Here is a 72,089-nt window from a genome sequence, read left to right on the forward strand (position 1 = left end):
AGTCACAGAAGGGTCCACCATGCCCATCGGGGCAGGGGCGTCTGCCAGTCACCTTTGGCAAGCGCAAGAACTACCACATCGAGATCATCGTCTTCAACGTCGCGCACATCCACCTGCCATACAACGCGATCCTTGGGTACCTGGCTCTCGCCAAGTTCATGGCAGTGACCCACCATGGCTACAACGTCCTCAAGATGCCAGGGAGCGGTAGCGTCATCACCATCGCCTGCGACGATAAGGATGTCGTCTGTACACTAGAGCGTGCTTACCGTGCCGCGGTGGCGGAGCGCTCGAACAGCGAAGAAGACGAGCCACCTCGCGGGGACCCACGCAAGAAAAAGAAGCAGCTCCTCCCCATCGAGTGCCCTAGGACTTCGGGCTCCGTGCCCGGGGATGGGGTCTTGCCTCCATCGCATAGGAAGGCGCGCTCGGCGCCCCCTTTGGTTAGGACTGGGGGATCCCATCGGGGAGGTTCCCGGCCTGACCAGTGAGGCGAGGGTGGCGCTCGAGCACAACCCGAGGGTGCACTCCGGCGCGCGTCCACCCAGCTCCTGCGAGTCCATCACCAGAGCAATCCAAAAACTTCGAGAGGCCCAAGCCATGCGAGGCGGGGACTGCCCTGCATCGCCAATCGCAGTCGTCGTCGTCGGCACGGTCGATCGGCCCCTCATCTGCATCAACGCGCTCGCAATTGACAGAGTCGCGACTCAAGGCCCCTTCTGGCCCACACGAGCTGACCATCGGCGGGTATGCATGGGCGCTAGCACTCTCATGCCCTTCGGGCTGGGGAACGCAGCTCCTACCTGTCGACGGCTCCAGCAGGCCATGCTCATCCTTGCCTGCTGGGGCATGGAGAGGAAGAGGAGGAGATGCTCGGACCTAGTAAAGGTCCCGAGCCTCTAGAGACGGCGGACCAGTGAGGGTCGTGACCGTGGAAGCAGGAGATCGGGCCACGACGGCGCCCTCAGCCCTTCAGCGAAACGGCCGCCACATGACTTTTTGTTTGCTGCCGCGAGATAACTTTTTGGCTCACTCTGTCTGAGGTGCCTACAGGGCCATGTGGCCTCTAGGTGTTCAAGGTACTCCCCAGCCGCCACTTTCATTTATGCATCCTTCAGTTGTTTCTGTCGCACCCACTTCGAACCCTAATGTTTTACCTTGCTTGCATCTTTGGGCGGTCGACCTCCCGCTTGGGGGCTCCGGCCAAAGCTTATCCTTGCAGGCCTCCTGAGGCAGCCGACACCCATCCTCACTCCCGAAGAAGAACAAGTCAGCAGGGTTTACCAATGACCCAAAAGGAATTAGGTGCCTAATGCCTCGGGGGTAGGGACACTCGCGAGGTCAAAGCGTCCTCGCGACCTCCGAGATACACCCCCACCGTGACACTCTCACGTAATAACGAGCTGAGGCTCTATACGCCCGGCGGGCCCCAAGGACGCGGAGGGGTCCCTCCCATGCCTAGTGGCAATGCTACGCTCCGCGCTGGGGAGAAGACTCAAAGGGAATCGAGCGCCTATGCCTCGAGGGTAGGGACACTAGCAAGGCCAAGGCGTCCTTGCGACCTCCCAAATACACCCCATTGTGATGCTCTCACGTAATAACAAGCTAGGATGTATACGCCCCCCCCCCCCCCCCCGAGGACGCGGAGGTGTTCCTCCCATGCCTAGTGGCAGCCCTACGCTCCGCACTGGGGAGAAGACAAAGTCAATCAACTCAGCCCGTCAACGACTATGCCCGCAGCTGGCAAGGAAATCAACCGAGTCCGCCAATGACTATGCCCGTGGCTGGCAACGAAATCAACACAGTCCACCAATGACTATGCCCACAGCTAGCTAGGAAGTCAACCCAGTCCACGTGCGACAACGCCCACGCCTAGTGCAGGGGACAGACAACTAGAGGTACGGAGCCGCTCGTACGTCAAGGGGGACCCCTGAGCATCGCGACTCAGGGGCATAATTGCGCCCATAGCCCCTTCCTTCTCGGACTGTCTTGGAATCTAGTCGGTTCAACGGCGGTAGAGGTACGCGTGGGGCGGTCCCTGTCGACGCAGAGCCTAGTGTGCTCAACAAGCCACTTAAAATCTCTCAGGGAGAACGCTGGAGTCACTCGTACATCAAGGGGAACTCCTAAGAATCACGACTCAAGAGCCTAAAATGCGCCCATAGCCCCTTCCCTCTTGGGCCGCCTAGGCGGTCCAATGGCTGCAGAGGTACGCGCGGGGTGGGCCCTGCCAACACAGAGTGCCGAAGGAGTTCGGGAGAATCAAATTATCAGTTTCTTAGGAGGGACATTGGAGTCTACTACTTCTCAAACAACAGCGCCAGAAATTGACACGTTGACGGAGATTGGGCTTGCGTTGGTTTTTCCCTTGAAGAGGAAAGGGTGATGCAGCACAGGAGCAGTAAGTATTTCCCTCAGTTTGAGAACCAAGGTATCAATGCAGAAGGCGGGTCTCGTCAAGTCCAGAGTACCAAACACAAACAAACTTGCACCCAACGCTTCAAAGGGGTTGTCAATCCCTTCAAGATTGTTTGCAAAGTGAGATCTGAAGGCAGAAAGTGCAACAAAGTAAAAAGTGTAAGGCTGAAAATATGGTGTGGAGTAGACCCTGGGGGCCATAGTGTTCACTAGAGGCTTCTTCCAAAATAGCAAGTAATACGGTGGGTGAACAAATTACTGTTGAGCAATTGATAGAACCGCGCAAAGTCATGACGATATCTAAGGCAATGATCTAGCATATAGGCATCATGTCCGAGACAAGTGGACCAATACTTTCTGCATCTACTACTATTACTCCACACATCGACCGCTATCCAGCATGCATCTAGTGTATTGAGTTCATGACGAACAGAGTAACGCTTTAAGCAAGATGACATGATGGAGAGGGATAATCTCAAACCAATGATGAAAACCCCATCTTTTTACCCTTGATGGCAACAACACGATACGTGCCTCGCTACCCCTTCTGTAACTGGGTGAGGTCACCGCACAGAATGAAACCAAAACCAAGCACTTCTCCCATGGCAAGAATCATAGATCTAGTTGGCCAGACAAACCCCACAAATCGAAGAGAATTATAAGGATATGAAATCATGCATAAGAGAGCTCAGAAGAAACTCAAATAAGAGTCATAGATAATCTGATCATAAATCCACAATTGATCGGATCTCGAGAAACACACCGCAAAACAAGATTACATCGGATAGATCTCCATGAAGATCATGGAGAACTTTGTATTGAAGATCCAAGAGAGAGAAAAGAAGCCATCTAGTTACTAGCTATGGACCCATAGGTCTATGGTGAACTACTCACGCATCATCGGAGAGGTCATGGTGTTGATGGAGAAGCCTTCCGTGTCCGCATCCCCCCTGGCAGGGCACCAGGACGTGCCCCAGATGGGATCTTGCGGAGACAGAAGCTTGCGGCGGCGGAAAAGTGATTACGATGCTCCCCTGATTTTTTTGGGAATATTTGGGAATTTATAGGCGCAAGATCTAGGTCAGGGGACATCCAGGGGCCCACAAGCCTGCATGGTGCGGCCCCCCTGGTCGTGGGGTGGGGGCTTGTGGGGCCCCTGGGGCTCTTCTGGCTTGGCCCCCAAGCTCTCTGATCTTCTTCCGTTCCAGAAAAAATCTTTTGGGGATTTTCTTCCGTTTGGACTCCGTTTCAAAATCTCCTCTGAAAGGGGTAAAAACATGGAAAAAACAGGAACTGACACTTGGCACTGGATTAATAAGTTAGTCCAAAAAAATAAATGAAAGGCATGCGAAACATCCAAAGTTTGACAAGATAATACCATGAAACCATAAAAAATTATAGATACGTTGGAGACGTATCAGAGTTGGTGATACGTCAAGGGGGACTCCTGAGCATCGCAACTCAGTTTCCTGAACTGCGCCCGTAGCACCTTCCTCTTGGGTCTCCCAGGCGGTCCAATGGCGGCGGAGGTACGCGAGGGGCGGACCCTACTGACGCAGAGTGCTGAAGGTGTTCTGAAGTTTCAAAATCCTCGCTGTGTTCCCCTCATGAGGGATGATCGCATGTCAAGGAGGACTCCTGAGGAACGCGACTCAGGGGCCTAACTGTACTTGTAGCCCCTACCCACTTTGGGCCATCCTGGTATCCGGTCGGTCCACTTGCAGCGGAGGTACGCGTGGGGCAGGCCCTGCCGATGCAGAGTATCACATCAATCATGAAGGAAATGAGGCGAAGAGAACGTTCTAGTAGTCAGCCAGTTATTACAAGCATTAACAAGTTCTTGAAAACGCAAATGAGTTTGACGCCTCCACGAGGCACGATGTGCATTACAGGGAAACACAGGAGGGAGAAATATGGAGGAACCGCTGCCGCCGGTTGCTCCATCTTCAGGGGGCTTGTCGTCGGCGTCGGAGGCGTCGTCTGATAACCCACAAGTATAGGGGATCGCAACAGTTTTCGAGGGTAGCGTATTCAACCCAAATTTATTGATTCGACTAAAGGGGAAGTGAAAGAATATTCTCAAGTATTAGCAGTTGAGTTGTCAATTCAACCACACCTGAAAGATTTAGTATCTGCAGCAAAGTAACAGCAGTAGCAACACAGTAACAACAACAGCAGTTACAGGAGTAGCGGCAAAGTAACGTAGCAAGGACCAGTAGTGAAAGACTCATAGGCATTGGATCGGTGATGGATGATTATGCTGGATGTGATTCATCATGTAACAGCTATAACACGGAGAGATAAGTAACTAGCTCTCATTCGTCAATCTAATGTAGGCATGTATTCCGTATGTAGTCATACGTGCTTAGGGAAAAGAACTTGCATGACATCTATTGTCCATCCCTCCCGTGGCAGCGGTGTCCTAATGGAAACTACGGGAAATTAAGGTTCTCCTTTTAATAAATAATCGGACCAACGCTTTAACACTTGGTGAATACATGAACTCCTCATACTATGGTCATCTCTGGGAGTGGTTTCGGATATTGTCACTCCGGGGTTGTCGGGTCATAACACATAGTAGGTGACTATAACTTAGAAGATAGGATCTAAAACACACATATATTGGCGACAACATAATAGGTTCACATCTGAAATCATGGCACTCAGGCCCTAATGACAAGCATTAAGCATGCTAAAGTAGTAGCAACATCAATCTCAGAACATAGTGGATACTTGGGATCAATCGCCGTCAAAACTAACTCGATTACATGATAGATCTCATCCAACTCATCACCTTCTAGCAAGCCTACGATGAGATTACTCACGAACGGTGACGAGCATCATGGAATTGGCGATGAAGGAAGGTTGATGATGACGATGACGACGATTTCCCCTCTCCGGGGCCCAAAACGGACTCCAGATCTGCCCTCCAGATGAAGAACAGGAGGTGGCGGCGCCTCCGTATCGTAAAACGCGATGAACTCTTCTCCTGGACTTAGTTCCGGGCGAGACAGACTAAATAGAGCTGAGATTGGAGGAGGTGGAGTAGCGTGGGCCCCACAAGCCTGGTAGGTGCAGCCTGGGGGGGGGGGGTTGCCGCGGCTCGTAGGCTTGTGGCCCACTTGCTCACCTCCTCCGGTGGATCTTTGCGGAGGTATTTTCATTAATTCTAGAAAAAATCTCTGTAAATTTTCAGGTCATTCCGAGAACTTTTATTTCTACACAATAACAACACCATGGCAATTCTGCTGAAAACAGCTTTAGTCCGGGTTAGTTCCATTCAAATCATGCAAATTAGAGTCCAAAACAAGGGCAAAAGAGTTCGAAAAAGCAGATACGACAGAGACGTATCAACTCCCCCAAGCTTAAAGCCGTGCTTGTCGTCAAGCAGTTTAGTTGACAAACTGAAAGAGACAAAAGAAAAACTTTGACGAACTCTGTTTGATCTTGTTGTTGCAACAATGTCTAACTCATATCCAGAGTTTCAGCAAGATCACAAGCAAACCACATAAGCAAATGACATCTAGGTCTCACAGTAAACTCATATCAATTGCATAATCTACTAGCGAGCAAATAATAATAAGTCTCAAACGTCAACACTTCAATAAAAAGAACATGAAGTAGTATGGATAGATGGTATCTCGCTAGCTCTTTCTGAGACCGCAAAACATAAATGCAGAGCACCTTCAAAGACCAAGGGTTGACTAAAATTGTAATTCATGGCAAAGAAGATCCAGTCACAGTCATACTCAACACAGTTAAAAGCAAAGCATAAAAATGACAGAGGTGCTCTCAAATTGGTGCTTTTATAAGAGGAGGATGACTCAACAGGAACATAAATAGACAGGCCCTTCTTAGAGGGAAGCATTGATTTGCAGAGGTGCCAGAGTTCAAACTTTGAAAACAGAGATAATAATTTTGGGTGGCATGCTTTCATTGTCAACGCAATGACTAAGAGTTCTCAACATCTTCCACGCTACACATGCTATAGGCGGTTCCCAAACAGAAAAGTAAATTTTTGACTCCCCCACCACCAATCAATCACACTCCACGGCTAGCCGAGTCCTCGGGTACCGTCCATACCAACATCAATCCAGGGGGAGTTCTGTTTGCAATTACCTTTTCGATTTGAGCATGGAACTGGGAATTCCAATTATCGTCCCCTTTCTCATGAATGATAGTGAATAAACACATATCGAGGATAACACGCCTAGCATGGAAGATACTCATAGACCCCTGTCACCACATGAGCGGTTCGGGCATGCAAAACAGATTATTTCTTGAAGATTTAGAGAGTGGCACATGCAAAATTACTTGGAACGGCAGGTAGATACCGCACATAGGTAGGTATGGTGCACTCATATGGAACAACTTTGGGTATATGGAAGTGGATGCACAAGCAGTATTCCCGCTTAGTACAAGTGAAGGTTAGAGAAAGACTGGGAAGCGACCAACTAGAGAGCGACAACAGTAATCAAAATGCATTGAGATAAACTAACATTGAGTGCAAGCATGAGTAGGGCATTAATCACCACGAACATGAATATCATCGAGGCTATGTTGATTTTGTTTCAGCTACATGCGTGAACATGCGCCAAGTCAAGCTACTTGAATCATTCAAAGGAGGATACCATCCTATCATACTACATCATAGTCATCTCAAAATTCATGTCGGCAACCAAGACAAACCATTATAAGCTCCTAGCTAATTAAGCATGGCATCAGCAACTATGATCTCTAAGTTGTCATTGCAAACATGTTTCTCTCAGAACAAAGCTAAACTAGGAACAGTGAGCTAGTCATATTTACAAAAACAAAATAGATCATGTTCATACCAGCTTTTCCAGGCTCAGTCACTTCATCATATGTCGTCATTATTGCCTTTCACTTGCACGACCGAACAATGTGAACAATAATAAGCGTGCTCGTGCTTTGGACTAAAGCTAGAATCTGCATGCAAATACAAAGGAGAAGACAAAGTAATATGGATCTTGATAGCTAAAGAGGTATGCATGCGAGAGCCACAAAACATTGTAACCATTGTCTTCTACCTTGACCCAAAGAAAAAGAAAACTATTTACACGGGAAAGCTCCCAACAAGCAAAAGAAGAAAAAGGAAATCTTTTTGGGTTTTCTCAAACTAGACAGACACACGAAAAAGAAAACAAGAAAAAGAAAATAAACTAGCATGGATGATACAGTGGCAAAGTGTGAACACCGACGAACAAAGTGAAAGTATAAGCAAGAATGTAGAGTCGGGGAGAAACACGTACTCCCCCAAGCTTAGGATTTTGGCCTAAGTTAGTCTACTCCCAAGGAGGGAAATAACCAGCTCCGGGGTACTTTTCCACGGGACGCTAAAAGCAAAAAAAAGGGAAAACTAAACTAAATGTATCATTTTTCTTCTAAACAACAAAAGGTGAAAGCTTGGAACAGAGATTTGTGACTCCTCGATTCATCCATCTCATGGTCATCGAAAGAAATCCATCAATGAGGTTGATCAAGTCTCTTTAACAAAACCTTTTCGAATAGCAAAAGGAAACGGAGAATTTCCGAATAGTCACTAGGTTACCTCAATGGGGATGTGAATCTTCCCAACAAGCAAATCATACTTCATCTTAACAGGAGGAATAGGGCATTCAAAGCTCCCAATAAGAATCGATGAAGTTTTTGCGATAGCATTGATGCAATGTACTCGATATTGTTTCTTCGAAAAGAGCACCGTATGCTCATTATCGTTGACATGGAAAGTGACATTGCCTTTGTTGCAATATATAACAGCCCCTGCAGTGTTTAAAAATGGTCTTCCGAGGATGACCGCCATGGCATCGTCCTCGGGAATATCCAAGATAACAAAGTCTATTAAGATAGTGACGTTAGCAAACACAACAGGCACATCCTTGCAAATACCGATAGGGAAAGCAGTTGATTTGTCGGCCATTTGCACAGAGATTTCGGTGGGTGTCCACTTATCTAGTTCAAGCCTACGATAAAGAGAAAGAGGCATAACACTAACACCGTCTCCAAGATCGCATAAAGAAGTTCTAACGTAGTTTCCTTTAATGTAGCAAGGCATAGTGGGCACACCGGGATCACCTAGTTTCTTAGGAGTTCCACCCTTGAATGTATAGTTAGCAAGCATGGTGGAAATCTCAACCTCAGGTATCCTCCTCTTATTAGTCACAATATCTTTCATGTACTGAGCATATGGAGACATTTTGAGCATATCTGTCAGACGCATTTGCAGAAAGACAGGTCTGATCATTTCAACGAAGCGCTCAAAATCCTCATCATCCTTTTTCTTCGATGTTTTGGGAGGAAAGGGCATGGGTTTCTGAACCCATGGTTCCCTTTCTTTACCATGCTTCCTAGCAGCGAAGTCACTCTTATCGTATCTCTTATTCTTAGGCTGTGGGTTATCAAGATCAACAGGTTCAATCTCCACATCCTTATCATTGCTAGGTTTAGCATCTTCATGAACATCACTTTTAATATTATCATTAGGCTCATGTTCATCACTAGATTGTGTTTCAGCATCAGAAACAGAGACATCGTTTGGACTCTCAGGTGTAGCAGCAACAGGGTTGCTAGCGTGCAGGTTCCTATCATCTCTCTTCTTCTTCATAGGATGACTACGTGCATCAGTGCTAACTCCTTGAGAATCTTGTTCAATTCTCTTCGGATGACCCTCAGGATACAAAGGTTCCTGGGTCATTTTACCGCCTCTAGTGACGACTCCGACGGAATTGTCATTCATCTCACTGAGCAAGTCGTTCTGAGCTTTAAGTACTTGTTCTACTTGAGTAGTAACCATAGAGGCATATTTACTCAGAAGCTTAAGATCATTGACATTTCTGTCCACACAAGCACTTAAATGACTAAGCATACGAGCATTCTGTTCCAATTGTCTGCTAACATAATCATTGAACTCTGTTGTTTGGCAACAAAGTTATCAAATCCATTCAGGCATAAGCTAGCAGGTTTATGAAAAGGAATATCACTCTCATCAAACCTACGCAGAGAATTTACTTCTGCTATCTGTATCGGGTTCTCAAGACCATGGATCTCTTCGATAGGTGGTAGATTTTTGACATCTTCGGATTTAATGCCTTTCTCTCGCATAGATTTCTTAGCTTCTTGCATATCTTCGGGACTGAGGAATAGAATACCTCTTTTCTTCGGAGTTGGCTTAGGAGGTGGTTCGGGAATAGTCCAAGCATTCTCATTGCACAAGATATTATTCAATAAAATCTCAGCTTGTTCTAAAGTACGTTCCCTAAAAACACAACTGGCACAACTATCTAGGTGGTCTTTAGAAGCATCGGTAAGTCCATTGTAGAAGATATCAAGTATTTCATTCTTCTCAAGAGGGTGATCAGGCAAAGCATTCAGCAGCTGGACGAGCCTCCCCCAAGCCTGTGGGAGACTCTCTTCTTCAACTTGTGCAAAGTTGTATATTTCCTGCATGGCAGCTTGCTTCTTATGGGTAGGGAAATATTTTTCAGAGAAGTAGTAGACCATATGCTGGGGGCTAGGCACATAACCAGGAGCAAGAGAAGTGAACCAGGTCTTAGCATCATCCTTTAGCGAGAAAGGAAACAGCATGAGGATATAGTAGTGGCGGATTTTTTCCTCACTCGTGAATAGGGTGGCTATATCGTGCAGTTTGGTAAGATGGGCTACAACCGTTTCAGACTCGTAACCGTGAAAAGGATCAGATTCGACCGGAGTGATTAACTCAGGGTCGACAGAGAATTCATAATCCTTATCGGTCACAAAGATAGGCTAAGTGGAAAACTTCCGGTCGTATTTCATCCTAGCGTTCAGAGATTTTTCTTTCCACTTGCGCAGTAATTTCTCAACATCATAGCTATCCTTACAATCAAGAAAATCCTCATCTATCTCTCCCTCCATAACATAACGCGTATCAGGCATATCATGCAAAATATAAGGTTCTACTTCAATAGTATCAGCAGTTTCAGAACTATCATCACATCTAGCAGCAACTCTAGCAATTTGTGCATCAAGGAATGCACCTAGTGGCAAAGCAGTATCAAGCATAGCATCATCAGGCAAAGCAGTATCAAGCATAGCATCATCAGGCAAAGCAGTATCAAGCATAGCATCATCGTAAGCATCATGGGCAGCAGAAGTAGCATCATCAAGCACATGCGACATATGAAGATTTCTAGCAGGAGGTGGTGTCGCAAACTTACTCATAGGTGAAGGTGAATCAAGTGCAGAGCTAGATGGCAGTTCCTTACCTGTCCTCGTAGTTGAGGGCAAGACTTTAGTTCTTGGATCTCTCAAATTCTTCATAGTGACCAGCAGACGTAAATCCCAAGTGACTCAGAGAATATAGATGTGCTTCCCCAGCAACGACGCCAGAAAAACGTCTTGATAACCCACAAGTAAAGGGGATCGCAACAGTTTTCGAGGGTAGAGTATTCAACCCGAAGTTATTGATTCGACTCAAGGGGAAGCGAAAGAATATTCTCAAGTATTAGCAGCTGAGTTGTCAATTCAACCACACCTGAAAGATTTAGTATCTGCAGCAAAGTAACAGCAGTAGCAATAGAGTAACAGTAGCAACAGTGACAACAGTAGTGGCAAAGTAACATAGCAAGGACGAGTAGTGAAAGACTCATAGGCATTGGATCGGTGATGGATGATTATGCCGGATGTGATTCATCATGTAACAGATGTAACACGGAGAGATAAGTAACTAGCTCCCGTTCATCAATCTAATGTAGGCATGTATTCCGTATGTAGTCATACGTGCTTAGGGAAAAGAACTTGCATGCAATCTATTGTCCATCCCTCCCGTGGCAGCAGGGTCCTAATGGAAACTACGGGATATTAAGGTTCTCCTTTTAATAAAGAACCGGACCAACGCATTAACACTTGGTGAATACATGAACTCCTCATACTATGGTCATCTCCGGGAGTGGTTCCGGCTATTGTCACTCCGGGGTTGCCGGGTCATAACACATAGTAGGTGACTACAACTTGCAAGATAGGATCTAAAACACACATATATTGGCGACAACATAATAGGTTCAGATCTGAAATCATGGCACTCGGGCCATAGTGACAAGCATTAAGCATGGCAAAGTAGTAGCAACATCAATCTCAGAACATAGTGGATACTTGGGATCAATCCCCGTCAAAACTAACTCGATTACATGATAGATCTCATCCAACTCATAACCGTCCAGCAAGCGTACGATGAGATTACTTACGAAAGGTGAAGAGCATCATGGAATTGGCGATGAAGGAAGGTTGATGATGACGATGGCGACGATTTCCCCTCTCCGGAGCCCAAAACGGACTCCAGATCTGCCCTCCACATGAAGAACGGGAGGTCGCGGCGCCTCCGTATCGTAAAACGCGATGAACTCTTCTCCTTGATTTTTTTCCGAGAGAGACAGACTAAATAGAGCTGAGATTGGTGGCGGTGGAGCAGCGTGGGCCCCACAAGCCTGGTAGGTGCAGCCTGGGGGTGGCCGTGCCTCCTAGGCTTGTGGCCCACTGGCTCACCTCCTCCGGTGGATCTTTGCGCAGGTATTTTTCATTAATTCCAGAAAAATTCTTCGTAAATTTTCAGGTCATTCCAAGAACTTTTATTTCTGCACAAAAACAACAACAAGGCAATTCTGCTGAAAACATCGTTAGTCCTGGTTAGTTCCATTCAAATCATGCAAATTAGAATCCAAAACAAGGGAAAAAGTGTTCGGAAAAGTAGATACGATAGAGACGTATCATCGTCTTCCTCGCCGTTGGCTTCAGCAGCGTCCGAAGATGAGGGAACAGCGACGCGGGGGAACCTCTTCACCAACGCCTCCACGTGGCCCTTCACCACCTCCACAGCGTCGTCGTGGGCCTCAGCAGGGACCGGCAGGATCATGGAGCCGAAGTCAAACCTCGGCTCACGAAGATGAAGGTGACTGAAGACGTGTGTCACGGCTTCTAGAAAAGAGGTTGTGGCACTCACTGTCAAAGACCTTGTCCACCTGGATGACGGCGTCCTCCAATGAGCGAGCTCCGCCGTGAGCATGGTGAAGCCATCCTCTGGTGTGGCCACAGGTTCGTCGAACCTGTCCCGGCAGAGGGTGTGGAGCGCCATGCGAAGCCTGAGCGGAACATCAGGGAAGCCGACCAGCTCTGCGGCCTTCTTCTTCTCGATCGCAGCGTGGGGTCCCCCTTGGCATCAAGAAGGCCATTCTTCGAGGAAATCTCCTTCTCCTGCTCGTCCAAGCGCGCCTGCTTCGCGCCCAGGTGAGTTTCCTCCTAGGACAACTTTTCTTCCTGGGCCGCGAGCTTGGTCTTGCGGGCCTCGAGTTCTTCCTCCCGCACGCGAAGCTGATCGGCTTGCTCGGCTTGTTCTTCTTGGAAGGCCTTTAGGCGAGCCTCTGCCTCTTCGCAGTGTGTGGCGGCCACTACGGCTTCCTTCATCGCCTCCTCATGCGCGGCTCGAGCGGATTCGGCTTCCTCCAACGCCTCCTCGCGTGCAGCGCAAGCGGCCTTGGCCTCCTTCTCGCCCTCCATCATCGCAACCGCGACCTTGCCGAGGGTGGCGAAGTCCTTATTCAGGACGCCCTGGTCCCATACCGAAGTCCTCTGGATCTCCTGCTGAGGAGACTCTAATGTTGTCGCGGGAGGTGTCGTCGGCGAGGCATCGTCACAAAGGACAGGGGGCTCCGAAGGTTGCTCGGAGATTGTGAGCATTGGCGCATTAGTGGACCGAGGCCCCCCAAGAGCATGCCTCTCGGGCAACGACATCGACACGACCGCCTCAGGTCGCTTCGGGGGCTCGGGGGGCTCGGCGGCCAAGGTCTGAGAGGTCACCTCGCGGGCCTCCCCTTCTTCACCGGTGAGCAGGGACACGTTGGGGAGGCCCAGCGGTGCGTCAGGTGTCGCCTTCGGCTTGACGCCAGCCTTCTTCTTCTTCGCACCCAGCAGGGCAACGCCCATGGACATCAGGCAAAAAGGGAATCAGCCATGCGAGGACGATGGACGCGTGGGGCGTACCAAGACGATTCACTTACTCATCTACGTCGACCCATCTCCTCTTCCTCTCCGCCCCGACGACGGTAGGGGTCATAGGGCCCCCTCATAGAAGGGGGCGAGCCCGGCGCCTAGAACTTCGTGCCGGCGAATGCAGGATGCGCCAAGGGCAACTCAGCCCCGTGCTTCCAGGAGGCGAGCACGCACGCGGACCGCATGGCGTGTGGGGCCGATGCGGATCCCTTGGAAATCCTGGTCAGGCGCGGGGAGATCACCCTGGAGACTTCGCCTCTGACATCATCGTCTTCAAGCTCGCACAGGAGGGTGGCCTGCGACGGGAGAGGTGCGCTCGACGGGCACTCGTCGACGGTCTTCTCCGAGTCCTCCCTACCAGAGGTGTCATTCGATGACACCTCTAGCGGGCCAGAGCCCTTGGCCGGGAGGAGCCCCTGCTCATCGAAGACAGGCAACATGGCGATCTCGTCAGCCCGGTCATCGAGACGGTACAGCGGAATGAGAGCCTCGGGCAAGTCACCAGGGTCACCGCCCAGCAGGGTCGCCACGACCCTGTTCAGCTCCTCAATCGGAAGGTCCTGGGACCGGAGCCTGGGATTATCTTCACCGATCTGGTAATCTCATAGGGGCCTGGAATGTGCGTGAAGGGGCGCCAGGCACTGCGCCAAGAATTCCTTCACTATCATCCCGCCGATCAGCCTCTTGGCGCTGATGTCGCGGGAGAAGAGCTCCAAGATGGGCGCGACCCGAGGGTTGGAGAGCTTCGCTGAGCTCCACACGGAAGTCTTCTCCGCCAGGCCCTTCGGCTCCCCGGGCCGAGGGTTGGCATCCTTGAAGCTCATGAGAACCCAATGGTACCTGAAGTTTTCCACCTTCTTCCCGACCTCCACGAGCAAATTGCCGCTCTGAGCCGCTGCGAAGGATACGCACGCCGACAAATGGGCACCCTCGTGCAGGCGCAGACTGAAGACATGGCGGAAGATGGCTACTAAAGGCCGCACGCCCACAAAGGCCTCGCAGTAGAAAGCGAAGATGAACAGAAGCAAGATGGAGTTGGGCTGGAGATGAAGGGACTGGATCCCGTAGTGATTCAGGATGCTGGTGAAGAACGAGGTGAAAGGCGGTACCAGCCCGACGAAGACGCTATGGACGAATAAGGGGTATACCGCCTTCGATGCGGGCCGCTTAGCTATGGCGCCGGGCCAGATTAGGGTCCCCCCGTGATCGGTGGACTCGGCCATTGTCCATGGGAGCACGGGAGCAATATCTACATCCTTGGAGAAGGCGCAATCCAGGAACGGAGGAACCGGGGCACGACCTTGCGTCTATGGCTTCTGCTTGCCGGAGGGCGCCATCGCTAAACCGACAAGGGAGTGGCGCGGCGCTGGATCTGGGAGACGCCTGTTGGAGTTGGAGACCGATAGGAAAGAGCGAGTGCGGGAGGAAGGAAAGCAATAATGGACCAACTCAACAAGTCAGACTCCTGATAACTCGAGCGAAGACAAAAGGCAAGGGAAACTCGACATCAGCCGCGTGACGCGTGCTAGGGCAACAGAAGTCCTTCCCCGGCAACGCCAGGAATTCTTCTTGCTAGTTCTCTTGTTTGCGTCGGTTTTTCCCTTGAAGAGGAAAGGGTGATGCAGCACAGGAGCAGTAAGTATTTCCCTGAGTTTGAGAACCAAGGTATCGATCCAGAAGGAGGGTCTCGTCAAGTCCAGAGTACCTGCACAAACACAAAAAAGCTTGCACCCAACGCTTCAAAGGGGTTGTCAATCCCTTCAAGATTGTTTGCAAAGTGAGATCTGAAGGCGGAAAGTGCAATGAAGTAAAAAGTGTAAAGCTGAAAATATGGTGTAGAGTAGACCCTGGGGCCATAGTGTTCACTAGAGGCTTCTCTCAAAATAGCAAGTATTACGGTAGGTAAAGAAATTACTGTCGAGCAATTGATAGAACCGCGCAAAGAGAGATCAGAAGAAACTCAAATAAGATTCATAGATAATCTGATCATAAATCCACAATTCATCAGATCTCGACAAACACACCGCGAAAGAACATTACATCGGATAGATATCCATGAAGATCATGGAGAACTTTGTATTGAAGATCCAAGAGAGAGAAGAAGCCATCTAGTTACTAACTATGGACCCGTAGGTCTATGGTGAACTACTCACGCATCATCGGAGAGGTCATGGTGTTGATGAAGAAGCCCTCCGTATCCGAATCTCCCCTCCGGCAGGGCACCAGAACGTGCCCCAGATGGGATCTTGCGGAGACATAAGCTTGCGGCGGCAGAAAAGTAATTTCAATGATCTCCTAATTGTTTTGGGATTTTTAGGGAATTTATAGGCGCAACCCCTAGGGCAGAGGGCGCCCAGGGGGCCCACAAGCCTGGATGGCGCGGCCTTCCCCCTGGCCGCGGGGTGGGGGCTTGTGGGGCCCCTGAGGCTCCCCTGCCTTCGCCCTCAAGCTTCCCGATCTTCTTCCCTTCCGGAAAAAATCTTTTCAGGGATTTTCTTCCGTTTGGACTCCGTTTCAAAATCTCCTCTGAAAGGGGTCAAAAACATGGAAAAAACAGGAACTGGCACGTGGAAGTGAGTTAATAAGTTAGTCCCAAAAAATATATAAAAGGTATGCATAACATCCAAAGTTTGACAAGATAATAGCGTGAAACCATCAAAAATTATAGATACGTTGGATACATATCAAGCATCCCCAAGCTTAACTCATGCTCGTCCTCGAGTAGGCAAGTGATAAAGAATGAATTTTTGATGTGGAATGCTACCTAGCATAGTTGTGCTTTGCAACTTCTTTCACATGACATGAATGTTCAGATCCGTAAGATTCAAAACAATAGTTTGCTATTGACATGAAAACAATAATACTTCAAGAAAACTAGCAAGGTAATCATGAACTTTCAAAATAACAAGGCCAATGAAAGTTATCCCTACAAAATCATATAGTCTGGCTATGCTCCATCATCCTCACACAACTAATGTAAATCCTGCACAACCCCGGTATTGGCCAAGTAATTATTTTCGCACTCTTACTTTCTCAAACTTTTTATAACTATCACGCAATATATGAGCGCGAGCCATGGATATATCACTATAGGTGGAATAGAGTGTGGTGGTGGTTGTGAGACAAAAAGGAGGAGATGGTCACATTGACTCGGCGTATCAAAAGGCTATGGAGATGCCCATTAATAGATATCAATGTGAATGAGTAGGGATTGCCATACAAGAGATGCACTAGAGCTATAAGTATGTGAAAGCTCAAAAGTAGAACTAGTGGGTGTGCATCCCACTTGCTTGCTCACGAAGACCTATGGCAATTTTGAGGAAGCCCATCATTGGAATATACAAGCCAAGTTATATAATGAAGATTCCCACTAGCATGTGGTAGTGACAAAGCAAGAAGCTCTCAATCGTGAAGAACATGGTGCTATCATGAAGCACAAGTGTGGAAAAAGATTGTAGCGTTGTCCCTTCTCTCTTTTTCTCTCTTTTCTCTTTTTTTATTTGGGCTCTTAGGCCTCTTTTTTTCTTTTCTCCTTTTTTTATTTTTGGGCTCTTTGGCCTCTTTTTTTTATTTCCTCACATGGGACAATGCGCTAATAATGATGATCATCACACTTTTATTTACTCACAGCTCAAAGCTTAGAACGATGATGACTCTATAGGAAATGCCTCCGGCAGTGTACCGGGATGTGCAACGATCTAGCATGGCGTATGACGTTGAAACATCTCGCTAGCTATCTTACGATCATGCAATGGCAATTTGAGAGTGACGGCACAAGTGGTGAGACGGAACGGTGGGAGTTGCATGGCAATATATCTCGAAATGACTATGAAAATGCCATAGTAGGTAGGTATGGTGGATGTTTTGAGGAAGGGATTTGGTGGGTTTGTGCACCGGCGAAAATTGCGCGGCACTAGAGAGGCTAGAAATGGTGAGAGGTGAAAGTGCATCTATACCATGGACTCACATTAGTCATGAAGAACTCACATACTTGTTGCGAAAGTTTTTATTACTAATCGAAAGAAAGTGCTAAACGCATACTCCGAGGGGAAGGGTTGGTAGGTGTTAACCATCGCGTGATCCCGACCTCAACACAAAGGATGACAATCAATAGATCAATTATGCTCCAACTTCCTGACATAGTGGTTCACCATACGTGCATGCTACGAGAATCACCAACTTCAACACAAGTATTTTTAGATTCACAACACCCTACTAACATAGCTCTTAATATTACAGAATCCACATCTCAAAACTAATTGAGAGGAATCAAAACTTCTCTTTCTATTCAATGCACATGAAGATGGAGTTTTTTGTATCCTCTTTGGGTACCTATCACATTTGGGACTACTTTCATAGCACAAGCCAACTACCAAATCACGCACCGCCGTGTTCTAAAGATATAAGTGAAGCACAAGAGCATTCTAGCAAAATCACGATGAGTGCATGTCTCTCTCTCAAAAAGGTGTGCAGCAAGGATGATTGGGACCAAACAAAAATAAAAGACTCCCAAGATACAAGACGCTCCAAGCATAACAGATATCTTGTGGTGAATAAAAATATAGCTCCAAGTAATGTTACCGATGGATTGAAGACGAAAGAGGGGATGCCTTCCCGGGGCATCCCCAAGCTTAGGCTTTTTGGTGTCCTTGAATTTGGCTTGGGATGCCTTGGGCATCCCCAAGCTTGAGCTCTTTCCACTCCTTATCTCATCGTCCATGAGAACATCACCCAAAACTTGAAAACATCACAACACAAAACGTAAACAGAAACTCGTGATAACATTAGCACAAGAAAACAAACTACCACCTCTTTTGGTACTGTAGAAAACTTGAATTATACCTATATTGATGTTGGCTACTGTATTCTCACTTTTCCATGGCTAGTACCCCCCAATACTAACCATAGTTTCATCAAGACAAGCAACCAACTCAACAAAAACATAATTTGTCAAAAACAGACCAGTCTGTAGCAATCTGTATACTTCGTATACTTATGGTACCTCAACAAATCTGAAAAATTACGATGGCCTGGGAAAAAGAAAATCTACCAGCAGAAAAAAGAATCAACTCAAAATCCATTTCTGAATAAAAATGAAAAATAATCTCGTGAGCGAAAAGTTTCTGTCTTTTTCCAGCAGGATCAAACAACCATTACCGAGACTAGTCATAAAGGTTTTGCTTGGCTTAAACACAAAAAGAAACGCAAAAAACACAATCATAATAGAATTATTAAAGTGTGGATGCAACGAAACAGAAAGAAACAGATAAATTCATTGGGTTGCCTCCCAACAAGCGCTATTGTTTAACGCCCTTAGCTAGGCATTGATAATTCGATGATGCTCACACAAAAGACAAGAATTGAAGCACAACGAGAGCATCATAAAGCATATCAAAATCACGTCTAAGTCTAACATACTTCCTATGCATAGGCATTTTATAGGAAAACAAATTGGCAATACAACCAATAGTTACCAAATGCAAGGAAGAAGAAAGAGACAATAGCAATCTCAACATAACAAGAGGTAATTTGGTAACATGATAGTTTCTACCACAATATTTTCCTCTATCATAGCAATTACATGTGGGATCAGAATCAAATTCAACAATATAGATATCGCAAAGGATATTCTTTTCATGATCCACATGCATGCAACGTTGACGCTCTTCAAAAATAGTGGGATTATCATCTCCAAACCCACTTCCAAAATTATTGCAACAAGTAGTGGACATAGCAAAACTAGCCTCCCCAAGCTTAGGGTTTTGCATATTTTTAGCATGATTGTCGTTAATAGAATTTATAATGAAATCATTGCAATCATGCTTTTCATTCAAGGAGCCCTCGTGAATCACTTCATAAATTTCTTCATCATGATTTTTATATTCATGCATCTCAAGCAAAACTCCATAAAGAAAGTCAAGTGCACTCAACTCACTAGCAAATGGATCAACATAATTGAATCTCTTAAAGAAATTAACAAGTGGTTGAGGATCCATATTACTAGATTTTCAGCAAGCGAAGATGCAAGCATATTGAAGGCACATGGCAACACAAGCAAACAGAAAGCAAGCGAGAGAAAAGGGCGAACGAAAAAGGCAAACGGAAAAAGGCAAATATTTTTGTAAATTTTTGTTTTTCAGAAGTGGGGGAGAGGAAAACGAGAGGCAAAAAAGTAAATGCAAGAGATGAGTTTGCGACACTTACTTGGATGAGTTCTTGACTTGATCCTCCCCGGCAACGGCGCCAGAAATTCTTCTGCTACGGCAACAAAAGTCCTTCCCTGGCAACGCCAGGAATTCTTCTTGCTACTTCTCTTGTTTGTGTCGGTTTTTCCTTTGAAGAGGAAAGGGTGATGCAGCACAGGAGCAGTATGTATTTCCCTCAGTTTAAGAACCAAGGTACCGATCCAAAAGGAGGGTCTAGTCAAGTCCAGAGTACCTGTGCAAACACAAACAAGCTTGCACCCAACGCTTCAAAGGGATTGTCAATCCCTTCAAGATTGTTTGCAAAGTGAGATCTGAAGGCAGAAAGTGCAACGAAGTAAAAAGTGTAAAGCTGAAAATATGATGTGGAGTAGACCCTGGGGGCCATAGTGTTCACTAGAGGCTTCTCTAAAAATAGCAAATATTACGGTGGGTGAACAAATTACTGTCGAGCAATTGATAGAACCGCGCAAAGTCATGACGATATCTAAGGAAATGATCATACATATAGGCATCACGTCCGAGGCAAGTACACTGATACTTTCTGCATCTACTACTATTACTCCACACATCGACCGCTATCCAGCATGCATCTAGTGTATTGAGTTCATGATGTACAGAGTAACGCTTTAAGCAAGATGACATGATGTAGAGGGATAATCTCAAACCAATGATGAAAACCCCATCTTTTTACCCTTGATGGCAACAACACGATGCGTGCCTCGCTACCCCTTCTGTCACTGGGTGAGGTCACCGCACAGTATGAACCCAAAACCAAGCACTTCTCCCATTGCAAGAACCATAGATCTAGTTGGCGAGACAAAACCGACAACTCGAAGAGAATTACAAGGATATGAAATCATGCATAAGAGAGATCAGAAGAAAATCCAATAAGATTCATAGATAATCTGATCATAAATCCACAATTCATCGGATCTCGACAAACACACCGCAAAAGAAGATTACATCGGATAGATCTCCATGAAGATCATGGAGAACTTTGTATTGAAGATCCAAGAGAGAGAAGAAGCCATCTAGTTACTAACTATGGACCCTTAGGTCTATGGTGAACTACTCACGCATCATCAGAGAGGTCATGGTGTTGATGAAGAAGCCCTCCGTATCCGAATCTCCTCTCCGGCAGGGCACCAGAACGTGCCCCAGATGGGATCTTGCGGAGACATGAGCTTGCGGCGGCGGAAAAGTAATTTCGATGATCTCCTATTTTTTTGGGGATTTTTAGGGAATTTATTGGAGCAACCCCTAGGGAAGAGGGCGCCCAGGGGGGCCACAAGCCTCGATGGCGCGGCCTCCACCTGGCCGCGGGGTGGGGGCTTGTGGGGCCCCTGAGGCTCCCCTGCCTTGGCTCTCAAGCTTCCCGATCTTCTTCCGTTCTGGAAAAAAATCTTTTCGGGGATTTTCTTCCGTTTGGACTCCGTTTCAAAATCTCCTCTGGAAGGGGTAAAAAACATGGAAAAAACAGGAACTGGCACTTGGCACTGAGCTAATAAGTTAGTCCCAAAAAATATATAAAAGGTATGCATGATCTACAATCTCTGGCGTTAGCTAGACGAATGCTTATGACAACAAACCTTCTCCTGCAACGGCACCAGAAGAATGCTGATAGCACTCCGTAGTAATGAAACTAGAAGAATGTTGTTGACGGCCCACCAGTGCGTGGGTTCAGAGCAGTTTTCGAGGGTAGAGTATTCGACCCAAATTTGTTGAATCGCACGATGGGAGGTGAGAGAATACTCTCAAGTATTAGCAGTTGAATTGTCTGATTCAACCACACCTGAAAGATTAGTATCTGCAAGCACAGTAGTAACAGCAAAGTAGCGAGTAAGAACTGTGTAACGAGCAATAGCAGTGGCAAGGAACAGCAGTAGTGACAGCAGTAGCAAGTAGCAACAGTAGGAAGCGACAGTAGTAGCAGCAGAGAAAAACAAGTAACAGCAGTAGCAACAGTAGCAAGGCAAGACAAGTAACAGCAGTACGACAAACTCGTAGGCAATGGGTCGGTGATTTGTTTGGATGATATTCATCATGCAACAGCTATAACGCGGAGAGATAAGTGGCTAGCTCTCGTTCGTCAATGTGATGTAGGCATGCATTCCATGTGTCGTCATACGTGCTTAGGGAAAAGAACTTGCACGACATCTATTGTCCATCCCTCCCGTGACAGCGGGGTCCAAAAGGAAACTACGGGATATTAAGGTTCTCCTTTCAGTAAAGAACCGAACCAACGCATTAGCACTTGGTGAACACATGAACTCCTCAAACTATGGTCATCACCGGGAGTGGTTCCGGTTATTGTCACTCCGGGGTTGCCGGATCATAACACATAGTAGGTAACTACAACTTGCAAGATCGGATCTAAGACACACATATATTGGTGACAACATAATAATTTCAGATCTGAAATCATGGCACTCGGGCCCTAGTGACAAGCATTAAGCATGGCAAAGTAGTAGCAACATCAATCTCAGAACATAGTGGATACTAGGGATCAATCCCCATCAAAACTAACTAGATTACATGATAGATCTCATCCTACTCATCATCGCCCAGCGAGCCTACGAATAGATTACTCACGAACGACGAAGAGCTTCATGGAATTGGAGAGGGAAGAAAGTTGATGATGACGATGGCGACGATTTCCCCTCTCCGAAGACCAAGACAGAGTCCACATCTGCCCTACAGATGAAGAACAGGAGGTGGCGGCGCCTCCGTATCGAAAACGCGATGAAAAATTCTCTCTTTATTTTTCCTGGGACGAAAGGCAACTTATAGAGCTGGAGTAGGCGGCGGCATGTGCCCGTGGGCCCCACAAGCCTGCCCACCGCCACTAGGGGGGTGGTGGCGGAGTATGGGCATGTGGCCCACTGGCCCACCCCCTGAGTTGGAACTTGGCGCAGATATTTTTGATATTTTCCAAAACTGCTCCTCGTAAATTTTCAAGACGTTCGGAGAACTTTGATTTCTGCACAAAAATAACACCAAGGCAATTCTGCTGAAAACAACGCCAGTCCAGGTTAGTTCCATTCAAATCATGCAAATTAGATTCCAAAACAAGGGCAAAAGAGTTTGGAAAAGTAGATACGATGGAGACGTATCAATGCATCACATCCAAAGTTTGACAAGATAATAGCATGAAACCATCAAAAATTATAGATAAGTTGGAGATGTATCAATGCGCGCCATACCTGGCGCATAGGCATTAATGTCCCGCGACGCTTCAGGCCGCCCTCAAGGCTTCGCCGGGAAGCCAGCCCAGGCGCGCTTTGGCCTGGGGGCTGCTGTCGGCATTCTGGGAATGGGGGTACCCAAACTTGCGTGCTTGTGGCCCAGGGCTGGCCCACTTCATCAAGCAAACATGATCGGGCTCAGCACCACTCAAGGCAAGGATCTCACGAGGGCCCGAGACTTGCGAGGAGGAGGAGCACCAAGACCCGCAGGGGGCCTCCTCAGGACCCCTCCGGAGCTGCAGAGATTCTGAGGTGAGACCCAGCCTCAGGAGTCAAGGATGACGCAGGGAAAGGACACGCGAGCAGCGGATTGTAGGACGGTGCAGTTTCCGCTTTCGTGCAAAGGAGGGAAGGATGTACGCGGGTTCCCAAGTCATCTTCCAAAGGTTTCCATTCTGGTGCAACAAGGCCACCACCGCCCGCCGGCAAGGCGGACGTCATCCCTGGACCCGTCCCTATAGCGTTGACGACCACTTTAAGGCGAAGACCACCTTTGGACATGGTGGGCACGCTCCCCTGTTCCCCTTCAAAATTGGTCATTGTGGGATCCCTTCCCGCCCATGCGATAAGGGAAGACGACCAGGGCCGCCGCTATATATAGAGGATAGATTACTTCGTAGAGGACCCCCGATCCGCCTATCCGCACACCCACACCACTCGAAGGCCACCCAGCCTCCGAAGGCCCTCAAACACTTTACTAGTTCATCCATCAACCTTCACGAGAGGCAATCCAAAAAAGCAGGAGTAGGGTATTATGCTTCTCATTGACCCGAACCTGGATAAACTGTCCTGTTCTGCGTCTTCCTCACCATCGAGTGAGTTCTTTGCCATCCCCTGCGAGTAGCGAGCTAGGTGAGGCGAGCCCACAAGAGATCTTTGTGCACGCCCCTGAGTTCGAATCTTTAGGGTTTTGCGGAGCCCGAAATCCGACACTTAGAACTCCACCCATCGACCGCTATCCAGCATGCATCTAGAGTATTAAGTAAAACAGAGTAATGCTGAGAGAATAATGACTTGATGTTGGCAAAGAAAATCCAATTAATATGAATCAACCCCATCGTTTTATCCTTAGTGGAAGCAATACAAATACGTGTCTTGCCCCTACTTTGTCACTGGGATGTAGAGCACCGCAAGATTGAACCCACTACAACGCACCTCTCTCACTAAAGATAAATCGATCTAGTTGGCCAAATGAAATCAATAGATTGGAGAGAATTACGAAGCTATAATGAGCATACAAATAAGAATCAAATAATAATTTAGAGGAGACTCGAATGTTTTTCATGAATAATCTGAACATAAACCCATAATTCATCGTATCCCAATAGATGCACCACACAAAGTGATTACAAAAGATAGATCATCACGGTAATCAAGATGATCTTGGAAATGAAGAACATAAAGAGAGAGAGAGATCTAGGTACTAGATATGGACCCATAGGTTTGTGGTGAACTACTCACACATCACCATGGGAGCAGGAAGGTTGATGTAGAGGCCCTCCGTGATCGATCCCCCTCCAGCAGGGCATCGGAACAAGGCTCCAGATGGGCACATGGCGGAACAAAGAATTGAAGTGACGAAAAAGTGTTTCAGGAGGCTCCTTAAGGTTTTTGGGATATATTAGAATTGATAGGAGGGCCGAGGGAGGCGGCCACAAGCCATTAGGGCGCGACCACGCCCCCTAGGCATGCCCTATTGGCTTGTGGGCCATTCGTGTGGCCTTTGTTCTTCTCCCGAAGCTTCCAGCTCTTCCTTTGGTCCAGAAAAAAAATCTTCAAAAAGTTTCAGGGTATTCGGACTTTGTTTGGTACTGTAAACCTGAAAAGCCAAAAACATGCAGAAAACAACAACTGGCACTTGGCACTGGGTTAGTAGGTTAGTGCTAAAAAATAATATAATACAATAAGTAAATACCTAAAACACATCCTAGAATAATAATATTATAGCATGGAACAATCAAAAATTGTAGATACGTTGGATACATATCAAATGGCCACCCCTATCACAACCGAAGTTATATAGAAAATTGTGTGTGATCTACAATACGAATGGAACATACCTTTGGGATTCACCATGTTGGATGCTAAGAACATATCACACGACTTCTATAATATATTTGTTTTTTATGGCCCTACCAATCGCAAACGATCTGTTTCTGCCTAGCATGTGTGATCGGAGAAGGCATCGCCGACGATTTATCGATGTCGTGTGGGATAGCCCCCTATAGCCCGCACACGCAAGGTGACGGTTTAAACTACGTCACGGAAAGGGGGTAAAACCATTTGTATAGAACTCGGTTGCACTAGTGTAGGGCTTGATAGAGAAAATGATGAACAAACAAACATAGATAAACAAATAGTGTATTTTCGTTGAATAGATTGATTCTTATCTTCCTCAATGGGATGTGGTCTATTTAAAAGGAAGTGCTATGCGTCGGTCTACGGATCTTTTTAGGAGATTGATTGCCTCAACAACTATTAGTTCTGGTGACATGGGCAGGCCAACCACGTTCTCATCATTCACAAAGACAATATTGCAGAACCTTTTGCAACAACACTCATATTGTGGAAACTTTTGCAACATAGGTTGCGTTGTAGGAAAAACAATTATCTTCACATTTTTTCAACATAGATAATGTTGCAGAAGGACTTCTACAATAGGAATGATGTTGTTGAAACTTTTGCAATGAAAGATGATGTCAAACTGTTGTTGTTGTGGGAGTCGTTTTGCAACAGGAGTCTTGTTTGTTGCAAACCTTCTTTGGAACAGAAGCATTGTTGCAAAAACCTATCTCGTGTGCCAAGGATAGAATGATACGTATGGCTAGTCTGAAGTGTGTGGGCCACATCCACGTGTCATCCATGGGAGGAGACGAAAAATGCCATGAGATCGGTCGGGTGAAGGGAATCATTTCCCTAGAAAATATGGATTAACCAATTCATGTGATGTTGCATGTGTTCTTATGACACAACTTCTGCAAAACTGAAACTTGGGCTTGACATCTTAGACCGGCTAGGAATTGTACTTGGAAGCAGCACCCTATCTCACCATAAACCAGGAGTTGGGCAGGACTTGTTCCGTATAACTGTGAGTCCATGCAAAATACTTATTGTAAAACATAAGCAATATATAAATTAACTACTTTGGCTGATGTGACAGCCCGATGCCGACGTTCTAGAAGATTCCCCTTTATTTCCGTTTCTGTCGTGTGATTATTTTTTATTTGTTGCATCATCATTTAGTTTGCATCATGGCATCATGCATGACATCATGTTAACTTTGTTTTTTTGGTGTTGCTTTTTGCTCCATGTTGTTGGGTGTTAATGCTTGTGAGTGGCGTTGTTTTGTTGGAGTGATGAGAGTGGGTGCAACAGAGCCACTTCAAAACCCTGTTGCATCGAGGACGAAAAACCCTTCTCGCCTCTCTATTCTATTTTGTGGTTGCGTAAAAGATTTTAGTTTTAACCCCCTTTTAAAAGTTTGTATTCTTTTAAAATCCTTTTATTAAATGTGGAGGCAACCCCTTGGGTTTTTCTTTTATTTCTTCTTTAGTTTTAATTCAAAACTAGAGTCTCATTTTATTTATAAAAGAGGTTTTATTTTATTCTTCAAAAAGGTTTCATTTTTATTCGTTAAAAAAGCCCAATCTATATTATAGTTGGGATATGATTTAAAGGAGTCAAAAGTATTTTTTTTTTATTTTTATTTTGTAAAATTCTATTTTTTTAGGTGTGTGTATTTTGTTTTAAAAGAAAAATAAAACAGAGTTGAGGGAGAGAGGAGGCCTGCCTAAGGCCGAGCCTGCCAAGGCCCAAGTCCCCTTTCCACTCCTGCCCTAGCGAGCCAGGGATCCCCCGATCCCATCTTCCTCCCGCAGTCGTTTCCACCTCGTCCTCCTGCCCGAACCCCTCATCCTCCGCTCGTCCCAGCGCCTCCTTGCTCCCGATCCCGCCTTGCGGTTCCCCTCGGTCACCGGAGCTCCTCCACCGCGCGTTGCCCCACGCTGTTCCCCTCGAGCTGCTTCTCCCCCGCGCGCCGCCATGCTCGTCCGCCTCGCCCTCGGCCTCAGCTGCCACCGTGCTCGCCGGTGCTCGACCTCGCCCCTACCCACGCCAAGCTCCCTGCCATGGCCTCGACCTCGCCGTTCCCGCGTCTCCCTCTTCCCCCCTGCAGGTCTCCCTCTTCCCCGCCGAGCTCGCCTCCCGCGCCAGGGGCCCGCGGCCTCGTCCCTCCCGAGCATGCTTGCTGTCGAGCCGCCTTGGCCAGTCCCCGTGCCGACCTGCCGCTGTGCCGGTTGCCTGTTGATGCTGCTACGGTGTTGTTGCTGTTCTGTTGCTCTTGCTATAGGCTGCTGTAGATTGTTCTGTGTTGCTGCTTGTTATAGTTGCTGCCTGCCACCGGGTGTCACTGATGCTGCCGCTGTTGCCGCATGCTGCTCCTACTGCTAGTTGTTGGCCTGCTTGCTGCCGCCTTGATGCCTGCCTGCTGCGTGCCCAAGCCGGTTGCTAGCTGCTGCTGATTGCCTTGCTGTTGCCGATGCGTTTTGCTGCTTATCTGCTATTGTTGCTAGCTTGCGAGCCTGCTAGCATGCCTTGTTGTAGCAGCGTGCCTTTGGTGCTAGAGTGTTGCTGCTAGTTGCAAGCCGCTGCTGCCAGCTGATGTAGCTTGCTACCGCATTGTTGCTGTTGTGTTGACTGCCGTCGCCGCTTGATGTTGCCGTGCCCGGCTGCCTTTTGGAACGTCGCCGCTTAGACCATCCCCGCTACCGTGGCCCGGCGACGAGACACGAGTACCACTACTCCCGCGATGTCCTCGACGACCCCCGGACATCTACGGAACCGTGTTCGACCAGCGACGCCAAGAGAACGACTACCGCTAACGAGCCGACTTCCACGACTTCCACGACGACCTACGTTCACCTACGTCCGCGACGATCTGAACCCCTCCGATTTGCACGCTTCGAAGGTATACCGTTGGAACGTGTCGTGTAACGAATGCTTATGATGTATGAGATGTATTGTATGCTTGCGCCATATATGTTTGCCCGTTGCACGTTGTTTTCCTTTTCGTCGCTCCCCCGACACATGGGAACCCGATAAACGGGATCACCCCATCTTTATTTGGCTTGTCCCGCACACGCTCCCAATTCGTTGGCACCGATATCTCGTTGAGTTATCGGGATAGGAACGTTGTCGTGGCTTCGTTTCCGTCTTGCCGCCATGGTTCCCTCTCGCTCGTCATGGTGACACATGTTTCTTTCTCTTCTTGCAGTGATATTATGAACTCGCATGCATGACGCATTCATGGCATGATACCTTGTGTTGCATGTTTCTTGTACCGTAGCTCCGTTCTACGCTCCGCGTGTTAACCGACTAGGATGACATGTAGGATCACCGCTTCACCCCTTGCCATGTTAACAACAATTTAATATTGCCGTGTAAATAAACGGGAGTGCACTAAATAATTAATCGTGGAGTTTCATCGATATGCAATGCGTTGCATAAAGAGCTTCACTTAATGTGTAGTGTTTGCGTGAGATGAATTGCCATGCCATCCCTTGCATCATTGATCTGAACATGCATCATATTAGGTTGTGCATCATGTTGTGCATCGTGTGGTGAATATCTGTGTTGATGCTTGTTTCCAGTTTGCTCCGTCTTGATAGAGTTCCGCAAGCGTGTCGGAATGTGAGGACCCATTCGACTATATCGGTTCGTCTGCTTCACGGAGCCGTTCTTCTTCCAAGCGGGATCTCAAGCAAGATGACCATTTCCCTAGATACCATTACTATCATTGCCATGCTAGTTTTACCGTTTATACCGTTTACGTCTCGTTGCCTCACATGTTATATATGAGCCTCTCAACAATGCCATGAAACCTTCAACCAGTTCGACCTAGCAAACCACGGATTGACTATGTTACCGCTTGCTTATCCATGTTGTTAGCGTTGCTAGTTGTAGGTGTAGTTGCTTCCATGTGTTAACATGGGTTCCTTGTTATATCACCATATTATTGCTATCTAATTTAATGGACCTATATACTTGGTAAAAGGTGGAAGGCTCGGCCTTTCTAGCCTGGTGTTTTGTTCCACCATTTCCCCCCGAGTTTCGGCTACCGGTGTTATGTTCCATAAATGAGCGCTCCTAACACGATGGGGGTTGTTATGGGGACCCCCTTGATAATTTGTTTTAGATTAAAGCTGGTCTGGCAAGACCCAACTTTGGTACTACATTTGCCTAATAACTAATGAACTCCATAGGAAGTAATTAACCCGAGGAAATTTAATCAACCCCCGGGCCAGTGCTCCTCATGAGTGTTGGTCCCACCTGAGCGATGTCCGGCGCCCCCCTGGTCACCCAGAGGTTTAGCGATCCCGATGTCTAGCTAATCCGTCGTGTCCTGAGAATGAGATACGCGGCTCCTATCGGTATCGTTGACACGTCGGGCGGCCTTGCTGGATTAGTTTTACCTTTGAAGAAATATCTTGTGCATCGGGATGCCGGTGATGCTTTGGGTAATCTCAGAGTTGAGGTTTTCCACTAGGGAATCCGACGAGATCGCAAGCTTCGTGGGTGAGGATTTCTATGCGGCTTGTGGTAATTCGCGATGGACTAGTTGGAGCACCCCTGCAGGGTTAAATCTTTTCGGAAAGCCGTGCCTGCGGTTATGTGGCAATGTGGAAACTTTGTTCAACACTGGTTATGGATAACTTGTAGTTAACTTAATTAAAATATGCCAATTGTGTGCGTAACCGTGACTGTCTCTTTTGTGAGTTCCTTCTCCGATTGAGGACACGGTGGGGTTATGTCTAACGTAGGTAGGTGTTCGGGATCATTAATTTGATCATCAGTAGTTCACGTCTGCTATGCGTAGATTTTCCCCCTCTTATTTCTCGTACTCGTAAGTTTAGCCACCAGATATTATGCTTATCCGCTGCTGCAACCTCACCACTTAACCTTACCTCACCCATTAAGCTTTGCTAGTCTTGATACCTTTGGAAATGAGATTGCTGAGTCCCCTGTGGCTTACAGATTACTACAACACCGGTTGCAGGTACAGGTAAATGTTATTGACGTGAGTGCGTTGATTGTTCATTTGGAGTTGCTTCTTCTTCTTCATCATCATCGATCTAGGATGGGTTCCAGGCCGGCAGCCTCGGATAGCAAGGATGGACGTCTTTCTTCTTTTCTCATTTGTTTTTCGTCCGTAGTCGGACCCTGCTCTTCATCATGATGTTTATGTAATGTACTGTTGTGACTCTGATGTAGCTTGTGGCAAATGTAAGCCAATTCTTTATATATATATCTCTTCTTTTCAGTACATGTACTTGTAACGATATCCATTCTTGCGACACGAGGAGATGCGCTTCTATCCCTGACGAGGCCCTCGTGCCAAATTAAGGATAGGGTCGCATCTTCGGCGTGACAAGTTGGTATCAGAGAAGTAACGACCTAGGAGCCCCCTTGATTGATCGAACTTGGCCGAGTCGAGTCTAGCGAAAACTGCTTTGAGTCTAGTTATATATCGGAGAGTAGAATTCTTTTTTTCTCCTCTTCCATGCTCTGGTGAGGAATCTTGACGTAATAATTTGTTCTACTCCTCTTCTCACTCAAAAAAATTTAGGATCACGCGGATATTTTTGGAATCTATATGATGCCGATGTGACGGAGTTCTGTGTTGGTGCCTCTTGTATGACTTTATTTCTTTCGGGGAGTTGAGCTCCAGGGGACTCTTGAGCACATCGTTATCATTCAGATTTCTTAGTATCTCAGAACGAAGGATGTTCGTAATTGCTTCAATACTAGTAGTGGCGAGATAACACCAATGTCCCCAGTACTGGTGCAGATTGTTCGAGAGTACTGCCATACTTTGTATCATTGTGATCACGAGGGTCTGTTGTAGATGAAGGTCCGAAATTCTGGTTGTGTGTTGATGGATGTGATACAGGCGACGGGTTAGTATAGGAGTTGTGTGATTATTACTCCTTGTATCCGTGTACCAGATTGCATGACCAGATATTTCGGGAATTCTTAGGTGGGAATTCAAGTAGTTGCTCATAGAAAAATCTTCCAACAAATGCATGATGTTAGGTTGGGGTTCGACATCTTGTGGATTCGTTTGTTGACGGTTGACTTACAGCGGTTCTCGTTGTGTCTTAAAGAGTCCTTGTAGCTTGCTACGACTCGGGGACGCTTCGTATGTCAGGTGCACTGCCTTGCACTTGATGTCTACTGTAAGGTTCGAGCCCGTGCAATCCCGTCCACGAAAATATCGAACGGAAATCTTTCTCATGAGTTTGTTCTGGCTTCTTTCGTAAGCCTCGTCCCTTTTTTTGTTGAAATATGGTAATTCGTGTTGCTTCGATGTCAAGTGGTGATTTCAGATCTTTCCTAAGAGGTGTTCTCATGTTTTATGGGGATGCAAATTCTTTTGTTCAATCAGGTTGTCTTATCAATTCTTGTCAACCGGAGTCGTCATGTTAATTCTTTTCCAACCGATGTGCTTCTCTTCAGTGAATTCAATCCTCTCCAATTTTTTTGCAGATCATTCTCTCAATTCTTTTCGGAGTTTGTATCATCTGTTCCAAGTTGTCTTTGTTTTTCCCGCCCTCCCACCCTTTTTCTTCAATATTTCAGTCATCATCCAAGTGCCTTTATATTCAGTGATGCTTCCGCTACCTCTTCTTCCTTTCGTAGCCGGTGATTCGTTGTGAAGATTCTCAGGAGCTTCGTGTTCATATTTATTCATTCTTGTCATCCTTACCGGTGAATTCAGTTTAATTATCCGTGTATTCATATCCTTTTTATCTTTGTAATTCTTTCCATGTTGAAAATTCTCATCAGTCTTCTTATTGTCATTTCTCTCTATTCCATCCGGAGTGCTGAAGTTATCTCAGTATTTCTTGTTTTCAATCCTTTCAATTATTTCGAGGTGCTCAACCTCATATAGTTTTCATTTATACCGGTGCAATATCTCTCTTTCTAGCAACCATTTCAACGGTGGTTTCTTTGAGTGGGCCCATAACCCACAGGTTCTTTTCCAGGATCTTTCCTCGCTCTTTTAATCTTTTCCCGGAGATCTCTAGTTATTTCAACTATGATGTAAGTATGAATTTCATCAGTCATATCCCTTCTTCAAGATCTATTTGAATTAATTCTCATATTGGCTCAACCTTTCATTCTTCATTATTCTGAAGTGTCTCAGTAATTCTTAGTGTTGTTCTCGTCATCATTCTCAGCTTGCAATTAGAAGGAGTGTTTCTCTCAAATCTTGGTCCATTCTCTTGAAGATATCATTTCAGCTTCGTGTTGTCTTCTCAGTGGTTTTCGTTCATGGGTAATCCCTTTCTTGCTATTTGGTGCATTTCTGAGTTTTCATTCTCGATCCTCCGAAGGCCATCATTTAGAAGATTCTTCGTTCTCAGCTCGCAGCTTTCATTCTCAAATTCTTCTCCATTGTTGTCTCTTCGTTCGTCTCTCCTTTATCCGGTGCCTTCTTCTAGTTTTATCTCAGGTGGCTCATGATCTCTTCTTTCTCATGTATCTCCATTCATTCATGGTTGCTCATTCGTTTCGATTCTCATCGGTGTTTCTTTCAAGATTTCTTGTAGTGGTGCATATCTATCTCTCCTCAATCATTGCTAGAAGAATAAGTTGTATGCTAAATCTGTTGCTTGTCATCAATTAAACGTGATGAAGGATAAGCATAACATAATTCTTATTCTTGTTCATAGCAATCTGAATTCTTCTTCCGGAGCGGCTCATGATATCAATTCATTCTCAAAGTGTTCTTCAAGATTCTTGCTGGAGAACCTCAAGTATCCTTTCTCTTGCATTTCTATGTGCAATTGTTCTTCCGTTATCATTTGAGGTGGTGTTATAGCATTCTTGTTAGTGTAGGAGTTTCGAAGAGTTTTCCTTTCAGGAATAAGATAATTAAATCCACCAATTCTTTGATCATGCGATATGCCAACCCATCATTTCTTCATTGAGCTATCTTGGTTTGGATTTCACCTAAAGCTTGTCAAATGGATTGCTGCTATCATGGTGCTTGTCATTTATCCAAGTTCTCAATGTATCCTCTTGGGGAAAGAAGTGTTCATATCTTGTTGCTTCCAATCTAACCTTGTTTCTTTTAGTGGTTGGTTATCACCTCATATTTGTTGAGATGATTTTCATAAGCCCACTACTATCTTGTTCTTTTCGTTGTTGGTTTTCCAACTGCTACGTCAATTCTCTGTCCGGAGGCTCTTCAATTCTATTGTGATGATAGTTGTCATTCTTTTCTTCATTCTCTTCTTCCGCTTCAGCTAGTTCATATTCTATTGTTCCGGAGGCATTGTGATATTGCTCTTTTGGGTCAATCATCTTGTTCTGTCAAGATCATGGTGCTCCCTTGTTCTATTTAGTTGTTTGTTATGTATATTGTCTAATTCTCTCTTCTTATCGAAATTTTTTTCCCATTTTCCTACCGAAGTGTTGCCGAAATTTTCCGCGAATTCTTTCTTGTTTCTCATATCATTCCTCATCGCTTTGCAACCTTCAAGGATCGTTGGTTTCTCTCGTTTGTCAAAGAAGCGACTAAGTTTTACCTCTTGTTCTTTCTCATCCTCTCCCCCTTTCATTCTTGGATCTCGGGGCGAGATCCTCTTGTAGTGTAGGAGAGTTGTGACAGCCTGATGCCGACGTTCCAGAAGATTCCCCTTTATTTCTGTTTCCGTCGTGTGATTATTTTTTATTTGTTGCATCGTCATTTAGTTTGCATCATGGCATCATGCATGGTATCAATTTAACTGTGTTTTGTCGGTGTTACTTGTTGCTCCGTGTTGTTGGGTGTTAATGCTTGTGAGTGGCGATGTTTTGTTGGAGTGATGAGAGTGGGTGCAACACAGCCACTTCAAAACCCCGTTGCATCGAGGACGAAAAACCCTTCTCTCCTCTCTATTCTATTTTGTGGTTTCGTAAAAGATTTCAGTTTTAACCCCCTTTTAAAAGTTCGTCTTCTTTTAAAATACTTTTAGTAAATGTGGGGGCAACCCCTTGGGTTTTTCTTCTATTTCTTCTTTTGTTTTATTTCAAAACTAGAGTCTCATTTTATTTATAAAAGAGGTTTTATTTTATTCTTCAAAAAGGTTTCATTTTTATTCGTTAAAAAAAGCCCAATCTATTTTATATTTGGGATATGATTTAAAGGAGTCAAAAGTATTGTTCTTTATTTTATTTTAATTTATTTTGGAAAATTCTTTTTTTGAGGTGTGTGTATTCTGTTTTAAAAGAAAAATAAAACAGAGTTGAGGGAGAGAGGAGGCCTGCCTAAGGCCCAGCCTGCCAAGGCCCAAGTCCCCTTTCCACTCTTGCCCTAGCGAGATAGGGATCCCCCGATCCCTTCTTCCTCCCGCAGCCATTTCCACCACGTCCTCCTGCCCGAACCCCTCATCCTCCCCTTGTCCCAGCTCCTCCTTCCTCCCGATCCCGCCTCGCTGTTCCCCTCGGTCGTCGGAGCTCCTCCACCGCGCGTTGCCCCGCGCCGTTCCCTTCGAGTTGCTCCTCCCCCGCGCGTCGCCATGCTCGTCCGCCTCGACCTCGGCCTCAACTGCCGCCATACTCGTCGGTGCTCGACCTCACCCCTGCCAGCGCCAAGCTCCCTGCCATGGCCTCGACCTCGTCGTTCCCGCATCTCCCTCTTCCCCCCTGCAGGTCTCCCTCTTCCCCGCCGAGCTCGCCTCCCGCGCCAAGGGCCTGCGGCCTCGTCCCTCCCGAGCATGCTTGCTGCCGAGACGCCTTGGCCAGTCCCCGTGCCGACCTGCCGCTATGCCGGTTGCCTGTTGATGCTGCTGCGGTGCTGTTGTCGTTCTGTTGCTCTTGCTGTAGAGTGTTGTACATTGATGTATGTTGCTGTTTGCTATAGCTGCTGCCTGCCACCGGGTGTCTTCGATGCTGCCGTTGTTGCCGCATGCTGCTCCTGCTGCTAGCTGTTGGCTGATACGTCCATTTTGCATCATGCTTTTATGTTGATATTCATTGCTTTTTGGGCTGTTATATTACTTGTGGTACCATATTTATTCCTTTTCTCTCTTATTTTGCAAGGTTTATTTGAAGAGGGAGAATTCAGGCAACTGGAATTCTGGACTGGAAGAGGAGCAAATCCTTGTCCACTATTCTGCACATCTCCGAATGCCCTTAAAATTTACGTGGACTTTTTCTGGAATTTATTAAAAATACTAGGCGAAAGAACTACCGGAGGGGCGCCACCAGGGCCCCACAAGCCCCCACTCCGCCACCACCCCCTAGTGGCGGTGGGGAAGCTTGTGGGCTGCCTGAAGGCCCACTAGCCCCCCTCTTTTTCTATATGAAGCGTCCTGGTCTGGAAAAAATCATACGGGAGCTTTTTCGTGGTTTCGCCGCCGCCACGAGGCGGAACTTGAGCAGATCCAATCAGGAGCTCCGGCAGGTCCGGCCGGGGAAATTCCCTCCTAGAGGGGGAAATCGTCGCCATCGTCATCACCAACACTCCTCTCGTCGGAGGGGAGGCATCTTCATCAACATCTTCATCAGCACCATCTCCTCTCCAATCCGTAGTTCATCTGTTGTAACCAATCTTCGTCTCGCAACTCCGATTGGTACTTGTAAGGTTGCTAGTAGTGTTGATTACTCTTTGTAGTTGATGCTAGTTGGATTACTTGGTGGAAGAGTTTATGTTCAGATCCTTGATGCTATTCATTACACCTCTGGTCATTATTATGATTATGTCTTCTGAGTAGTTACTTTTGTTCCTGAGGTCATGGGATAAGTCATGTTAACAATAGTCATGTGAATTTGATATTCGTTCGGTATTTTGATATGTTGTATGTTGTTTTTCCTCTAGTGGTGTTATGTGAACGTCGACTACATAACACTTCACCATATTTGGGCCTAGAGGAAGGCATTGGGAAGTAGTAAGTAGATGATGGGTTGCTGGAGTGACAGAAGCTTAAACCCTAGTTTATGCGCTGCTTCGTGAGGGGCTGATTTGGATCCACTAGTTTAATGCTATGGTTAGACTTTGTCTTAATTCTTCTTTTGTAGTTGCGGATGCTTACGAGAGAGGTTAATCATAAGTGGGATCCTTTTCCAAGTAAGGGCAGTACCCAAGCGCCGGTCCACCCACATATCAAACTATCAAAGTAACGAACGCGAATCATATGAACATGAGGAAACTAGCATGACAGAAATTCCCGTGTGTCCTCGGGAGCGTTTTTCCTCCTATAAGACTTTGTTCAGGCTTGTCCCTTGCTAGCAAAGGGATTGGGCCACTTGCTGCGCCGTTGCTACTACTTGTTAGTTGTTACTCTTTGCTTGCTACGTTTCACCTCGCTACACAATCACTTGTTACCGCTACTTTCAGTGCTTGCAGTTATTACCTTTCTGAAATCCATTTATCAGAGCCTTCCGCTCCTCGTTGGGTTCGACACTCTTACTTATTGAAAGGACTACGATTGATCCCCTATACTTGTCGGTCATCAAGACTCTTTTCTGGCGCCGTTGCCGGGGAGTGAAGCGCCTTTGGTAAGTGGAAATTGGTAAGGAAACATTTTTATAATGTGCTAAAATTTATTATAACTTGTCACTATGGAAACTCTTCCTTTGAGGAGTTTGTTTGGGGTATCTTCACCACGAACCGAAGCACAAGGAGTTGCTTCTCAACCTGAGGTACCTACTCAAAATATCTTTTATGAAATTCCTTTGGGTATGCTTGAGAAACTGCTGGCTAATCCTTTTACAGGAGATGGATCTTCACATCCAGACTTTCATCTCATCTATGTAGATGAAGTTTGTGGTTTATTTAAGATTGCAGGTTTGCCCGAGGATGAGGTAAAGAAGAAAGTCTTTCCTTTATCTTTGAAGGATAAGGCATTGACATGGTATAGGCTATGTGATGATGCTGGATCATGGGGCTACAATCGGTTGAAATTGGAATTTCATCAAAAGTTCTATCCTATGCATTTAGTACATCGTGATCGGAACTTTATTTATAACTTTTGGCCTCGTGACAGGGAAAGCATAGCTCAAGTTTGGGGGAGGCTTAAATCAATGCTATATTCATGCCCCAATCATGAGCTCTCGAGAGAAATCATCACTCAAAACTTTTATGCTCGGCTTTCTCATGAAGATCGTACCATGCTTGACACTTCTTGTGCCAGTTCTTTTATGAAGAAGGATATTGATCACAAGTGGAATTTATTGGAGAGAATCAAACGCAACTCTGAAGATTGGGAGCTGGAGGAAGGTAACAAGTTAGGTATGAATTTCCAGTTTGATTGCGTTGAATCTTTTGTTGAGACAAACACTTCTAGAGATTTTAGCGCTAAGTATGGACTTGACTCTGAGATAGTAGCTTCTCTATGTGAATCTTTTGCTGCTCATGTTGATCTTCCCAAAGAGAAGTGGTTTAAATATCATCCTCCTGTAGAAAGCAACACAGCCAAAACCAATCTAGTTGAGGAGAAAATCATAGCTTTTAGTGATCCTGTTGTTCCTTGTGCTTACACTGAGAAAGCACCATACCCTGCTAGGATAAAGGATTATTCTAAAGCTCCAACTGTGATACGTAGGGGTTACATTAGACCACTTGCACCCCCTGAGGAGATTAGAGTTGAACCTAGTGTTGCTATTATCAAAGATCTCTTAGCCGAAGACATAGACGGGCATGTTATTAAATTCTGTGAGGACTCCACTAGAATTGCTAAACCTCACGCGAAAGACAAGCACGAACCTGTAGTTGGCCTACCCGTTGTTTCTGTTAAGATAGGAGATCACTGTTACCATGGTTTATGTGATATGGGAGCTAGTGTTAGTGCAATACCCCGTTCTCCCTATGATGAAATCAAAGATGAGATCGCACCTGCTGAGCTAGAACCCATTGATGTCACTATTACGTTAGCTAATAGAGATACTATCTGCCCTGTGGGAATTGTGAGAGACGTAGAAGTCCTGTGTGGTAAGACGAAGTATCCTACTGATTTCCTCGTCCTTGGTACTGCACAAGATAGCTTTTGTCCCATCATATTTGGTAGACCCTTTCTCAACACTGTCAATGCTCACATTGATTGCATTAAGTAGACTGTCAGAGTAAGTTTCGAGGGTGTGTCTCATGAATTTAACTTCTCCAAGTTTGGAAGACCAACCCATGAAAGTGAGTCGTCTGGTAGAGATGAAATCATTGCTCTTGCCTCTATTGCCGTACCTCTTACGGATCCTTTAGAGCAATATATTCTTGACCATGAAAATGATATGCATATGGAGGAGAGAGATGAGATAGATAGAATTGTCTTAGAACAACATCCTATTCTCAAGAATAATCTGCCTGTTGAACTGCTTGGGGATCCTCCCCCACCAAAGGGTGATCCTGTGTTCGAGCTTAAACAATTGCCTGATACTCTTAAGTATGCCTATCTTGACGAGAAGGAGATATATCCTGTCATTATTAGTGCTCTCCTCTCAGAGCGCAAAGAGAAGAAGTTACTAAAAACTCTGAGGAAGCACCGTGCTGGTATTGGATATACTCTTGATGATCTTAAGGGTATTAGTCCTACTCTATGTCAGCACAAGACTAAAACCGATCCTGACTTTAAACCAGTTGTTGATCATCAAAGGAGATTGAATCCTACGATGAAAGAGGTCGTTAGAAAACAAATATTAAAGCTTCTGGAAGCAGGAATCATTTATCATGTTCCTCATAGTGATTGGGTAAGTCCAGTACATTGCGTACCTAAGAAGGGAGGTATCACCGTTGTTCCTAATGATAATGTTGAACTAATCCCACAAAGGATTATTACCGGCTATAGAATGGTGATAGACTTTCGGAAACTAAACAAGGCAACTAGGAAAGATCATCATCCTTTGCCGTTCATCGACCAAATGCTAGAAAGGCTATCAAAACACACACACTTCTGCTTTCCAGACGGTTATTCAGGTTTCTCGCAAATACCTGTTAAACGGTCTGATCAAGAGGAAGCCACTTTCACCTGCCCTTTCGGTACCTTTGCCTATAGATGTATGCCTTTTGGCTTATGTAATGCACCTGCCACCTTCCAAAGATGTATGATGGCTATATTCTCTGACTTTTGTGAAAAGATCGGCGAGGTTTTCATGGATGACTTCTCCATTTGTGGGTCTTCCTTTGATGATTGCCTCAGCAACCTTGATCGAATCTTACAGAGATGCGAAGAAACCAACCTCGTCTTGAATTGGGAGAAGTGCCACTTTATGGTTAATGAAGGTATCGTCTTAGGACAAAAAATCTCTGAAAGAGGCATTGAAGTTGATAAGGCTAAGGTTGATGCAATTGAGAAAATGCCTTGCCCCACAGATATCAGAGTTATACGAAGTTTCCTAGGTCATGCTGGTTTCTATAGAAGGTTCATTAAAGACTTCTCTAAGATTTCTAGGCCTCTTACCAACCTCTTGCAGAAGGATGTTCCTTTTGTTTTTGATGAGGATTGTGAGGAAGCCTTCGAAATACTTAAGAAGGCTTTGATAACCGCACCTATTGTTCAACCACCTGACTGGAACTTGCCCTTTGAAATCATGTGTGACGCTAGTGATGATGCTGTTGGTGCTGTTCTAGGACAAAGAGTTGACAAGAAGTTGAATATCATTCACTACGCTAGTAAAACTCTAGACAGTGCCCAAAGAAACTATGCCACTACGGAGAAGGAATTTTTAGCAGTCGTGTTTGCATGTGAAAAGTTCAGATCTTACATAGTTGACTCCAAATTCACTATTCACTCTGATCATGCTGCTATTAAATACCTCATGCAGAAGAAGGACACTAAGCCTAGGCTAATCAGATGGGTTCTCCTGCTACAGGAATTTTATTTGCACATCGTTGACGGAAAGGGTGCTGATAACCCTGTAGCAGATAACTTGTCTAGGCTAGAGAATGTCCTTGATGACCCACTACCAATTGATGACAGCTTTCCTGATGAGCAATTAAATTTCATCCACACTTCACTTAGTGCACCGTGGTATGCCGATTATGCAAACTATATCGTAGCCAAATACATACCACCCAGTTTCACCTATCAACAAAAGAAGAAATTCTTCTTTGATTTGAGATACTACTTTTGGGATGATCCTCACCTTTATAAGGAAGGAGTAGATGGTGTTATTAGACGTTGTGTGCCTGAACATGAACATGGACAGATCCTGCAGAAGTGTCATTTCGAAGCATACGGAGGACACCATGCTGGAGATAGAACTGCCCATAAGGTACTGCAATCAGGTTTCTATTGGCCCACTCTCTTCAAGGATGCCCGTAAGTTTGTCTTGTCTTTTGACGAATGCCAAAGGATAGGGAACATCAGTAAGCAACAAGAGATGCCTATGAACTATTCACTTGTCAATGAACCATTTGATGTCTGGGGTTTTGATTATGTGGGACCCTTCCCGAGTTCCAATGGGTACACTCACATCTTAGTTGCTGTCGGTTATGTTACTAAGTGGGTAGAAGTTATCCCCACTAAAAATGCTGATCACCACACCTCTATTAAGATGCTTAAAGAAGTCATACTCCCAAGATTTGGAGTCCCTACATACTTGATGACTGATGGCGGTTCACACTTCATTCATGGTGTTTTCCGCAAGATGCTAGCTAAGTATGATGTCAACCATAGAGTTGCATCTCCTTATCATCCTCAGTCTAGTGGTCAAGTGGAGTTGAGTAATAGGGAGATCAAGTTGATCCTACAAAAGACCGTCAATAGATCTCGAAAGAACTGGTCTTGCAAACTTGACGATGCACTATGGGCTTATAGGACTGCTTATAAGAATCCCATGGGAATGTCACCATATAAAATGGTTTACGGTAAGGCCTGTCATTTACCTCTTGAGATGGAACACAAAGCTTATTGGGCAATCAAAGAGCTCAACTTTGATTTCAAACTTGTCGGTGAGAAGCGGTTGTTTGATATCAGCTCGTTAGATGAATGGAGAGCCCAGGCATATGAGAATGCCAGGTTGTTCAAGGAGAAGGTTAAGAGATGGCACGACAAACGAATACATAAACGAGAGTTCAATGTAGGTGATTATGTCTTGCTATACAATTCTCGTTTGAGATTCTTTGCAGGCAAGCTTCTCTCTAAATGGGAAGGTCCCTATGTTGTCAAGGAAGTATATCATTCCGGTGCCATCAAAATCATTAACACGGAAGGAAATTTTCCTAGAGTGGTAAATGGGCAAAGAATCAAGCATTACATCTGTGGTACTCCCATAAATGTTGAGACCAACATCATCAATGTCATATCTCGAGAGGAGTACATAAGGGATGTTTATCAGCCTGTTTCAGACCTTGAAAACGAAGGTGTATCTGTTTCGGCAAGAAGTTGGGCTCCGATACTTTTCCAAAAGGAAATTTCCTCAGTTTTGGAATTTTTGGAAAATTAGAAAAATAAAAAGAAGTTTGGAGAGCAAACAAGGCAGCCACAAGGGCCCACTCCGCCACCACCCCCCTGGTGGCGGTGGGCAAGCTTGTGGGCACCTCGTGTGCCTCCCGGACTCTGTTTTCTTGCGTAGGACTCCTTCTGGCCCAGAAAAAATCAATATATAGTCGCCCGAATGTTTTGATCTCCGTATCGCGTAGTTTTCCTCTGTTTTCGTTTCGAGCTTGTTTTTGCCGCAGATCTAGATCATCATGACTTCCCCAAATGTTCCTAAGGACAAGATCTTCGAGAAGCTCATCAATCCCTACCTCACGGAAGTGCTGAAACACCCTCAATCTATCAAGATGAGCGAGGGGATGTTGCACATCCGTGATGTTGAGGGGCCTAAGAAGACTGGAAGGGTGGAGACGAGGCTCGAAGCAATGGAGCAACAAGTATTCAAGTGCCAAGGGATGGTGGAGCGTGGACTCAACGCCAACCACACGATGATCATGGAGTTCACTAGCAATCACAAGATGGATGCCATTGATATTGGGAAACACCTCTCCAGGCTCTATGATAGGGTTGATCAACTTCAGGGCCAGATCTATGACCTGCAGAACCAAAACTGTGAGTATGAGTACAGATTTAAATCAATAAGGTTGGCTGCAGATTTGAGGATTCCGGCGACTCGCTCATCCTGCCGTGATGGAGCACCTATGCCTTGGAAGAGGGAGGATCAGACTACTCCGACAACAACACCACCATCACCACCAAAGGAAGAGAACTAAGCATTGGTATGGGCAATCCCCTTGGCTTCTGCCAAGCTTGGGGGAGTTGCCCTGGTATCGTATCACCTTTATATCTTTTGCTTTTACCTTTGTTTTAGTTCTTTCCTTTTCAGTTTTTGTTTCTTATTTTAGAGGAATAATTCTTTAGTTTTTAGTTTGAGTCTTTTGATTTTGTCTCTCCCGCGATGTATTCGAGCTTACGAGCTATATAATAAAGAGTGTCATAGTTAAGGGCTTTGCTTTGTGCCATGATCAAAAGTATGAAAAGAATGATAGCATGAAAGATCATGAGACGATCTTATGGAGAGTGATAACTTCACTTATGACAGGTATGATGATTGAAACTTGTTGAGAATAAATCAACATAGACCTCAGTCATTGTTGCAATTAATAAGAAGTAATAAGGAAAGAGAGGTTCACATATAAATATATCATCTTAGACACTTTTTACAATTGTGAGCACTCACCAAACTATTACATGCCTAGGAGTAGAGGTTGGACAAGGAAGACAACATAATGAATTGTGTTTGCTTGGTTTCAAACAATGTTATATGATTAGAGATCCCTTAGCATGTGATGATTGCTTCCACCTCATATTAGCCAAAACTCCCGCACCAAGTAAAGATACTACTTGTGCATGCATAAACCTCCAACCCAGTTTTGCCATGAGAGTCCACCATACCTACCTATGGATTGAATAAGATCCTTCAAGTAAGTTGTCATCGGTGCAAGCAATAAAAATTTCTCTCTAATATGTATGATCTATTAGTGTGTGGAAAATAAGCTTTGTACGAACCTGTGATGAGGAAGACATAAAAGAGACAGACTGCATAATAAAGTTCTTCGTCATAGGAGGAAATATAAAGTGACGTTCCTCCGCACTAAGAGGACACGCATTCAAACCTCAAAAGCGCATGACAACCTCTGCTTCCCTCTGCGAAGGGCCTATCTTGTACCTTTACTTTTTACCCTTGTAAGAGTCATGGTGATCATCACCAATTCCCTTTTTGCCTTTGTCTTGGCTACCGGCACATGTTTGGGAAAGATCTATATTCATATATCAACTTGGAGTTGAGTACTTATGCTTTATTGTTGTTGACTTTACCCTTGAGGTAAACCGTTGGGAGGCAAAACTATAAGCCCCTATCTTCCTCTATGTCCAGCTGGAACTTTGACACCATGAGTACCACGTGAGTTGTAACAGTTGTGGAAAATGAAAGAGATGATTGAGTATGTGGGGTTGCCTTACAAGCTCTTGTTTGACTCTTTCTGATGTTGTGATAAATTGCAATTGCTTCAATGACTATGGACTATTGTTGGTTACTTCTCGGTAAGGTTTTTCCTTCATGCTTTGCTTTGTGAAGGAATTGTTACTTTCCCATAAGAATCTTTATGATATATTGCTGTTCTATGTGTGATCATGATGCCCTCATGTCCGTATTATGTTTTATCGACACCTTCGTCCCCAAACATGTGGACATGTTTATGGAACTTGGCTTTCACTTGAGGACAAGCGAGGTCTAAGCTTGGGGGAGTTGATACGTCCATTTTGCATCATGCTTTCATGTTGATATTTATTGCTTTTTGGGCTGTTATATTACTTGTGGTACCATATTTATGCCTTTTCTCTCTTATTTTGCAAGGTTTATTTGAAGAGGGAGAATTCATGCAACTGGAATTCTGGACTCGAAGAGGAGCAAATCCTAGTCCACTATTCTGGACATCTCCAAATGCCATGAAAATTTACGTGAATTTTTTCTGGAATATATTAAAAATACTGGGCGAAAGAATTACCGGAGGGGGGCCAACACGGCCCCACAAGCTTGCCCACCGCCACCACCCCCCCTGGTGGTGCACGGCAGGCTTGTGGGCTGCATGAAGGCCCACTGGCCCCCCTCTTTTGCTATATGAAGCGTCCTGGTCTGAAAAAATTCAAGACGGAACTTTTTCGTGGTTTCGCCGCCGCCACGAGGCGGAACTTGAGCAGATCCAATCTAGAGCTCCGGTAGGACGATCCTGCCGGGGAAATTTCCCTCCCGGAGGGGGGAATCATCGCCATCGTCAAAACCAACACTCCTCTCGTCGGAGGGGAGGCATCTTCATCCACATCTTCATCAGCACCATCTCCTCTCCAATCCCTAGTTCATCTCTTGTAATCAATCTCCGTCTCACGACTCCGATTGGTACTTGTAAGGTTGCTAGTAGTGTTGATTACTCTTTGTAGTTGATGCTAGTTGGATTACTTGGTGGAAGAGTTTATGTTCAGATCCTTGATGCTATTCATTACACCTCTGGTCATGATTATGATTATGTCTTGTGAGTAGTTACTTTTGTTCCTAAGGACATGGGATAAGTCATGCTGATAATAGTCGTGTGAATTTGATATTCGTTCGGTATTTTGATATGTTGTATGTTGTTTTTCCTTTAGTGGTGTTATGTGAACATAGACTACATAACACTTCACCATATTTGGGCCTAGAGGAAGGCATTTGGAAGTAGTAAGTAGATGATGGGTTGCTGGAGTGACAGAAGCTTAAACCCCAGTCTATGTGTTGCTTCGTGAGGGGCTGATTTGGATCCACGAGTTTAATGCTATGGTTAGACTTTGTCTTAATTCTTATTTTGTAGTTGTCGATGCTTGCAAGAGAGGTTAATCATAAGTGGGATGCTTGTCCAAGTAAGGGGTGTACCCAAGCGCCGGTCCACCCACATACCAAACTATCAAAGTAACGAACGCGAATCATATGAACATGATGAAACTAGCATGACAGAAATTCCCGTGTGTCCTCGGGAGCGTTTTTCCTCCTATAAGACTTTATTCAGGCTTGTCCCTTGCTACAAAAGGGATTGGGCCACTTGCTGCACCGTTGCTACTACTTGTTACTTGTTACTTTTTGCTCGCTACGTTTCACCTCGCTACACAATCACTTGTTACCGCTACTTTCAGTGCTTGCAGTTATTACCTTGCTGAAATCCATTTATCAGAGCCTTCTGCTCCTATTTGGGTTCGACACTCTTACTTATCTAAAGGACTACTTGATCCCCTATACTTGTGGGTCATCAAGACTCTTTTCTGGCGCCGTTGCCCGGGAGTGAAGCACCTTTGGTAAGTGGAAATTGGTAAGGAAACATTTATATACTATGCTGAAATTTATTGTCACTTGTCACTATGGAAACTCTTCCTTTGAGGAGTTTGTTCAGGGTATCTTCACCACGAACGGAAGCACGAGGAGTTGCTCCTAAACCTGAGGTACCTACTGAAAATATCTTTTATGAAATTCCTTTGGGTATGCTTGAGAAACTGCTGGCTAATCCTTTTGCAGGAGATGGATGTTCACATCGAGACTTTCATCTAATCTATGTAGATGAAGTTTGTGGTTTATTTAAGCTTGCATGTTTGCCCGAGGATGAGGTAAAGAAGAAACTCTTTCCTTTATCTTTGAATGATAAGGCGTTGACATGGTATAGGCTATGTGATGATGCGGGATCATGGGGCTACAATCGGTTGAAATTGGAATTTCATCAAAAGTTCTATCCTATGCATTTGGTACATCGTGATCGGAACTTTATTTATAACTTTTGGCCTCGTGACAGGGAAAGCATAGCTCAAGCTTGGGGGAGGCTTAAATAAATGCTATATTCATGCCCCAATCATGAGCTCTCGAGAGAAATCATCACTCAAAACTTTTATGCTCGGCTTTCTCATGAAGATCGTACCATGCTTGACACTTCTTGTGCCGGTTCTTTTATGAAGAAGGATATTGATCACAAGTGGAATTTATTGGAGAGAATCAGACGCAACTTTGAATATTGGGAGCTGGAGGAAGGTAAGGAGTCAATTATGAATTTCCAGTTTGATTGTGTTAAATCTTTTGTTGAGACAAACACTTCTAGAGATTTTAGCGCTAAGTATGGACTTGACTCTGAGATAGTAGCTTCTCTATGTGAATCTTTTGCTGGTCATGTTGATCTTCCCAAAGAGAAGTGGTTTAAATATCATCCTCCTGTAGAAAGAAACACAGCCAAAACCGAGGAGAAAATCATAGTTTTTAGTGATCCTGTTGTTCCTTGTGCTTACAATAAGAAACCACCATACCCTGCTAGGATAAAGGATTATTCCAAAGCTCCAACTGTGATACGTAGGGGTTATATTAGATCACTTGCACCCCCTGAGGAGATTAGAGTTGAACCTAGTGTTGCTATTATCAAATATCTCTTAGCCGAAGACATAGATGGGCATGTTATCAAATTCTGTGAGGATTTCGCTAGAATTTCTAAACCTCACGCGAAAGAAAAACACGGACCTGTAGTTGGCCTGCCCGTTGTTTCTGTTAAGATAGGAGATAACTGTTACCATGGTTTATGTGATATGGGTTCTAGTGTTAGTGCAATACCCCGTTCTTTTTATGATGAAATCAAAGATGAGATTGCACCTGCTGAGTTAGAACCCATTGATGTCACTATTACGCTAGCTAATAGAGACACTATCTGCCCTCTGGGAATTGTGAGAGACGTAGAAGTCTTGTGTGGTAAGACGAAGTATCCTACTGATTTCCTCGTCCTTGGTACTGCACAAGATAGCTTTTGTCCCATCATATTCAGTAGACCCTTTCTCAATATTGTCAATGCTCTCATTGATTGCATTAAGCAGACTGTCACAGTAAGTTTTGAGGGTGTGTCTCATGAATTTAACTTCTCCAAGTTTGGAAGACAAACCCATGAAAGAGAGTCGTTTGGTAGGGATGAAATCATTGCTCGTGCCTCTATTGTCGTACCTCCTATGGATCCTTCAGAGCAATATCTGCTTGAGCATGAAAATGATATGCATATGGAGGAGAGAGATGAGATAGATAAAATTGTCTTAGAACAATACCCTATTCTCAAGAATAATATTCCTGTTGAACTGCTTGGGGATCCTCCCCCACCAAAGGGTGATCATGTGTTCGAGCTTAAACAGTTGACTGATACTCTTAAGTATGCCTATCTTGATGAGAAGGAGATATATCCTGTCATTATTAGTGCTCTCCTCTCAGAGCGCGAAGAGAAGAAGTTACTAAAAACTCTGAGGAAGCACCGCGCTGCTATTGGATATAATCTTGATGATCTTAAGGGTATTAGTCCTACTCTATGTCAGCACAAGATTAAAACTGATCCTGACTTTAAACCAGTTGCTGATCATCAAAGGAGATTAAATCCTAAGATGAAAGAGGTCGTTAGAAAAGAAATATTAAAGCTTCTGGAAGCAGGAATCATTTATCATGTTGCTCATAGTGATTGGGTAAGTCCAGTACATTGCGTACCTAAGAAGGGAGGTATCACCGTCGTTCCTAATGATAAGGATGAACTAATCCCACAAAGGATTATTACCGGCTATAGAATGGTGATAGACTTCCGGAAACTGAACAAGGCAACCAGTAAAGATCATTATCCTTTGTCGTTCATCGACCAAATGCTAGAAAGGCTATCAAAACACACACACTTCTTCTTTCTAGACGGTTATTCAGGTTTCTCGCAAATAACTGTTGCATAATTTGATCAAGAGAAAACCACTTTCACCTGCCCTTTCGGTACCTTTGCCTATAGATGTATTCCTTTTGGCTTATGTAATGCACCTGCCACCTTCCAAAGATGTATGATGTCTATATTCTCTGACTTTTGTGAAAAGATTGTCGAGGTTTTCATGGATGACTTCTCCATTTACGGGTCTTCCTTTGATGATTGCCTCAGCAACCTTGATCGAGTCTTATAGAGATGCGAAGAAACCAACCTGGTCTTGAATTGGGAGAAGTGCCACTATATGGTTAATGAAGGTATCGTCTTAGGACACAAAATTTCTGAGAGAGGCATTGAAGTTGATAAGGCTAAGGTTGATGCAATTGAGAAAATGCCTTGCCCCACAGATATCAGAGGCATACGAAGTTTCCTAGGTCATGCTGGTTTCTATAGAAGGTTCATTAAAGACTTCTCTAAGATTTCTAGGCCTCTTACCAACCTCTTGCAGAAGGATGTTCCTTTTGTTTTTGATGAGGATTGTGAGGAAGCCATTGAAATACTTAAGAAGGCTTTGATAACCGCACCTATTGTTCAACCACCTGACTGGAACTTGCCCTTTGAAATCATGTGCGACGCTAGTGATTACGTTGTTGGTGCTGTTCTAGGACAAATAATTGACAAGAAGTTGAATGTCATTCACTACGCTAGTAAAACTCTAGACAGTGCCCAAAGAAACTATGCCACTATGGAGAAGGAATTTTTAGCAGTCGTGTTTGCATGTGAAAAATTCATATCTTATATAGTTGACTCCAAAGTCACTATTCACTCTGATCATGTTGCTATTAAGTACCTTATGCAGAAGAAGGACGCTAAGCCTAGGCTGATCAGATGGGTTCTCCTCCTACAAGAATTTGATTTGCACGTCGTTGACCGAAAGGGTGCTGATAACCCTGTAGTAGATAACTTGTCTAGGCTAGAGAATGTCCTTGATGACCCACTACCAATTGATGACAGCTTTCCTGATGAGCAATTAAATGTTATCCGCACTTGACATAGTGCATCGTGGTATGCCGATTATGCAAACTATATCGTAGCCAAATACATACCACCCAGTTTCACCTATCAACCAAAGAAGAAATTCTTCTTTGATTTGAGACACTACTTTTGGGATGATCCTCACCTTTATAAGGAAGCAGTAGATGGTGTTATTAGACGTTGTGTGCCTGAACATGAACAGGGACAGATCATGCAGAAGTGGCATTCCAAAGCCTACGGAGGACACCATGCTGGAGATAGAACTGCCCATAAGGTATTGCAATCAGGTTTCTATTGGCCCACTCTCTTCAAGGATGCCCGTAAGTTTGTCTTGTCTTGTGACGAATGCCAAAGATTAGGGAACATCAGTAAGCGTCAGGAAATGCCTATGAACTATTCACTTGTCATTGAACCATTTGATGTCTGGGGCTTTGATTATATGGGACCCTTCCCGAGTTCCAATGGGTACACTCACATCTTAGTTGATGTGGATTACGTTACTAAGTGGGTAGAAGCTATCCCCACTAAAAATGCTGATCACCACACCTCTATTAAGATGCTTAAAGAAGTCATATTCCCAAGATTTGGAGTCGCTAGAGACTTGATGACTGGTGGCGGTTCACACTTCATTCGTGGTGTTTTCCGCAAGATGCTAGCTAAGTATGATGTCAACCATAGAGTTGCATCTCCTTATCATCCTCAGTCTAGTGGTCAAGTTGATTTGAGTAATTGGGAGATCAAGTTGATCTTACAAAAGACCGTCAATAGATCTCGAAAGAACTGGTCTAGCAAACTTGACGATGCACTATGGGCTTATAGGACTGCTTATAAGAATCCCATGGGCATGTCACCGTATAAAATGGTTTATGGTAAAGCCTGTCATTTACCTCTTGAGCTGGAACACAAAGCTTATTGGGCAATCGAAGAACTCAACTTTGATTTCAAACTTGCCGGTGAGAAGCGGTTGTTTGACATCAGCTCGTTAGATGAATGGAGAGCCCATGCATATGAGAATGCCAAGTTGTTCAAGGAAAAGGTTAAGAGATGGCACGACAAACAAATACAGAAACGATATTTCAATGTAGGTGATTATGTCTTTCTATACAATTCTCGTTTGAGATTCTTTGCAGGCAAGCTTCTCTCTAAATGGGAAGGTCCCTATATTGTCGAGGAAGTATATCGTTCCGGTGCCATCAAAATCATTAACACGGAAGGAAATTTTCCAAGAGTGGTAAATGGGCAAAGAATCAAGCATTATATCTCTGGTACTCCCATAAATGTTGAGACCAATATCATCAGTGTCATAACTCTAGAGGAGTACATAAGGGATGTTTATCAGCCTGTTTCACACCTTGAAAACGAAGATGTATCTGTTTCGGCAAGAAATTGGACTCCGATACTTTTCCAACAGGAAATTTCCTCAGTTTTGGAGTTTTTGGAAAATTAGAAAAATAAAAAGGAGTCCGGAGAGCGAACGAGGCAGCCACAAGGGCCCACCCCGCCACCACCCCCCTGGTGGCGGTGGGCAAGCTTGTGGGCACCTTGTGTGCCTCCCGGTCTCCGTTTTCTTGCGGAGGACTCCTTATCACCCGAAAAAATCAATATATAGTTGCCCAAAGTTTTTGATCCCCATATCGTGTAGTTTTCCTCTGTTTTCGTTTCGAGCTTGTTTCCGCCGCAGATCTAGATCATCATGACTTCCCCAAACGCTCCTAAGGACAAGATCTTCGAGAAGGTCATCAATCCCTACCTCAGGGAAGTGCTGAAACACCCTCAATCTATCAAGATGAGCGAGGGGATGTTGCACATCCGTGATGTTGAGGGGCCTAAGAAGACCGGAAGCGTGGAGACGAGGCTCGAAGCAATGGAGCAACAAGTCTCCAAGTGCCAAGGGATGGTGGAGCGAGGACTCAACGCCAACCGCACGATGATCACGGAGTTCACTAGCAATCACAAGATGGATGCCATTGATTTTGGGAAACACCTCTCCAGGCTCTACGATAGGGTTGACGAACTTCAAGGCCAGATCTATGACCTGAAGAATCAAAACTGTGAGTATGAGTACAGATTTAAATCAATAAGGTTGGCTGCAGATTTGAGGATTCCGGCGACTCGTTCATCCTGCCATGAGGGAGCACTTATGCCTTGGAAGACGGAGGATCAGACTAATCCGACAACAACACCACCATCACCACCAAAGGAAGACAACTAAGCATTGGTATGGGCAATCCCCTTGGCTTCTGCCAAGCTTGGGGGAGTTGCCCTAGTATCGTATCACCTTTATATCTTTTGCTTTTACCTTTGTTTTAGTTCTTTCCTTTTCAGTTTTTATTTCTTATTTTATAGGAATAAGTCTTTAGTTTTTAGTTTGAGTCTTTTGCTTTTGTCTCTCCCACGATGTATTCGAGCTTACGAGCTATATAATAAAGAGTGTCTTAGTCAAGGCTTTGCTTTGTGTCATGATCAAAAGTATGAAAAGAACGATAGCATGAAAGATCATGAGACGATCTTATGGAAAGTGATAACTTCACTTATGACACGTATGATGATTGAAACTTGTTGAGAATAAGTCAACATAGAAATTAGTCATTGTTGCAATTAATAAGAAGTAATAAGGGAAGATAGGTTCACATATAAATATATCATCTTAGACACTTTTTGCAATTGTGAGCACTCACCAAACTATTACATGCCTAGGATTAGATGTTGGACAAGGAAGACAACATAATGAATTGTGTTTGCTTGGTTCCAAACAATGTTATATGGTTAGAGATCCCTTAGCATGTGACGATTGCTTCCACCTCTTATTAGCCAAAACTCCCGCACCAAGTAGAGATACTACTTGTGCATCCATAAACCTCCAACCCAGTTTTGCCATGAGAGTCCACCATACCTACCTATGGATTGAATAAGATACTTCAAGTAAGTTTTCATCGGTGCAAGCAATAAAAATTGCTCTCAAATATGTATGATCTATTAGTGTGTGGAAAATAAGCTTTGTACGAACCTGTGATGAGGAAGACATAAAAGCGACAGACTGCATAATAAAGTTCTTTGTCACAGGAGGCAACATAAAGTGACGTTCCTCCGCACTAAGAGGACACGCATTCAAACCTCAAAAGCGCATGACAACCTCTGTTTCCCTCTGCGAAGGGCCTATCTTGTACCTTTACTTTTTACCCTTCCCTTTTTGCCTTTGTCTTGGCTACCGTCACATGCTTGGGAAAGATCTATATTCATATATCAACTTGGAATTGAGTACTCATGCTTTATTGTTGTTGACTTTACCCTTGAGGTAAACCGTTTGGAGGCAAAACTATAAGCCCATATCTTCCTCTATGTCCAGCTGAAACTTTGACACCATGAGTACCGCGTGAGTTGTAACAATTGTGGAAAACAAAAGAGATGATTGAGTATGTGGGTTTGCCTTACAAGCTCTTATTTGACTCTTTGTGATGTTGTGATAAATTGCAATTGCTTCAATGACTATGGATTATGTTGGTTACTTCTCGGTAAGGTTTTTGCTTCATGCTTTGCTTTGTGAAGGAATTGTTACTTTCCCATAAGAATCTTTATGATATATTTTTGTTCTATGTGTGATCATGATGCCCTCAGATACGTATTATGTTTTATCGACACCTTCGTCCCCAAACATGTGTACATGTTATGGAACTTGGTTTTCGCTTGAGGACAAGCGAGGTCTAAGCTCGGGGGAGTTGATACGTCCATTTTGCATCATGCTTTCATGTTGATATTTATTGCTTTTTGGGATGTTATATTACTTGTGGTACCATATTTATGTCTTTTCTCTATTATTTTGCAAGGTTTATTTGAAGAGGGAGAATTCAGGCAGCTGGAATTCTAGACTGGAAAAGGAGCAAATTCTAGTCCACTATTCTGCACATCTCCAAATGCCCTGAAAGTTGACGTGGATTTTCTATGGAATATATTAAAAATACTAGGCGAAAGAACTACCGGAGGGGGGCCATGATGTCTACTATGCAACCTTCTCATTGTAGACGTTGTTGGGCCTCCAAGTGCAGAGGGTTGTAGGACAGGAGCAATTTTCCCTCAAGTGGGTGACCTAAGGTTTATCAATCCGCGGGAGGCGTAGGATGAAGATGGTCTCTCTCAAGCAGTCCTGCAACCAAATAACAAAGAGTCTCTTGTGTCCCAAACACACCCAATACAATGGGAAGTTGTATAGGTGCACTTGTTCGGCGAAGAGAAGGTGAAACAAGTGCAATATGGATGGTAGATATAGGTTTTTGTAAGCTGAAATTACAAAAACAGCATGGTAACAAATGGTAAAAGTGAGCACGAACGGTATTGCAATGCGTGGAAACAAGGCCTAGGGTTCATACTTTAACTAGTGAAGTTCTCTCAACAATGATAACATAATTGGATCATATAACTAGCCCTCAACATGCAACAAAGAGTCACTCCAAAGTAACTAATAGCGGGGAACAAACGAAGAGATTATTGTCGGGTACGAAACCACCACAAAGTTATTATTTCTCATCGACCTATCATAGAGTTCGTACTAGAATAACACCTTAAGATACATATCAACCAAGACCCTAATGTCACCTAGATAATCCATTGTCACCTTAAGTATCTGTGGGCATGATTATACGGTATACATCACATAATCTCAGAATCATCTATTCAACCAACACATAGAACTTCAAAGAGTGCCCCAAAGTTTCTACCAGAGAGTCAAAACGTGTGCAACCCCTGTGCATACGTTCCCAATGTCACGAACCCGCAAGTTGATCACCAAAACATACATCAAGTACTCACATGAATCCACGTGTGCCAACCAATATGCATAGGTTCCCAATTTTGACAAACCCGCAAGTTGATCACAGCAGATAGACACGTGCAAGACATACATCAAGTGTTCTCAAAGACTCAATCCGATAAGATAACTCCAAAGGGGAAACTCAATTCATTACAAGAGGGAGAGGGGGAAGAACATCATAAGATCCAACTATAGTAGCAAAGCCTATGGTACATCGAGATCAAGACATCTCAAGAACACGAGAGAGAGAGAGAGAGAGATCAAACACATAGCTACTGGTACATACCCTCAGCCTCGAGGGAGAACTACTCCCACCTCGTCATGGAGATCGCCGGGATGATGAAGATGGCCACCGGAGATGGATTCCCCCTCCGGCAGGGTGCTGGAATGGGCTCCAGATTGGTTTTTGGTAGCTACAGAGGCTTGCGACGGCAGAACTCCCGATCTAGGTTTCTTTCTCGGGGTTTCTGAATTTATAGGAATTTATGGTGGTGGAATTGCGTCAGTTGGGCCCACGAGAAGGTCACAAGCCTGCGCGCCACCACCGGGGGGGGGGGTGGTGGTTGCGGCGTGAGGGCTTGTGACTCCCTCGTGGCCCATCTGGCCTTCTCCCAAAGCTTCGGGGGTCTCTTTTGGTCCCAAAAAAATCATCGTAAATTTTCATTCCATTTGGACTCCGTTTGAAAATGGGCCAAAAACACGGAAAAAACAAAAACTAGCACTTGGCACTGAGTTAATAGGTTAGTCCCAAAAAAGATATAAAATAGCATATTCATGCATATAAAACATCCAAAGTTGACAAGATAATAGCATGGAACTATCAAAAATTATAGATACGTTGGAGACGTATCAAGCATCCCCAAGCTCAACTCATGCTCGTCCTCGAGTAGGGAAGTGATAAAGAATGAATTTTTGATGTTGCATGCTACCTAGCATAGTTGTCCTTTGTAACTTCTCTCGCGTGACATGAATGTTCAGATTCGTTAGATTCAAAACAATAGTTTGCTATTGACGTGGAGACAATAATAATTCAAGCAAACTAGCAAGGTAATCATGAACTTTCAAAATAACAAGGCCAAAAGAAAGTTATCCCTACAAAATCATATAGTCTGGCTATGCTCTATCATAATTGCACAACGAATTTAAATCATGCACAACCCCGATATTGGCCAAGTAATTGTTTCACACCTTTACTTTCTCAAACCTCTTCAACTCTCACGCAATACATGAGCGTGAGCCATGGTTTTAGCACTATAAGTGGTGTGGAGTGTGGTGGAGGTTGCAAGGCAAACAAGGAGAAGATGATCACATTCACTAGGCATATCAATAAGCTGTGGAGATGCTCATCAATAGATATCAATGTGAATGATTAGGGATTGCCATACAAATGATGCACTAGACCTAAGAGTATGTGAAAGCTCTTAAAGAAAACTAGTGGGTGTGCATCCAACTTGCTTTCTCACAAAGACCTAAGGCAATTTTGAGGAAGCCTATCATTGGAATATACAAGCCAAGTTATATAATGAAAATTTCCCACTAGCTCTATGGTGGTGACAAAACGAGAGACTCTCAATCATGAAGATGATGGTGCTTAATATGCACAAGTGTGGAAAAGTGGTAGCATTGTCCCTTCACTATTTTTCTCTCATTTTTTATTATTTTTTGGTGGGCTCTTTGGCCTCTTCTTTTTTTTGGTGGGCTTCTTTGGCCTCTTTTATTTCCTCACATGGGACAATGCTCCATCGATGATGATCATCACACTTTCAACTCAAAACTTAGAGCAATGATGACTCTATATGGAATGCCTTCGGTAGTGTACCGTGACAATGATCTAGCATGGCATAGACATTAATGGAAACATCATGCTAGCTATCTTACGATCATGCAATGGCAATATGAGAGTGACGACACAAGTCGTGAGACACAACGGTGGGAGTTGCATGGAAATATATCTCGGAATGACTTTGAAAAAGCCATAGTAGGTAGGTATGGTGGCTGTTTTGAGGGAGGCTAATAGTGGGTTTTGTGCACCGGCAAAAGTTTCACGACACTAAGAAGATAGTGATGGTGGAAGGTGAAAGTGCATCTAAACCATGGACTCAACATTAGTCATGAAGAACTCATATACTTGTTGCAAAAGTTTTGTTAGTAATCGAAACAAAGCATTCAACGCATACTCCTAGGGGAAGGGTTGGTAGGTATAAACCATCGCGCGATCCCGACCTCCACGCAAAGGATGACAATCAAAAGACTAATCATGCTCAGACTTCATCACATAGCGGTTCACCATACATGCATGCTACGGGAATCACTAACTTCAACACAAGTATTTCTAGATCCACAACACCTTACTAGCATAACTTCAATATTACCACAACCATATCTCAAAACTAATTGAGAGGAATCAAACTTCTCTAACTATTCAATGCACATGAAGGTGGAAGTTTTCGTATCCCTTTGGATAACTACCCCTTTTGAGACTACTTTCAAATCATAGATCAACTACCAAGCCACGCACCGCTGTGCTCTAAAAGATATAAGTGAAGCACATAGAGCGAAAGTATCTAGCTCAAAAGATACACTACAAGAAATATGCTCATATGTGATGTTTTTTAAAATGTCGTTGACGAATTCGTCATGAATCTATGACGATTTCATCCGAGATCGTCGTAAACCGTTTGAGGGGATCAAATCTACATATAAATTACGACGATGTGAGTCAAAACGTTGTAACCGCATAAGATGAGATCGTCATAACTTGTACGACGATTGTAAAAATGTCGTAACATGTTCTAACTATGTTGACATGTCACTCGTGGGTCCATTCTATCCCACCTGATCCTAGTTTGTGAAGCAACCTACTATTCTATCATTCCAAAAATTCTCGAAAAATTCTCATAAATACTTTGGACTATATATTTCTCAAATATGTGAAAACCCTCCCTTCCATAGTTCAAAAATAATTCAAAAATATTCATTTTCCTATTCTGTTCAGAATAGCACTTTGTGAAGGAAGTGCTATTTCTATTTCTTTGATTACCCTCATATTGTTTGGGCACTCTTTCCTATCCAAATCATTGCCTCATGAAAACTTTCGTAACGATTTGCCTACTAAATCTTTCTCAGCAAATTTTCAAAGTTTGTGTTCAGCTAACAGCTTTGTGAAGGAAGTACTAGATAGGAATATCCTGATGAGTTGAATTTTTTCCACATCATCTATGTGCCCAAAACGTAGCTCTCCATAAAGTTTTAGCCACATCTAACAATTCATGTGAGCTCATCATCCAATCTTTGTTTTTGGTAATATTTTCATTTTGTGAAGCAACTATGTTTTATATTGCTTTATAGTTGATGAAAAAATTATCACGGGATGATACTGACCATATAACCTCAGTGCACCAAATTTTAGCTCATTTAATTCAGCCAGTTTCTCTCAATATTTTTCCCAATATTCTGTTCAGTAGAGAGCATTGTGAAGGAAGTACAATTTTTGTTTATCCAAATTTTATGAATTTTTTACAGTACCTTAATGTGCCCAAATTATCATCCTCCTCGAAATTTAAGCTCAATCCAATCATCTATGTGAGCCCAGTTTTAATTACCATTTTCTGTCCAGATTGGCACATTGTGAAGGAAGTGTCACTTTGGCATGTCCAAATGGTATAATTTTTATACAGTGCCTTCATATGCCCAAATTAATATCATACACCAAATTTCAGCTCAATCCATTCATCCATTTGATCCTAGCTTCAACATCCATATTTCTGCACAATGTGTTACTTTGCAAAGCAAGTGCCACCTAGATTCATCCATTTGAGATAAAAATTTGCCAAGAGAGTCTCCTTAGTAGATGATTATCCTCATCCAAAATTTAGGCCCATTGTCTATGTGAATTATCCGCACCGCTAATCAAACACTTGGCTGCTAATTCATGTTTGTGCTTAGTTCAGTCTCCTCATGAGATTATTCTATTGTATTATTCTTTCTAACATCTATCGAGGAATTTTCCAACCCACGAGACATGACTATTCCACCTAGAACGCGTGGCAATGCAACGGTTAGGCGGTGACCATGCGACTGGCATGCAAGTTCACGCGCTCTGGAGTTGGGGCCCTCGACCACCATCCAAACCTCGACGTCAAGGCACCACACCATGTATTTCTGATTATATAGATACTTATATACCTATAAATGATTTTTTGGAAAAATAAAGAGCAAACTATAATGCAGCTGCAGTTCAAATTTAACCCGCTTCCAACTGAATCCACATAAATTTGTCTTTTTCACGAGAGATGGATAACATCTTTTAACACCCAACCATTTTGTCAATTGTACATTAAATATGGACTAGTATTTTATAAAAATGATTTGATCCAATTTTGAAACAAATATATGGTAGATCCTTCACAAAAAAACTGATTTTGGTCACTTGAAAAATGGAAAATGAATTTTTCATACAAGGAAAATGAAAACTTCCTTAATCAAGATTGTTTGTTATTCCAATATGCACCCTTGTGCATAATATTATATCATTTCAACAAACTATGTCATGAATGTGGCCATAAGATTGATCATTTGGCTTGAAAGCCATGAATCTTCACACATGATAACCCATTTCTAAGAACACTTATTTAAAATAATTGTCGCATTACTAGTTTATTATTTTTTCTGGTAACTTTGTCACATATAATGACACAATGCAATGGTTTTCCATTTTTTGAAATTTGTTTTGAATTTTTCATGGCCATTTCAAAACGCGGTCAAAACAGCGGGTATAATCGTTCCTACCTAGTGGTTCAATCTTGAAAATATTTTAGTGTTTCTATGACCGACAACAAAGGCTTTGCTGTCCGTGGTTCCCCCCTTTGCCGTCCGCCATGGCGGACTGCAAATTCTCAGATTCCTGTAGTGATTTGGCTTGAAAGCCATGAATCTTCACACATGATAGCCCATTTCTGAGAACACTTTTTTTAAATAATTGCCATATTACAACTTTATTATTTTTCCTGGTAACTTGGTCACATATAATCACCCAGTGCGAAGGTTTTTCAATTTTTCAATTTTTTTTTGAATTTTTCATACCTGTTTCAAAATGCGGTCCAAACGGCGGGTATGACCGTTCGTAGCTAGGGCTTGACTCTTGCATTTTTTTGGTGTTTATATGATTAAATAGATAATTATGTACTTAAAATAATTTTTGGGAAAATTAAAGAGCAATCTATCAAACAGTTGTAGTTGAAATTTGACCTGCTTCCAGCTGAATCAAAGGAAAATTGTCTTTTTCACGAGAGGTGGATCAAAAGCTTTTGGCACCAAACCATTTGGTCAATTGTACATTTAATAAGACTTAAAATTTCTGAAAAAAATTTGGTCTAATTTTGCAACAAATATATGGTAGGTTCTTCACAAAAAAACTCACTTTGGGCACTCGAAAAATGGAAAATGGATTTTTCGTGCAAAGAAAATGAGAACTCCTTTGGCAGCATTGTTTGTAATTCCAAGATACAAGCTTGTCTACTCCAAGAGATTATATTTAGATTTTATTATGTGAAAAAGTAGAAGCAAAACAATAGGAAAAATACAATTACATATGCTTTATTCTAATTAGTGAAATTGGTTGTGGCATGGATCGATGACATGGCGTTCATCCATCCATCCATCCATCTCTCCATCCCCATCCATCCATCCTTGTCTCGCGCGCACAGGAACCCTAGCCCTCTCCCCGATCCAAATCTGCCACCCACCTCCCTCTCCCCTCGCAACTGCCTCCTACCACGGCCGAGACTCCTCCTGCACCTTCAGCCGGGACTCCTCCTGCGCCGCCGGACGGAGCTGCTCCACGACGCCGACCGGAGCAGGTCAACGACCCTCACCCCCCGCTCCCTCCTGACCGGAGCATCCTCTGGTCGTTAAATTTCCTCCTTCTGATTTCTGTATTGGGTGATTTGCCAGCCGTAGATTGGGGAACTAAGATTGGCATGGTGTGGTGGCGAATCTGGAGACGATGGAGCTCGAGATCCTGGGCATGAACTTCGGTTGCGTCCTCTCAGCGCTGGCGGCTGTTGCCGCTGCTTCTGTTCTTGGCCCGCGCGCGCAGGGGCGGCTCGATCCAGAGGGCGATGCAGCGACTGGGAAGCGCCGGAGCCGGCGGCCGGAGGTCGGGCGGCGATGCGTGCCCCACGCCGACGTCGACGCCGCCGCAGCAACAGCGCCCGGCGCGTCTCACGGCGGGGAGTGGCGACGAGGCGTCCGTGTCGTCGAGCTGCTCCGCGGTTGGTCTCTCATCTTCTACCCAACTCGTTTCTTCTCTGGTGAATTGGTCAATGAATGTGTCGCGTCCGTATAGTCAACCTCCGATTTCTTGCTTCCTCGCACAATAATTAGAATTCTCCAAACACGGTCTTGTTTTTGTGCATCCCGCGCCATTGTCAGCAGCGCGAATCATCAACTTCGGGCAAGCTGTGTGCCGGCATCCTGAATTCGAGGGACCCCCACAGGACGAGATACCACTTTCCCCTTTGCTTGCTAGTTCTTGGTCTGCTCTATTTTCAGCGTCCTGCTCTGCATTCTTCCTCCCCTTCTTGGTTGGGATGCTTCGACTCTGCTCGCCGTTTCGGACTGTTTTCAGGTGATACTCATGAACCTGATTAATTGGTGTGTCGTTCCATTGCAGGATGACGGCATCAATGGTGCCGACAAGAGGGAAGGGGTCCGGAGGGGCGTCGACATGCGGCGGTACAGATAGCAGCTCGAGCAGGAAGTTGAGGCATACTCCGCTCATACCACATGTTGTTTAATTGCTAGAAGCCTATAAGTTTGTCTCTGCTATGGGAACATAATCAAGCGGAATGAATGACTTAGGTTATTGCAGGTACATGTAAAGGTTATTGACGCGAGCGCGTTGATTGTTCATTTGGAGTTGCTTCTTATTCTTCTTCATCATCGATCTAGGATGGGTTCCAGGCCGGCAGCCTGGGATCGCAAGGATGGACGTCGTTCTTCTTTTCTCGTTTGTTTTTCATCCGTAGTCGGACCCTCCTCTTCATCATGATGTTTATGTAATGTACTGATGTGACTCTGATGTAGCTTGTGACGAGTGTAAGCCAATTCTTCATATATATCTCTTCTTTTCAGTACATGTACTTGTAACAATATCCATTCTTGCGACACGACGAGATGCGCTTCTATCCCTGACGAGGACCTCGTGCCAAATTAAGGATAGGATCTCATCTTGGGCGTGAGAGTTGATCATACAAACTACTAGCAAATTTACATGATGACATATGCACTATCAAATCATCTTCCCAATATCTTCTTTTGAAACCATTCCCTACTTCTTTTACTACAAAATTTATAAAAATGATCTTTGCAGCTAAGGATGCCATGCATAAATGAGATTTTCCAGGTTTGTTATTAACATAATTCAAAATATCCTTGCTGCAATATTTCTTTTTAATAGCATCCACACCCCCGCACATTTTCAAGCTTCCGTAACCATGTACTTAACAAACATATATTCGTTATGTGTAAATCAATAATTCCCAAACCCTCATTTCTAATGGTTTACACACATATGACGAGTTAACAGAATTATACTACTATTTGTTAGTTGTATCATCTTCCTACTAACTCCCCGCTAATTGTGTTGGTTTTCCTCCAAGCTAAAAGGGTGATGTAGCACAACGACAACAAGTATTTTCCTGAGTTATGAAACCAATGTATCAATCCAGTAGGAAGATCCACAAGACTATGTAAACGGTACCTGCACACAAATGACAAATCCTCGCAACCCAACGCATGTAGGTGTTGTCAATCCCTCGTGGGTAAAATAAAACGGTAAAAATCATAGATTGATAGATGCAAATAAAGTCATGGTAAATAAAATGCAGCAAGATATTTTTAGGTTTTTGATAATATATATATATGAAAATAAAAGAGCAAATAAAATGAAAACGCGAATAGCAAAATAGAGATCACAAATAGATGATGCAAAATAGACCTGGGGCCGCAGGTTTCACTAGTGGCTTGTGTCGAGAAAATAACAAATAATAGTAGACAAATTACTGTTGGGCAATTGATAGAAGAGCGACTTCTGCGTGCATCTACTACTATTACTCCACACATCGAGCGCTATCCAGCATGCATCTACTATATATAATTTATGGAGAAACGGTGTAATGCTTTATAAAGATGACATGTTGTAGACAAAATCAATTCATATAGGAATAGACCCCATTATTTTATCCTTAATAGTAACGATACATATGTCTTACTTTATGCGAGCACAGGGGAATGCCTCGGGTAAGGAGGGAGCCCAGATGGGTCGGCCCAGCCACGCGGGAGGCTGTGGTATTTTTTTATTTTTTATGTTCTTGTTTTTTCCTTTATTATTGTATTTATCTTCATGCTTTAAAATATTCTACATATATATATATATAATAATCTTCAAAAAACATTTAAAAAAGTACTAAAAAATATTTGAAAAAATGTTGAATAAGTATTAAAAATTATTGAACAAGTATTTGAAAAATGTTGAAGAAGTATTTAGTTTTTTTGAATAAGTAATAATTTTTTTGAACAAGTATTTGCCAAGATGTTGAATAAGTATTAAAAATTGTTGAACGAGTATTCAAAAAATGTTGAGCAAATATTTTCAAATGTTGAGTAAGTACTAAAAATTGTTGAATGAGTATTTGAAAAAAATTATATAAGTATTTGAATTATTTTGAATAAGTATTAAAATGTTGAACAGGTATTTTAAAATGTTGACTAACTATAAAAAAATGTTCAATGAGTATTTGAGAAAGGTTGAACAAGTACTTCAAAATGTTGATTAAGAACAAAGATGTCAAAAAATATTCGAAAAATGTTGAATAAGTGTTCCGACGATGTTGACCGTGTATACAAAAAATGTTGATCACTTACTAAAAATATATTTTTGAGGCATACGAAAATGTAAAGCGAAAAGGAAAACAAACATAGAAAAATAAAACAAAAAATGGAGAAGAAAACACACAAAAGAAAGCTAAAAGATTTAAAAGGAAAAAAGGAAACTAAACAAAAAGTGGCGAAGACAAAAGAATATGAAAAGGAGAAAAAAAATCAGAAAAAACTATAAAAACAAATGAAAAACTGGCTTCACTCGCCACCTTGTAGACGTCACGAGCGAGGCTTGGGCGGAGTGGCTCCCCGCGTCAACCAGGGGTCAAATCCGGCTACAATCGCCCATGTTCATTATATGGCGCTTACACCATAATAAAAGGGCTATTCGTAGCGAGTGCATGCGCAATATCAAAACAAGCTGGCCCGTAAAGCCTGAAAGATTGACGGTCGTTATTCTTGTCTCGGAACCTTCCAGAAGTCTCCTTCCGGTTTTTTGTGTTTTTCTTCTATTTGTTTCAGTTGGTTTTTTACTTGATTATATCCTAGCTAAAAAACCAGTCCACCGGCGGTCAGACCGAAAAAACCCGAAACTGACCGCCTCATCAGTTTTTAAGCTAATAAAACCATTATGCAATTTTATATCCTACGTTTAGTATTTACTTTTACTTTCTTTCTTCTCTTCCATTTTTATTTATTATTTTTATTTTTGTTTTATTTTTATTTTATTTTGTATTTTAAATTTTTGGAACAATTTTCAAAAGCATGAATTTTACGAAAAATGTTTTTTTAAATCCATGAACTTTTTAAAATACAGAATAAATGAACCCATGAATTTTTTTGAATCCATGTTTTTTCAAATACTGAAGAAAAATTGAATCCACGACTTATTTTTACATTCACAAACTTATTTTCAAGTCCAGGATTTTTTCCAAATGCATGGGATTTTTAAAATTGACGAATAACTTTGGAATTCATGAAAAAAATCATTTCCATGATTTTTTTAAATCCAAACTAGTTTTCAAGTCCGCGAGCAATGTCCAAATTAACAAATTGTCTTGAATCATGAAGATTTTTTGAGTTAGCGGATATTTTTTAAATTCTAGAACATATCTCATTTCATGAACTTCAAAAAATATTTCATTAATCATGAAACTTCTTAAATATATTTAAAAGCGATAGCCATTTTCTTAAATCACACATTGTTGGTTTTCTAGAGGAGAGAGAAGAAGAGGCTAGTGGTTTCTTTATGCAACGAAAGTCAACGGGGACGTTGCAAGAGCTTTGTTTGCGTGCATAACGAGTGTCAACATGGAGCGACCACGCAAGCACTGCAATGTGATTTGGCGCCAGCGCCGACGAGGAAATGTCATAAGGAGGTCCCTGCACACCCCTCCTTTGTCTTCGTCGTTAAAAGTCGGTAGGTATTTATGACATTTCCAATAGTCTTGTTGGTATATATTTTCATGTCATTAACAAATAAAAGATCATACAACTACTTCAATGGTTGCATTTAAATTAGTCAATAAGAAAACCGGTAATAAATCCAATTGCTCTCTATTTAACTTTGAAGCTTGTGCAAGTGCTCTTGGTTAATCTACATACAACTTGTCTCATCATCATATCTTGTAGGTGGTAAAGTTTATCAACAATTATCTTACAGCCGTTGAACATGCCCTTATAGAATCTCCAAAGCCCATGAAAGTCATCTTTTTTTCTCGAATATGCACAAGTGTGCATATCATATACTCCCTGTGTCCCAAAATAATTATCTCAACTTTGTACTAACTCTAGTACAAATTTGTACTAAGCTTAAGACACTTATTTTGGGACGGATGGAGTATTAAAGAAGAAGGGTAAAAGAATGACCCCACCTTAGTTAAAAGTGTTACATAATACTTTAGTCCTCACGCCTATCCCACCTTGCCAACCGACTAAAGAAGGATGCTACGTCTCCTTTTAGCTGGCCGGCCGACAACCACACTAAACCCTCTAGTCTAATTCTACCAAGTGGCGCCTCACACGAAGGTCGTGCTCCATCGAAGACAATTGCATTCCTGTGCTTCCATAGTTCCCACAAGGTTAGTTTAAGGATGGTGCACAAATTCTTTGTACTGGCTTTGTTCAGTCCGCTTTTGCCGCACATCCACGGCGTGCGAATGTCATGTTGTGACAGCACCCAATCTGGCTTCCCCAAGGCCTGACAGATCTTGGTCCAGATCATCCTGGCAAAGACACATGTGAGCAATACGTGGTTGACTGATTCCTCCTTCTGGTCGCAAAAGGGGCACGCGTCCTGGTGTGGTAGTCCTCGCCTTGCCAGGCGGTCCGACGTCTAGCATCTATCCTGCAGAGCAAGCCACGTGAAGAATTTTCATTGCAAGGGCGCCCGTGATTTCCAAGTGAGGTCTGCCATAGGTGCCACCTCTCTCGCCTAGAACTTGGCCGCATATGCCGAGCGAACCGTGAATTGTCCATTGGCCTCCCAAGACCATGAAATTTCGTCCTGCATGTTCTCTGTAGGTTCCCAGGCAATAACCTCATGCCAAAGTAGAAGGAATTCCTGCAAAGCATCCAGTCCTAAGTTCGAACCCACATCATGTGCCAATGATCCATTCTCCATGGCATGTCCAACCATCCTGGTAGTTCGAATCCGTGTCGGGATCATGTTGTAGATCAAGGGAGCAACCTCCTGTACCATCTGCCCATTTAACCAACTGTCCTCCCAGAACAATGTTGTTAGCCCATCCCGTGCTATGCTCCTTGTGGCTGCCTGGAAGTGTAACAAGGAGTCCTTGGGTACTTTGATGTTAAACTCATTCCAAGGCCTCGTAATGTCCGTTCTTTTGAGCCATGGCCATCAAGTATTCATAGGCACATTCATCCAGCTCAAGTTGGGCAAGCCGAGACCACCTGGCCATTTTGGGGTGCACACAGTCTCCCAAGCAACTACCCAATTCCCACCATTCGCTTCCTTCCTTCTACACCATAAGAATCCCCTACATCCCTTGTTCATTGTTGCAATCGTTTTCATGGGTAGGTCCAAAGCCATCATCACATGAATTGGCATGGCACATAGCACGGACTGCACTAAAGTAAGCCTTCCACTCTTCGGCATTAGGGCAGCTCTCCACTTCAACAGTTTGTTAGCCATCTGATCCACCATCAAAGTCATCTTAATCTAGACGGTTTCACCGGAAATCTTCAGCCAGTGGATCTCAAAGACACTCGTCGAAGACACGAAACCCCATGCCCTATTTCGTTGATAAGGAATCAAGGGAAAAGAGATAGGGAAAAAAGACATTATTCCTAACCTAGGAAAGCGCCACCGCCATGCTCCCCTAACCAAACATACACTTTAAAGAACAATCGAGATTAATTTGTTACATCGATATATGTGAAGTTCTGATCTAAAATCAAACTCGACGTCATTTAGGTTCGTGCACCAACCTTGTCAGTTTGGTGATGTAGCCACGCTAGGCCGCCATAGAAGCTCACTAGTCTACATTTCTACCGACTACTATTCAATTCACCAACATCGCCATTGAGTACCGCATGATGGAGACTCAATCCCTCGTCTTCTTTTTCGACCGCAGCAACCCTCCCAATCCAACAATACTTCCCTAGCAAGTCGGCCTTGGACCGGTCTTCCCGTCAACATCGGTGTTGTGCAGACTTTGCGTGGTGGTGCACCCTTAGACTATCCACAATGGGGAGTAACATAGAGTAGTAACATGCATATGTTACTGTAAATGCACCTAGTGCCCCTTAGTGATTTTGGTGGTTTGAAGACTTATAGGTTAAGAGACTTATATTTTTGCGAGTATACACAGGATCAATAAGTCGTTGAGGAGTTTGAGTCATTCGATGAATATCGACCCCTAAAAATGAATGTCTTCGGGTGAAGACTTTGGTCATTTCTTGAAGAATTTGATCGCGAAGAAATAGCGAAGAAATTGATATTCCTCATGAATATATTGAAGATGAGGAATTCGGTGTGTCCTGAAGAAAACACTCTGAAGATTTTGAAGCTTGAAGATTTACTCTGTTTGTTTCATTTTCTTTATACTTGAGTGATAGGAACACCGTACTCTTAAAGGGGGTCGATGTAAAACTATGATATGAATTTCCTAATGATGCTCAACTCAAACCTACATCTACCAAATCCTCAAAGTGAGGAACATGAGAGACATGAGGACTTTCACAGTTGAAAGTTCCGACCGTTGCCGAGCCTTGCGCCACCTGTCCCAGATATTATCCACCCAAGGATCATATTATTAAAGTACATTTATGTCAAATCATGTCGGGATGCTCCCAGGCTATAAATAGCCGCCCCTTACAACCAGTAGCTTGTTGGCTGCTCCGAGAGAAACTGACACTAGTCATTTAGAACAACCCAAATTCCTCATTACCTTTGAGTGAAAATCATCAAGTGAGGAAATACCCCAAACACCCAAACCCAAACCAAAATCCAAGTGATTGAGCATCATTGAAGAAGTTATTCCTGTGTGGAACCGATGCTTGTTAGCTTTGAGGACTGTGCATCCTCCAGACGGCTAGGCGTCATTGTCTAGAGCATCCAACAGTCAATAGTGGATCGCCAGGTGACCGAGTTTGTGAGGGTCTGGAAGTATTCCCTGAAGACTTACCACGAGTGTTGGGCGAGGACTTTGTGGCCTGAGCTCAAGGAGAATACGGTAGGGACTGTGTGTCCCGGGACTATGTGTCCCTTGGTTTCAATACCAAGCCGCTCCAAACCAGACGTACAACTGACACAACAGTTGGAACTCGATCATCAACAATTGTCTTTCTCACTAGGAATTGTCTTTCTCACTATGCGTCGAGCTACTGGTTCTATTTCCTCAACACTCTCATTTCATTAATTGCATGTTGAAGATTTTCATTTGTACTGTTTGAAGAATTTGACAGAAGACTTTCTCTGAATTCCTCACCTCAAATTCTTCACCTGCTAATCTTGTACTTGTGACCTGTGCAAACCGATTATATAAAATCACTCGGAGTACTTTGTTGTAGACGTTTTTGCACTTCTGACTTAGTACTATTTACGCCGCACTCAGTTCATGACTAAGGACTTTCCTCACTAGGAATTTCCTCATTGGTGAAATTGTAAAAATTTCCTATTCACCCCTCTAGTTGATAGAACGCACTCTGAATTGGTATCAGAGCATGGTATTGCCTTCTTCTGTGTGATTTTGGTTTAACCGCCTGGAGTTTTAGTTATGTGAACTGTAGGTATGATCAAGGTTAATGCAGGATGTCCTACCTTCGAAAGAAAGGACTTCCCCTACTGTAAGACCAAGATGCAAATGCATCTTCAAGCAATTGACAATGATCTCTGGTATATTGTGAAAATGGTATTCCCTCCATCACTGCTACTATCTCTGCCGCTGATGTGAAGAAGTTCAAGCAACTTGACTCGCAAGCGAAGAATATCATCTGTGGCCACCAGAGCAAAGGTCAGTATGGCAAAGTTAGTGCTTTGGGCACTGCTAAGCTTATCTAGGATAGGCTGTCCAAAGTCAATGAGGGAGTCTCAACACAACGTGACTCTCGTGATGATGTTCTTCGCAATCTCTTCAATCATTTCAAAAGGCTTGTGAATGAAAGCTGCCAAGATACCTTTGATCGCCTCACTGACATCTCAAGTGAATTACAAGATCTGGGAGCTAGATACATGACTCACCATGAAGTTGTGAAGAAAATGCTACGATCTCTTGATCCATCATTTGACACACTGGTTCTGATGATCGAAGAACGAAGAGACTAAAAGATGCTTGATCCTGCTGATATACTTGAGAGACTCAATTCTCATGAATTAAAACAAGAAGAAAAGAGAGATATGTATGGACTAAGCTATTCAAGACCTCTTGCGCTGAAGGCTAAGGTTGTTTCCTCATCTGAAGAAGAAGACTCGGATTGCAGTCTTGGCGACCCTGAAGAACTTGGGTAGGAACTTGCAATGCTCGTGAGGAAATTCCAGAAGTTCACAAAGCGTGGTCAGTTCAAAAAATCTTCAAGAAAAGATAAAAGGAAGTCAGAATCTTCATTTGAGGACTACAAGAAAAGAACCTTCCACAAATGCAAGAAATCTGGTCACCACATTGTTGATTGTCCTCGTTGGGTGAAAGAATCAAGTAAGAAGAAATACAAGGATGAAAGTTCTGATGACTCAAAGAAAAAGAAGTAATCTTCAAAGTCCTCATCGCACAAGAAGACCAGTTTGAGCAAGCTTGGGCACTCATTGACAAGGAAATGGATTCTGAAGAAGAATCTGAGGAATGTGATGAGGAGGAAGGTTTTGAAGTGGAGTATGAGTCTGGTGTGGTGAGTCTTGCACTTGCTACCACATTCATCTGCAAGTCAATCTTCAATCTTGAAGAAAATGACAACGCCAACTACACTGATGAATATCCCGATGACTTCGCTCCAACCTATTGCTTCTTGGAAAAAGGTTCAAAGGTAACAAACCACACATCCTCCTCTGATTCTAGTGACTGGGAACCTGATGATTATCAAAAACCCACTTACTATAACTTGCCAAAATTGCCACTAACCAACAAAGTGCTACGGAAAAGCTTCAGAAAGTGCTAGACAAAAGCGATGATATGTTCAATGATGAAATGAATCGTACTCAAGTCCTCACTGAATATGTTCAAAGTCATCAGTCTAGATTTGATAGTCTTCAAGATCGCTATGGCACACTCTTGGCTGATCATGAGAAACTATCCTATGAATTTCCTCAAAGCAAGCTTGATCTTGAGAAGTTAAGAATGTCTCATGATGATCTTTGAATGGAAAATGATTCATTGCTCGCTCAACAGATCAGCACCGCTCAGGTAGAATTCATTCCACCATGTCTGCAATGAATCGAGTGTGAAACTGCAAATTCTTCACCTGAATCATCAAATGCTCTTATCGCTACAAATTCTTCAACTCTTACTGTGGTATCAAATTCTTCACTTGAGGAAACCACAAATGCTACTGATGAAAATGCAGGATTGAAGGAAGTGTATGTGAGAGGCATATACAAAAGTCTGAAAGGGCATCAAACCCTTTGCGATGTCCTCAAAAAGAAGATTCTGAACAGGAACCCGAGGAAAGAGGGCATTGCCTTCGAGAGGGAATTGAATGTTGATGGATCATACTGGAAACCTGAGCACTACCCCAAAAACTCATGGGTTGCTGCTAAAGGTCCTCCCATTGATCCATATACTCTAACAGGCTTTGCATGTGAAATGTCCTATTCCTCTCATGGGGCATTTGACTCCAACTACAAACTGTTCAAAAATCAATCTGGTGAATTATTTTCTCGATATGTTGGAACTAACTGCAGGAATGGATTTCCCCTTAAGAGAATATGGGTCCCCAAAATTTGCTTGGAAAATCTTCAGGTGAATGTTCTCATGACACTACCAGTGAAGAACCAGAACCCCAGATCAAATTCCTCAGGTGGACCAAAGTCTTCACGAGGATCAAATTCCTCAATTGGTCAAAATTATGCTCGTACTCGCACTAATGCTTCTGATATGCAGGGAAACTACAAGGGACATGAATTTGAGCATTATTCCTCAAATCATTATGTTCATAAGTCCTCAAAGAATTTATGTGCCTATTCATTTGAGTACTCTAACCCTCTACTATGAAAATAAGTGCATTAGCTTCAATGCGTCCATTCTCATATGGTGCTGGCAGGATGATCAACTCTTTGCCACCCCTTCATATGTGGGTGGTGAATAAATCGAACTAATCACTTCTACACGTCATGTCTACAAATGAAAGCCGTCATCTGAAGAATTTTCTGGAGACTTGAGGAAATTGCTTGATTGGACGCAATCTAAAACATGATGAAATGATGACATTTCACACGTCCTCAAATTTACTGTTTATGATGAAATTCTTATCTGATGAAATTGATATCATATTCTTCAAGTCTAAAGCATATGAGATGGTAAGTTGTACTAATTCATCTGCAGGATGACAAACCCAAGAATACAGAGTGGGTTCTTGACAGTGGTTGCACAAATCACATGACTGGTGATAAAAGCTTATTGATGAATATACCACTGACTCCATCACCATTGAAGCAATTCACTTATACCGATAAAGGTAAAAGAAAGGTATTGGGACTTGGTAAAGTGGCCATCTCTAAGGATCGGCACACGGACAAGGTCATGCTTGTCGAATCCCTTGGGTTTAACCTCATGCCGGTCTCAATGCTTTGTGATCTTGATATGATTGTCATCTTTGGAAAATATAGATGTGTAGTTATCATGAAATCTAACAAATCCAAAGTCTTCGAAGGCTTTAGGAGAGGAGACTTGTACATTGATGATTTTTGCACATGTCCTCAACCAGTCACATGTTTACTAGCAAAAACCTCAGAAGACTGGCTATGTCATCGATGACTTGGTCATGCAGGCATGAGGAATTTGCACATAGTGGCGAAGAATAAGCACATCATTGGCATCGAATCAGTCAAATTCCTCAAGGACCATCTCTATGGTGCTTGTGAGTCTGGAAAAATGACCAGATCCAAACACCCCTTGAAGACTATCATGACTACTACTCGTGTGTTTGAATTGCTTCACATGGATCTGCTTAGACCTACTCATTATGCTACCCTAACCAATCCAGCATCTTTATATGGATTTTTCATCGTTGATGACTATTCTCGTAATACTTGGGCACACATAATTCTGTATAAAACTGAAGTGCAGGAAGTCTTCAAACATTTTTCCTCAAGGGCCTCGACAAACTTCGGCGTCAAAATCAAACACATCAGGAGTGATAATGGGACAGAATTCAAAAATATTGGTCTTGATGATTGTCTTGATGAACTTTGGTATTACTCACGAATTGTCGGCTCCTTATACTCCTCAACAGAATGGCGTCGTTGAACGCAAGAATGGGACTCCAGTTGAAATGGCACGGATTATGCTTGAAGAATATCAGACTCCTCGTCGCTTTTAGCCTGAAGCAATCAACACTGCTTGCCACATCATCAACAGGGTATATCTTCACAAATTTCTCAAGAAAACCTCATATGAACTCCTCACTGACAAGAAACCCAATGTAAGTTATTTCAATATCTTCGGTGCAAGATGCTGGATTAGAGATCCTCACCATAGCTCAAAGGTTGCACCTAAAGCACATGAGGGTTTTATGCTTGGTTACGGACATGACTCGCACACCTACAGAGTCTTCAACACCTATCGGAACAAGGTTGTTGAAACTGTAGATGTGCGGTTGGATGAAACTAATGACTCGCAAAGAGAGCAACTGCCTCCTGTGCCAGATAAATTGACTCCTGAAGAAGCTATTAAGCACAAGGTCAATGAAGATATCATTCCTAGTGAGGAACAACCCCTTGTTTAAGAATTCTTCCCCAACACTGATGAAATTCAAGGAGCTGCACTTGAGGAAAATGCTACAAATCAAATTCCTCAGCCCAACCAAAGTCTTCAACAAGCTCATCCAAAGATTGCAAATGAAGTGGAACTTGAGAAAATCCTCGATGACATCAATGCGCCAGGTCCTCTCACTCGCTCAAAAATTTCACATTTAGTTAACTTTTGTGGGCATTCGTCTTTTGTGTCTATCACGGAACCCTCAAAAGTTGCTGAAGCCTTCATGGAACTTGAGTGGATTTAAGCCATGCAAGATCAACATCTTCAGTTGAAGCTAAATGACGTATGCGAACTCGTCAAAAGTCCAGATCCTCGCAAGCACAATATCATCAGCACAAGTGGATCTACCAA

This window comes from Hordeum vulgare, chromosome 7H (genome assembly GCF_904849725.1).
Source record: "Hordeum vulgare subsp. vulgare chromosome 7H, MorexV3_pseudomolecules_assembly, whole genome shotgun sequence".
In the NCBI taxonomy this organism is placed as follows: Eukaryota; Viridiplantae; Streptophyta; class Magnoliopsida; order Poales; family Poaceae; genus Hordeum; species Hordeum vulgare.